Source organism: Danio rerio, chromosome 15 (genome assembly GCF_049306965.1).
Source record: "Danio rerio strain Tuebingen ecotype United States chromosome 15, GRCz12tu, whole genome shotgun sequence".
In the NCBI taxonomy this organism is placed as follows: domain Eukaryota; kingdom Metazoa; phylum Chordata; class Actinopteri; order Cypriniformes; family Danionidae; genus Danio; species Danio rerio.
This window is the reverse complement of record NC_133190.1, coordinates 31256611-31320104: the sequence shown is the minus strand read 5'-3', so window position 1 is coordinate 31320104 and position 63494 is coordinate 31256611. Positions and strand designations below refer to the sequence as shown.

At 34.9% G+C, this 63494-nt stretch overlaps 2 protein-coding genes across 10 annotated transcripts in view; one reads left to right on the top strand and one right to left on the bottom strand.

The window, feature by feature from the left end:
• Positions 1–9963: 9963 nt before the first annotated feature.
• polr1g (RNA polymerase I subunit G) lies at positions 9964–25723 on the top strand. 8 transcript variants are annotated; one of them, NM_001326403.1, is made up of 3 exons: positions 9964–10158; positions 19716–19842; positions 24464–25210. In NM_001326403.1, exons 1-3 carry the CDS (start codon positions 10104–10106, stop codon positions 24483–24485), a joined length of 204 nt encoding a protein of 67 aa, NP_001313332.1. In that variant the 5' UTR covers positions 9964–10103; the 3' UTR covers positions 24486–25210. The 8 variants fall into 8 exon arrangements, with proteins under 8 accessions (NP_001313332.1, NP_001313330.1, NP_001313333.1 ...); NM_001326401.1 differs by having other exon boundaries at positions 24435–25210; NM_001326404.1 differs by lacking the exon at positions 19716–19842 and adding an exon at positions 19534–19653.
• Positions 25724–46228: 20505 nt separating this feature from the next.
• Positions 46229–63494, bottom strand: part of nova2 (NOVA alternative splicing regulator 2) — an 80506-nt gene continuing 63240 nt past the window's right edge. The window contains exon 5 of one of the 2 annotated variants that reach the window (NM_001309524.1): positions 46229–54043. In NM_001309524.1, the coding sequence (NP_001296453.1) occupies positions 53021–54043 (1023 nt within the window). In that variant the 3' untranslated portion in view covers positions 46229–53020. The remainder of the gene's footprint in view (positions 54044–63494) is intronic. The other variant, XM_001923455.9, reaches the window with a different exon arrangement.

The window sequence follows — 63494 nt, the reverse complement described above, 5'->3', positions numbered from 1 at the left end:
TCATTTAAATGAATCAGACTTTTAAAATGTAAAAAACACTTGACATAGAGGATGAAACATCGGCGAGTAAATCAAGGCAAAGGCAGGTTTTACTCAGCTGACTTAAGGAAACGCAGTAGAATATTTATACTATATTTTGTTTTGCAAAAAGTATCCTAAAATAAATATACTCTAACAGATATTTAAAATACATACTTAAGCACAATTGTGGAGAAAATAAATACTTGCTGTCCACCACTGGTTTAAACTATATTGTCAACTGTATATTGTCAATTGTAATGTCACGCATTGATCTTATAAATGCTTTGTCCAATCAGTGGCGTTTAGATTAGTCTTTACTTAAAATAATGGGAAAATGTACCCAATATAAAAATTAAAAGTTAGCTCTTAATTTACTCACCCTCAGGGCATCCAAACTGTAGGTGACTTTTCTTTTTAAGTATACAATAAAGACGTTTTTAGCTGAAATGCCTGGTCTTTGATGATGGCTACTTGCACTTTGATAATCAAAGCAAAATTAAAATGTGGCTCTTGGCTATTCAAACCCTTTTAAGTATTGAACATAAAATACAGCACAGACATATTTAATAAGGTAATTATTACACCTGCCATAGGCAAGGAAAAAACATTGCAAATGTTTCCACTTAATAAATAAGTACAAGTACAAATGTTTCCACTTAATAGAATTGTCATATAGATGACGTTTTTAAACCCTCATTTTCATCTTCTTTATGAAAAAATAATAAGACAATATCTTTGAGATCTGTAGCGGATGTTTCTGTTAACATTATTTACACCACGCTTACTGCGTTGTGGGTGAAGAAGGTTACTTGAACTGTATTGAGTGTTTGTCTTGGAATAGTCAAGTTCTCATTGAGACATTAATTTTGCGTATAAAAAACCCCATCTGTAATCTATTATATTTCTACGACAATAGACATTGAATTAGAGCATAATGAAATGCAGACTTCATGAATCACCACTGAAGAAGCACTGCTGTCATGCACAAAAGAGGCTGTATGAAATAACAAACATCTACAGCCCACTTGTTTTATGTACTTGCGTAATCAGTGCATTGAAATTCACAGTGTGATTTCTTTGCTTCTGTTGAAATCAGAATTGGAAGACAAAGAGATCCTCAAGAGATTCTTATACCCCACTCTCTGACCTCCTCACCGGAAACACTACAACAAAGAGGACTAAACGCACACATTTCCAGCACTGAAACATGTAATTGAGTGCCATTCAAGTTTCAGGAGAAATGCTGAAGTGGTGATGGATTTTTCAGACACCAGCACTGGATGTCGAATCAACATATTGTGGCATTTAAATGCATGAGGTCTGGATGAGGTTGTTGATGGTGAGAAAAGGCGTCGTACACACAAAGAGATGTTTTCCTTTTCATATTCATGCTTGAGAGGAGGAGAACTATAATCAAAGTGTGTTTCACTGCACTTTGAACAATAGTAATGTGATATTTTGGGACTTAACATCATGGTTCACCGATGTGACCTTGGGTTCACCTTCAGCTCTATTGTGTGTGTGTAGCCAAATACACTCACCGTCCACTTTATTAGGTACACTTACTATATCAGGGTTGGACAGGTTTGCCTTCAGAACTGCCCTAATCCTTCGTGGCATAGATTCAGCAAGGTGCTGGAAATATTCCTCAGAGATTTTGCTCCATATTGACATGATAGCATCACACAGTTGCTGCAGATTTGTCGGCTGCATATCCATGATGCGAATCTCCCGTTCCACCACATCACAAAGGTGCTCTATTACATTGAGATCTGGCAACTGTGGAGGCCATTTGAGTACAGTGAACTCATTCTCATATTCAAGAAACCAGTCTGAGATGATTTGCACTTTATGACATGGAGCATTATCCTGCTTGAAGTAGCCATCAGAAGATGGGTACACTGTGGTCATAAAGGGAAGGACATGGTCAGCAACAATACTCAGATAGGCTGTGGCATTGACATGATGCTCAATTGGTACTAATGTGCCCAAAGTGTGCCAAGAAAATATCCCCACACCATTACACCACCACCGCTACCACCACCTGTCCAAGGCAGGATGGATCCATGTTTTTATGTTGTTGACGCCAAATTCTGACTCTACCATCTGAATGTGTAAGCAGAACTCAAGACTTATCAGACCAGGCAACGTTTTTCTAATCTTCTATTGTTGAATTTTGGTGAGCCTGTGCGAATTGTAGCCTCAGTTTCCTGTTTTTAGCTGACAGGAGTGGCACCCGCTGTGATCTTCTGCTGTGGTAGCCCATCCGCCTCAAGTTTGGACGTGTTGTGTGTTCAGACATGCTCTTCTGCATACCTCAGTGGTAACAAGTGGTTATTTGAGTTACTGATGCCTTTCTATCAGCCCGAACCAGTCTGGCCATTCTCCTTTGTCCTCTGGCTGATTGGAAATTTGCGTTAAAGAGCATTTGGACAGGTGTACCTAATAAAGTGGCCGATGAGTGTAAATATATTATAATAAAATGAAAAAAAACAGCTGTAATATTAGGACAATATTAATGTCCACTAATATTTTTCCTTATATTGTATCCTAATGATTATTAATGTTAATGAACGCTTTACAGTGTTCTCACTGTTGCTCAAACTTTTATTAGGCTAATTGTTTACAACAAGGCAATATTTTGTAAATACTCTAACATACGTGGTGATTTTTTTTTTTTTTTGGGGGGGGGGGGGGGGGTTATTTTTTACTTTTTATGACACGTTCTGCCATTTGTAAAATATCTTGCCTTGAAACAAATACACAACATGGAAATTCTTCTTGACAGTAGCCTATGCTAACCATGCCAGAAACATGCTAGCAAAGATTAGCAACAGGATAGTTTATGCTAACTACATGAAGTTGTAGTATTTTAAATATTTGATTATTTATGCTAGCGATATGATAATCGTTAATGTAGCCTACAAAACGTTAGCTACATGCTACATAAAAACATAATGCTAAAACAAGCAAAGAACTTCAGCTAAAATGTATAATTAATGTTTCTGAACAACTTGGCTTTAAGTGTCCTCAAGTAAATGTCAAAGTTTGTCAACAAGCTTTACTTTCTGGTTACTAGCTTAAAAAATGTTCTTTTGTAGTTTTTGCATCATGGTTTCCAACATTCAATAAACAGGATGTCTCTACAGCATTAAACCAAGAAATTGGACCAAAGATTGGAGTAACACTGGTTAGCACTGTTGCCTTACAGCAGGAAGGTTGCAGTTTTGAGCCTCGGCTGAGTCAGTTGGCATTTCTGTGTGGAGTTTGCATGTTCTCCCCGTGTTGCCGTGAGTTTTCGCCGAGTGCTCGGGTTTCCCCTAGAGTCCTAAGACATATGCTAGATATGCAGTATATTGAATAGAACTATTGTCTGTAGTGTATGTGTGTGAATGAGTATGGCTGTTTCCCAGTGCTGGGTTGCTACTGGAAGGGCATCCGCACATGCTGGATAAGTTCCCGGTTCATTCCGCTGGGGCAACCCCTAATAAATAAAGAGACTAAGCCGAAGGAAAATGAATGAATGAATGTGTTTGATTTCTTATATAATAAAAGTATTGCAGCCTTGAGCATAACATGTGTTTTCAAATTTAAACACAAGCTCTCACCGATAGATTTCTGCCCTCACCACCAGGTCAAGCACTTCATACAGTGAGGGTATCAGGGTGGTTTGAGGACAGGAGGTGCAGGAGAACCGCCGCAGGGTCCGTCTGTTGTCCCGCTGATGTCATGGCATCTGCAGGGGGTCCCGGACGAGACAGAGGGTCAGTGAATGACACGCTCCCAGTTGACTGGGCTGCTGTGGGTCCAGAGGGACTGGGGAAGCAGAGCGGCATGTGGTTAAATTTCCCATGTTCCCATCCCCGAAGTGAATAACCCTTTGTAGGAGCAGCACCAAAGATGAGTAAAAAGCATAAGATGTGCTTGTCATGATGGGAAGTAACCACAGACCCAGCACCTCAACATTTGGCTGGACTTTACAGTTTAGATAATGTCAGAAACATCCAGCTCTCTCTGGATTCACTGTCCTAAATGTGTCTAGATTTGTGTCTGGAACGCATCACAGTGTTATCAATCTTTTATTTTATTTTGCTTTTCCAGAAGTGAACATATACAGATAATTGAAACTAAGCAGCAAACAAACTAAAGTAAAGCATACACACACAGTATATAAAAATAAATAAATAAAAATAAAAATAAATAAATAAATAAATAAATAAATAAATAAATAAATAAATAAATAAATAAATGAATGAATGAATGAATGAATAAATAAATAAATAAATAAATAGATAAATAAATCAATCAATCAATAAATGAATGAATGAATGAATGAATGAATAAATAAAAAGTGAGAGGAGACACTATAAACCAATGGAGAAAAACGATTTTGTCAAATCAGATCATAGTACTGTTTTAATATAATTCAAAAATGGATTCCAAATCTTTTTAAATAATTCACCCTTTCCTCGCAAGTTGCAAACTTCTGAGATCCACAGTCCAATTGGTACATCAATGTCAGTTTTCCCATTTTAAAGCAATACATGTTCTAGCTATTGTCAGTAACATATCCTTAAGCTTAATAGCATGATTATGCTGTTAGAATTTGTATAATTGCCCAATAAACATAACCATTTACCAGCATCATATGTACTAGAAATTGTTTTACGTAATGATTTATCAAAGAAAACAAGTTCCTCCATAGTAGTTAAATTGGGTATCTTGGGATAGTTTTTCAAATTTGACCCATAAACATTGTTATCAATCTTAACATGAAGTTTTTTTTTTACATGTGAAAGGAAAATCTCTCAATTTTGAAAGGCTATGTTTTTGAAAGAGGCTGCTATTTTCTTGCAAATAAACTAGTTAAAATGGCTTTTAAAAAAAAGTTTTAAAAAGTAATAATTTTATTTATTCCTGTGCTTCAAAGATGAATTAATCCAGCCATCATTGACCCTTCACACAAAAATATATAAAAATAGAAAATATGATAAGTTTATTAAACACAGACATATTATTCTTTTGTATGTAATGTAATGTAATGTGTATTTATATAGCGCATTTATTGTGTATGGCCATACACCCAAAGCGCTTCACAATCATGAGGGGGGGTCTCTCCACACCACCACCAGTGTGCAGCATCCACTTGGATGATGCGACGGCTGCCACAGGACAACAGCGCCAGTGCGCTCACCACACACCAGCTATTGGTGGAGTGGAGAGACAGTGATAGAGCCAATTCGGTGGAAGGTGATGATTGGGAGGCCATGATCGTAAGGGCCGATAGAGGGACTTTGGCCAGGACACCGGGGGATACACCCCTGCTCTTTCACGAGAAGTGCCATGGGATTTTTAATGACCACAGAGAGTCAGGACCTCGGTTTAACGTCTCATCCGAAAGACGGCGCCCACTGACAGTGTAGTGTCCCCTTCACTTTTACTGGGGCATTAGGACTCACATAGACCACAGGTTGAGCGCCCCCTGCTGGACTCATTAACACCACTTCCAACAGCAACTTAGTGTTCCCTAGTAGTCTCCCATCCAGGTACTAACCAGGCTCAGCCCTGCTTAGCTTCAGTGAGTAACCAGTCTTGGGCTGCAGGGTGATATGACTGTTTTATCTAATAGCTAAGCAGGCAACTTGAAATCAAATTTACATTGATGTCAAAAAACATGTCAAAAATGCAAATCGTAACATTTGGTTTTGACATTTGTTTATGCACATCATATACTGTGTTTATAGTGTGATTTGTTTTTATTTTATTATTTTATTATTCTTTTTTTACTGTTATTTTCTCTTTTACTTTGGTTTGTTAACTGTCACAAAAATCTAATAAATAAATCATTAAATAAAAGCAAATCTGTTTTATGTAAAAACCTCGACATCCACTCATTAATGTCCTTTGACCACCAGGATAATGACACAAAAAGTGTGATAATATAAGAAAAATGTTATTCATTTGGAAACTTTCAATTCTAAACTTATAATGAGTTTTGTATTCCTACAATACATGTACCTTGATGTCAAAAAAGCAAGTCAAAAATTTATTACAGGACAGATCTGTAATAAATTGTTGATGTGATTTTTGACATCATAGTTAGAGGTCAATTTGATGTTGTTTTACCATCAAGTTAGTCGATTGACAATAAATTGATTTGCATTTTTTACATGTTTTTGATGTTTTGACATCAAGATGCCTGCTGGGAAATGCCATGTGTCGATCTTTTTTATTCATCAATGAATCAAGAAAATTTAAAGTCTAAAAATGTTGGGGTGTTTTATCCTATTTTAGGTCAAATATGTTTATTAACTGTTGGGTTAAATGATAATATAATCTAACATAACACACTGTAAAATCTAACAGTTAACTTTATCAAATGAAATGAGTGTAGTTTACTCAAAATTAACTGAAAGTTGATTCTAATCATTTGAAAAGAGTTTTGAACTCAGTGTCGAAGGTAATGGGTTAATTAAATACCTCATTACTTCAACTTAAATAGAGTAAGTTTAAAGTACTTATATAGACTCGCTTTTTTAACTCAAATGGTTTGTAGCAATCGGTTTAATCAAATAGTTTGAGTTGCCTTAATTTATTGAGTTTTACAGTACTCAATTGGTTTGAGTTCTCTTCATTTATTGGGTTTGCTGTGCTAAAATTGCTTTGTTCAAATGGATTAGGTTCACAGTACTCATTAGGATTGGCTTTAACAAACTTAAATAGTTTGTTGCAATCGGTTTCCTCAAATGGTTTGAGTTACCTTAACATTTTGGGTTTTACAGAGCACATAAGTGTGTGTGTGTGTGTGTGTGACTCCTAATTTGTTTATCTGCATTTTTTACTCAGCATTCCTTTATTAACTTTTTTTTATGTGCTCTAAAATTAAACCTGAAAAACATGATCTGGTCTGTCCAGCCAAAACTCACATTACAACACCAACTCATTTTACGGATCCAGTCTTGGCCTCGTATATGGACTCTACGACCTGCTCAGTGACCTGCTGTATGTGCAGTTGTTGTGAGGATCTTGTTGACTGGATCTCGCTGGAGGAGCTTCGAGTCTTCATGAGGAAAATCTCAGATTACAAAATGCATCTGCTGTGCTCGACTGCACCACTAGCTTTCCCACAGGATTGAACCTGAGATGAACTTGGAAAAATAAACGCAGAAGGGTAAGAGAATACCAAGCCCATGCTTTATAACAAAATAGACTGATAGCTTGATTAGAATATAGAGGTTTCTAAGTTGAAGAAAAGCATGCCTTTTATATTTCATACATTATCTAATTTTAAATAGCTTGTATGATTGATTTTTTATGTTGATTCTTCTTAATAATTATTATTAATATTATCATTATTTTAATTGTTATCAATTTCTTAGTGACTATAAATGGCATTTATGGGTCTGTTTTTACAAAATAGGTTTATTTTAAATTCAGTAATGCATTGCTAATTAATGTGTTGCAAAACTATTTGTTTGTTAATTTAGTTAGTTAGTTAGTTAGTTAGTTAGTTAGTTAGTTAGTTAGTTAGTTAGTTAGTTAGTTAGTTAGTTAGTTAGTTAGTTATACACACAAAAAAAACGTTATTCATGGAATTGACTATTATTTACTAAATTTGAGGCAAACAATTTAAATGGGCTAAAATTAAACAAACAAATTAAGTTGAACTTCACTAAATTTAATTTCATTTCAATTTGCTTTTAATTTCAGTGTCGTTAGTTAGTTAGTTAGTTAGTTAGTTAGTTAGTTAGTTAGTTAGTTAGTTAGTTAGTTAGTTAGTTAGTTAGTTAGTTAGTTAGTTAGTTAGTTAGTTAGTTTTTTTATTTATTTATTTTTTTGGTAACTATAGCACATATATGGAACATTCTGCCAGAAACTTATTTTTATGTATAAAATGTGACATGGCCTGACCTAAGCCTGTCGTCCTCAAAAAATCATACAAAAACAAGCCTAAAATCACAATTTAGTGATCAAATGCATCCTTGATCACTTTCAGCTTCTCCTCCATCAAATGATGTCACTTTCTCTGAGTCATAGCCTTAAATGTGTATTGCACGCAGACAGAAATATAGGGACAATTGTCAAACAGTATTTATTTGTAGAATATATTTATAATTTCATGTTTTTAATCAATTGATGTGAATGATAACAACTTAAACTTACTATTTCTAAAGTTTATTTCTCTAAATAACAGTTTTAGCATAACAAAACTATTTAAGCTGTAGGTTCAAGTGGTGAGGACAAGGACAGTATGGGTTTACAAATTTGTAAAGTGTTTTTAATAAAGAAAAAAAAATTTGAGAACCATATGAATGACATACTCCTGACCTGTACAGAACAACTCACAGAAATCATTTTAGAAAGTCAATTTTAGACAATTTTGGGGTGAAATATGTTGTATTCACTGCATTTATGTTTATTTATTTCAGGTACAGATAATATATGTTTCTGGTAGATGTCCCATATTAGCATAGAATATTTCCATAATTTTGCACAGTAAAAAAGATCCAGTTGCCAGACACACACATCAACATAGTTATAAATAAAACATTTACTGTTCATTGGAGTACACTGTAAAAAATGCAGGGTTCCACACAATTCACTCATGTTGACCCAACACAAATAATCTAAACACAAATGTAAGTGAATTTAACATAAAACAATTGAGTTATCGCAAAAAAAAAAAGGAAATGTGTTAGTTCAGCTCATTATAATGTTTTAGAGAGGGTCATTTTTGAGAAAGGGCCTCTGGTGGTGAAAGAAAGAAAGAAAGACACTTATATAGTCCGAGAAAACTTTTTACAGAAATCTAATTTTGCCTGCTATCTTCATCAAATTTAAAAAATAAACTCATGAGACACTTGGCTTTCAACTCTTATTTTTTTCTAGGACATTACATTAATGTTTTCCTGTGTTTGTATATGGAAAAACAAATATTAAATTTATTAACATACAATTTTTTTTCTTATGTCTTCATAATGTAGAACTTTTTATATTTTTTAACATGTAACTTCACCTTCAGAAAAACTCAAAGTGTCTTCTTTCCAATTATACATAATTTGTGTTTGTAGCTTACTGGAGTCGGGAACTGGTATTATTTAAAACTAGGTATGTGTAAATCCCCAAAAATTGAGTGCTGGCTAACAGGTTAGTAATTTAAACAAGAAGCAAAATCATTTTAATGAGTGTTTAGGCTTATTGGCTAAATGTAAACATGGACAACAAAATAGAATTCAAAAATAAAGTCAGAATATTTCAATAACAATATAAACTGCATTTAGTCATATGCAACCTATAATTTAATTCATAATTTCATAAACGTGACAGCTTGTCCAGACCATGTACAGTTGAATTACTAGCCCCCCTGAATTATTAGCCCCCTATTTAGCAGATTTTTTCAAAACATTTCTAAACATAATAGTTTTAATAACTCATTTCTAATAACTGATTTCTTTTCTCTTTGCCATGATGACAGTAAATAATATTTTACTAGATATTTTTAAGACACTTCTATACAGCTTAAAGTGACATTTTAGGGCTTACCTAATAAGGTTAAGGCAGGATAGGGCAATTAGCAAGTTACTGTATAACGATGGTTTGTTCTGTCGACTATGGAAAAAAAATAGCTTAAAGGGGCTAATAATTTTGATCTAAAAATAGGTTTTAAAAAAGAAAAACTGCTTTTATTCTAGCAGAAATAAAACAAATAAGACTTTCTTCACAATAAAAAAATATTATCAGACATACTGCGAAAATTCCCTTAGTCTGTTAAAGACAATTTGGGAAATATTAAAAAAAAAAAAGATAAAATCAAACGGGGGCTAATAATTCTGACTTCAACTGTATATTTTCATTTCTATCCAGGCCCATAAAAAAGCTGTATAAGTGCTCCCTCTGCTGTCGCTTACATGAATGTTCGCCTAAGACTGTGACGAAGTCTTTCCGGGTTGAAGTTGATTTTCCTCTATCCACATGTGATTCACATGTTTACACGGAGAGTTGTGTTCGGCGCATTATATTGGCGACACTGGAATATGGAAATATTTAATTCGTACTCTTATAGTTAAAACTAGAGTTCAAACATGTCGGACAGTGAAGAAGAAACTCGTGAACCGACTTCAGGAGGACGGAAAAGAGGTTTGTGCTAAGTAGCTGAACTGTGGTCCGTGTATGGTCCGTGTACGTTTTGTTCATTTGTTTTCCATTTTCAAACGGAATAAAGGAAATGGAGAAAACGGCCGTTTTTCCGTTTTTCTTTTGCTCACGAAAAAACAAAAAAACGAGATTTTGGCTGGATTTTCGTTTTTTGGTTTAGGGTAGGAAAACGGATAAACGACTTTAAAATTCATTTTACACATGTAGGCGGTGCTGAAACGCCCACTTTCCTCTAATTGGTCAACCAAATCTGCGCGCGTGACGTCACCCTCAAAATAAAAGCCTTACACGCAGGCTTTTAATTATTATTATTTAATTATATATATAAACAAAGTTTACATATTCTATTATTTGAACCACACACAGTTAGCAGGCTTACATTCATTGTGTATGTATAAATTAAATAAAAACGTAAATCAGCAGTTTTCTTAGACATTTGTCATTAAAATAAGGTCATAGTTCACTGCCAAGCTTCTTGCTGCTGTGCACCTGATGCCGAGGAGCACCTGGTTTACATGATTGTTTCAGAGCTATTGTAGGCCTAAATAATAGCCTACTCTGTATAAAATAATAATTTATTATTATTATTATTAATATTATTATTATTATTATTGTTGTTATTAGGCCTATTATTATTAGTATTGTTATTATTATTATTTACTTAGTTATTCAATGGTTGTAAGAACACATTGGACCCTGCATGGGGCTATAATAAATGGTACCATTTGTTTCTATTGGATTTTCTCCTATTTTAATTTAATATATGCCTTTAGCCTATTGTAAATATTTATTTGATAATTAATACTTTTTTATTGCAACGTCAAAGTAGGCCTGTCTTATTATTATTATTATTATTTTGTCATTATTGTTGTTATTATTATTGTAGCAGGGACATAGCCACAGGTGAGGCAGAGTGTGCTGGTGCCACCCAAAGTGGCATCTTGCACCTGAAAATAGATGCCTTCGCGCTCAAGCGCGCGCAAAAAACTTGCACAGGCAAAAGTAATGATGAATGTGTTGAAGGAAAAAAAACATTCTAATTATTTGTTAATAAAATAGTGCAACATTATTCTCAGTCAGTGTAGGCTGAAAAAAATTAAGATCGCCAGCATTTCAAGGGTGGTTTTATTTTTAGTTCATTGCTGTGACGCGCTATATTTCACTAAGGCTGCATGAGACTGAAAGCGCATCTTGCTTATTTTCTCTATTTTACATAAAGAACATATCATACAGTCCAGGTTCTACCGTTCTAGTGAGTGCGGGGCATTGCTTTACAGTGGTAAAGTGGATTATTTCTTGGCAAATTCATAATGATTCACTTTGTTTAGTAATAAATTTCATAGTTATAAAATAACTACATTTCATGAATATGTTAACACTTTCAACTATTTAGGATTATTTATTGCATCAAAAGTAATTTCAAAGTAACATTAAATGTATGTATAAACTGCTTAATTTGTGTGTGTAAACACCTGCAAAAAGCTTATTTAGACCAGAATAGGCCTACTAAATGCAACGGTCAATGTATGCAAACTTATGACCTAAAATGTCTTAAATGACTAAATTTAAGTCTTTTTAAGTTTTTAAATAATTTAAGTTTAACATAAATGATTTAAACTTTAAACTTCAAATTAACAGAGTATGGCAAATAAATTGTTTATTAAATGGAGGTCAGGTGTCTATCTTAATTATAATTATTAAATATTATGACACTATAATTCAGTGGTGTATTGGAGAGTACGCACCTTTTAATTAATAAATTTTAAATTAAGTGGTTTATCCTAAATAAAATGCAATGGGATCGGTGTGCAATGAATAGTTTGAAAACCCCTGGTTCAGACTAACAGACGAGCTAGCTGTCTGTGCGCTGCGCTAATAACTTGGCATTTGCTCTTTTCGGTGCTGCCAGATGCATTTATAGTGCATAAAAAATAAAAAAGGTAATTCGGTAAAGCGCGCGATGCGTGCAGAAATAAGCGCACTATATGCATATGTCGAATTAAGTTCTCTTTTTCTTTAATCAAGACTTTTCCATTCGAGGAATTACATTTATTAATAACTTAGTCCTTATAAACGAGCAGTTTATAAAATACACAATTTACGGATCAAGCCTAATGAAGAATAAGAAGAATATGCAACGCATTATGATCCTTGAATGATCAAAGCGCATTTATATAAACTATATATTTTATATATTCCATAAATATTAAAAAACATTATACATTTAAAGTAATGGAACATTATATGTTATAAAATCTAAACTATTATTTAGGCTACAGGCTAAATAAAGGCGCCTTTTCGGGGCTGTTCAGCGCGTGCGTCAAAGAAAAGACATGACACAATCTCTAGAAAAACTTGTTGTTTATTTACAATATCTAAAGGGATATAAAACATCTAACATGCATCTCCATTCTCAACGAGTTTCTGTGTTCTGCATCCTTCACAGACCGAGGTCTCATTCCGAGGTAATCTGTAAATATTCTCATTTGGTTCTGGCACATTCTTGATTAAAGGTGAAACTGACCGGCGCAACGGATGATTTGTCATCCAGGGTGACTACAGTTATAATACAGGTTATGGAACTATTTCACTTTAATTTCATATTATTATTTTATTAAACAAACAAATCAGTTTTTGTTTTGGCTCTGCATGCAGCGTATTGGATCTTTGAAGCATTGCACTTCAAATGTTATTCCTTTTTTTTTTTTTTGTATTTTTAATATTTTTAATTATACAACACAAAAAATTGGTTCTAAACAGATACATTTTCCTATAGGCTATGATGAAGTGTATATTTTTGTTCACACAGGTCCTATACAAAACTGTGTGGATGGATGATTTGTTTCTCCGTGAAAATCACTCATTTAATAAGCAAAACAGGCCAAAATGTTGTTTAGCTTGCGTCAAACTGGATGGACAATTTACAAACATATTGAATACAAAGGCTGGTTATTTTATGCAATGAGGGACAATAGGCCTATTACAAATTAAAGAAAATTATTTGCACATTAAAACGAAAATATATATTACAACAACAGATCCTACCTCGTAAGAAATGACTTTAGATAATGTAAATAAGCATCAAGTTTTTTTTTGAGATTGTGTGTCTAATTCAGTAGTGCAGTGCGTTCGCGTGGGTTTCCTCCGCGTGCTCCGGTTTTCCCCACAGTCCAAAGACATGCGGTACAGATGAATTGGGTAGGCTAAATTGTCCGTACTGTATAAGTGTGTGTGTATGTGTGGATGTTTCCCAGAGATGGGTTGTGGCTGGAAGGGCATCCGCACTTTCTCAAGAAGAGCAAATGTCAAATTATTAGCGCAACGCACATGTAGCGAGCTCATCTGTTTGTAGGAACTAGTAGACACAATTTTTTATCAACTATAATGTGTTTAATTAGTTAATTTGAAATTTATTTCATTATTCCAGCAATAAGTTGAGTGAAAGAATGCGCTAGAAATATGCATTGCGGCTCTCTTTATTGTACATCAGGCTTATTGCACTTAAACTTTTTTAGGTTCGGCTATCGAATTAGTAAGGTTATGAGTAAATGTTATTTAAAATATTTAAAGCCTGCCATCTAGCCTACAATAACAGCAAATTTAATAATAAAAAAATAATAAGACAGGCCTACATTGGCGTTGCAATAAAATAGTATTAATTATCAAATAAATAATTACAATATATAATTAAAATAGGAAGAAATAAATGAAAACAAATGGTACCCTTTGCTTTTATATCAGGGCCCAAAGTGTTCTTATTCTGGTTCTGCTAACAACTATTAAAAAGAAGAAAAAAAAAACACACCAAACAATAAAAACACTAGTAACTGATAATAATAATAATAATAATAATAATAATAATAATTATTATTATTATTATTATTATTATTATTATTATTATTATAAACCCCTTGCTCTGAAACAATCATGCAAACCAGGTGCTCCTCGGAAATGGCTTTCTTTGCTCTGCATCAGGTGCACAGCAGCAAGAAGCTTGGCAGTGAACTATGACCTTATTTTAATGACCAATGTCTAAGAATACTGCTTTACGTTTTTATTTAATTCATACATACGGAATGAATGTAAGCCTGCTAACTGTGTGTGGTTCAAATGATAGAATATGTAAACTTAGTTAATATATAATTAAATAATAATAATTAAAAGCCTGCGTGTAAGGCTTTTATTTTGAGGGTGACGTCACGAGCGCAGATTTGGTTGACCAATTAGAGGAAAGTGGGCGTTTCAGCACCGCCTACATGTGTAAAATGAATTTTAAAGTCGTTTATCCGTTTTCCTACCCTAAACCAAAAAACGAATATCCAGCCAAAATCTCGTTTTTTCGTTTTCTCGTGAGCAAAAGAAAAACGGAAAAACGGCCGTTTTCTCCATTTCCTTTATTCCATTTGAAAATGGAAAACAAATGAACAAAACATACACGGACCGTGTATCATCCGTTCATTTGATTATTCCTTTTATTACGGAAAACGAAACATCAGAAAAACGATGAATATTTCGTTTTTCTGTTTATTCTGTAGGCAGAAAAAACGGAAACTCATCTGTTATTCTGCTTATTAACTTAAAACGAAATATTAAAACAAACACAAAACCAAAACGAAATAATGAGTCAAAAAATGGTCCGTGTACGGTCCGTGTACGTTTTGTTCATTTGTTTTCCATTTTCAAACGAGATAAAGGAAATGGAGAAAACGGCCGTTTTTCTTTTGCTCACGAGAAAACGAAAAAACGAGATTTTGGCTGGATTTTTGTTTTTTGGTTTAGGGTAGAAAAACGGATAAACGACTTTAAAATTCATTTTACACATGTAGGCGGTGCTGAAACGCCCACTTTCCTCTAATTGGTCAACCAAATCTGCGCTCATGACGTCACCCTCAAAATAAAAGCCTTACACGCAGGCTTTTAATTATTATTATTTAATTATATATTAACTAAGTTTACATATTCTATCATTTGAACCACACACAGTTAGCAGGCTTACATTCATTGCGTATGTATAAATTAAATAAAAACGTAAAGCAGTATTCTTAGACATTTGTCATTAAAATAAGGTCATAGTTCACTGCCAAGCTTCTTGCTGCTGTGCACCTGATGCTGAGCAAAGAAAGCCATTTCCGAGCAGCACCTGGTTTACATGATTGTTTCAGAGCTATTGTAGGCCTAAATAATAGCCTACTCTGTATAAAATAATAATTTATTATTATTATTATTATTATTATTATTATTATTATTATTATTATTATTATTAGGCCTATTATTATTAGTATTGTTATTATTATTATTTACTTAGTTATTCAATGGTTGTAAGAACACATTGGACCCTGCATGGGGCTATAATAAATGGTACCATTTGTTTCTATTGGATTTTCTCCTATTTTAATTTAATATATGCCTTTAGCCTATTGTAAATATTTATTTGATAATTAATACTTTTTTATTTCTACGTCAAAGTAGGCCTGTCTTATTATTATTATTTTTTGTTATTATTTTGTCGTTGTTGTTATTATTATTGTAGCAGGGACATAGCCACAGGTGTGGCAGAGTGTGCTGGTGCCACCCAAAGTGGCATCTTGCACCTGAAAATAGATGCCTTCGCGCTCAAGCACGCGCAAAAAAACTTGCACAGGCAAAAGTAATGATGAATGTGTTGAAGGAAAAAAAAAACATTATAATTATTTGTTAATAAAATAGTGCAACATTATTCTCAGTCAGTGTAGGCTGAAAAAATTAAGATCGCCAGCATTTCAAGGGTGGTTTTATTTTTAGTTCATTGTGACGCGATATATTTCACTAAGGCTGCATGAGACTGCGCATCTTGCTTATTTTCTCTATTTTACATACAGAACATATCATACAGTCCAGGTTCTACCGTTCTAGTGAGTGCGGGGCATTGCTTTACAGTGGTAAAGTGGATTATTTCTTGGCAAATTCATAATGATTCACTTTGTTTAGTAATAAATTTCATAGTTATAAAATAACTACATTTCAAGAATATGTTAACACTTTCAACTATTTAGGATTATTTATTTCATCAAAAGTAATTTCAAAGTAACATTAAATGTACGTATAAACTGCTTAATTTGTGTGTGTAAACACCTAAGATGCAAAAAGCTTATTTAGACCAGAATAGGCCTACTAAATGCAACGGTCAATGTATGTAAACTTATGACCTAAAATGTCTTAAATGACTAAATTTAAGTCTTTTTAACTTTTTAAATAATTTAAGTTTAACATAAATGATTTAAACTTTAAACTTCAAATTAACAGAGTATGGCAAATAAATTGTTTATTAAATGGAGGTCAGGTGTCTATCTTAATTATAATTATTAAATATTATGACACTATAATTCAGTGGTGTATTGGAGAGTACGCACCTTTTAATTAATTAATTTTAAATAAGTGGTTTATCCTAAATAAAATGCAATGGGATCGGTGTGCAATGAATAGTTTGAAAACCCCTGGTTCAGACTAGACGAGCTAGCTGTCTGTGCGCTGCGCTAATAACTTGACATTTGCTCTTTTCGGTGCTGCCAGATGCATTTATAGTGCATAAAAAAAAAAGATAATTCGGTAAAGCGCGCGATGCGCGCAGAAATAAGCGCACTATGAGCATATGTCGAATTAAGTTCTCTTTTTCTTTAATCAAGATTTTTCCATTCAGGAATTACAGTTATTAATAGCTTAGTCCTTATAAACGATCAGTTTATAAAATACACAATTTACGGATCAAGCCTAATGAAGAATAAGAAGAATATGCAACGCATTATGATCCTTGAATGATCAGAGCGCATTTATATAAACTATATATTTTATATAATCCATAAATATTAAAAAACACTATACATTTAAAGTAATGGAACATTATATGTTATAAAATCTAAACTATTATTTAGGCTACAGGCTAAATAAAGGCGCCTTTTCGGGGCTGTTCAGCGCGTGCGTCAAAGAAAAGACATGACACAATCTCTATAAAAACTTGTTGTTTATTTACAATATCTAAAGAGATATAAAACATCTAACATGCATCTCCATTCTTAACGAGTTTCTGTGTTCTGCATCCTTCACAGACCGAGGTCTCATTCCGAGGTAATCTGTAAATATTCTCATTTGGTTCTGGCACATTCTTGATTAAAGGTGAAACTGACCGGCACAACGGATGATTTGTCATCTAGAGTGACTACAGTTATAATACAGGTTATGGAACTATTTCACTTTAATTTCATATTATTATTTTATTAAACAAACAAACCAGTTTTTGTTTTGGCTCTGCATGCAGCGTATTGGATCTTTGAAGCATTGCACTTTAAATGTTATTCCTTTTTTTTTTTTATTGCATTTTTAATATTTTTAATTATACAACACAAAATTGGTTCTAAACAGATACATTTTCTATAGGCTATGATGAAGTGTATATTTTTGTTCACACAGGTCCTATACAAAACTGTGTGAATGGATGATTTGTTTCTCTGTGAAAATCACTCATTTAATAAGCAAAACAGGCCAAAATGTTGTTTAGCTTGCTTCAAACTGGATGGACAATTTACAAACATATTGAATACAAAGGCTGGTTATTTTATGCAATGAGGGACAATAGGCCTATTACAAATTAACGAAAATAATTTGCATATTAAAACGAAAAAATATAATACAACAACAGATCCTACCTCGTAAGAAATGACTTTAGATAATGTAAATAAGCATCAAGTTTTTTTTTGAGATTGTGTGTCTAATTCAGTAGTGTAGTGCGTTCGCGTGGGTTTCCTCCGGGTGCTCCGGTTTTCCCCACAGTCCAAAGACATGCGGTACAGGTGAATCGGGTAGGCTAAATTGTCCGTACTGTATAAGTGTGTGTATGTATGTGTGGATGTTTCCCAGAGATGGGTTGTGGCTGGAAGGGCATCCGCTGCGTAAAAACTTGCTAAATAAGTTGGCGGTTCATTCCGCTGTGGCGACCCCAGATTAATAAAGGGACTAAGCCGACAAGAAAATGAATGAATAATGTGCAATACTAATTTAAAATATGTATCACTAACCTTATATGTGAAATAGCAGGGCCCGCTGTAGCACTTTCTCAAGAAGAGCAAATGTCAAATTATTAGCGCAACGCACATGTAGCGAGCTCATCTGTTTGTCGGAACTACTAGACACAATTTTTTTATCAACTATAATGTGTTTAATTAGTTAATTTGAAATTTATTTCATTATTCCAGCAATAATTGTTGAGTGAAAGAATGCGCTAGAAATATGCATTGCGGCTCCCTTTATTGTACAGGCTTATTGCACTTAAACATTTTTAGGTTCGGCTCTCGAATTAATAAGGTTATGAGTAAATGTTATTTAAAATATTTAAAGCCTGCCATCTAGCCTACAATAACAGCAAATTTAATAATAAAAAAAATAATAGGACAGGCCTACTTTGGCGTTGCAATAAAATAGTATTAATTATCAAATAAATAATTACAATATATAATTAAAATAGGAAGAAATAAATGAAAACAAATGGTACCCTTTGTTTTTATAGCAGGGCCCAAAGTGTTCTTATTCTGGTTCTGCTAACAACTATTAAACAGAAAAAAAACACACCAAACAATAAAAACACTAGCAACTGATAATAATAATAATAATAATAATAATAATAATTATAATTATTATTATTATTATTATTATTATTATTATTATTATTATTATTATTATTATAAAGCCCTTGCTCTGAAACAATCATGTAAACCAGGTGCTGCTCGGAAATGGCTTTCTTTGCTCAGCATCAGGTGCACAGCAGCAAGAAGCTTGGCAGTGAACTATGACCTTATTTTAATGACAAATGTCTAAGAATACTGCTTTACGTTTTTATTTAATTTATACATACGCAATGAATGTAAGCCTGCTAACTGTGTGTGGTTCAAATGATAGAATATGTAAACTTAGTTAATATATAATTAAATAATAATAATTAAAAGCCTGCGTGTAAGGCTTTTATTTTGAGGGTGACGTCATGAGCGCAGATTTGGTTGACCAATTAGAGGAAAGTGGGCGTTTCAGCACCGCCTACATGTGTAAAATGAATTTTAAAGTCGTTTATCCGTTTTTCTACCCTAAACCAAAAAACAAAAATCCAGCCAAAATCTCGTTTTTTCGTTTTCTCGTGAGCAAAAGAAAAACGGCCGTTTTCTCCATTTCCTTTATCTCGTTTGAAAATGGAAAACAAATGAACAAAACGTACACGGACCGTACACGGACCATTTTTTGACTCATTATTTCGTTTTGGTTTTGTGTTTGTTTTAATATTTCGTTTTAAGTTAATAAGCAGAATAACAGATGAGTTTCCGTTTTTTCTGCCTACAGAATAAACAGAAAAACGAAATATTCATCGTTTTTCTGATGTTTCGTTTTCCGTAATAAAAGGAATAATCAAATGAACGGATGATACACGGACCAACTGTGTTTAGTCTCTTCACCACTACAGTGAGTTCGCATTTGTGAAATACCTAGATTTTGTGTAACTTTGTGTATATGTTTTTTTACAGATTCAAAGTACCAGTGTCCGGCCGAGTTTATATCCTTTCCGTATGATTCCTCTGTAAATGCATTATTGGGTGAAGAGAAACAGCAGTTATGGTTCATCAAAGCTCCAGCTCGTTTTGATCCTAAATGGTACAAAATACCTAGCAAATAACTTTGTTAACTGAATATAAGCAACATGCTTGACAGTCGGTTAAACTAAATAGTTCGTGTGTAAGAATAATTTAATATTCTTTAATAGTTTTAATTTAGGTAACACTTTACAACAACAGTACATGAATAGTGATGTGTGTTAATATGCAAACTAAACTTTATCATGAGCTAATGATGAGTTAATGCAAGCGCTAATCATGAACTAACTTTAACTACAACATGAGTCAAATGAGTTCATTTGTGAATATTGACTAACTTAATTACTTGTTAGTACAAGTTTTTATTGTACTTAATGTATTAATTACCACATTAGTGCATGCTTAATTTAGCCATCATGAACTCATGATATGTTAATGTATAAATATATCATGACTTTACTTGGAGGGGCACATCACCATTAACCCATTCTTAAAGGTGCAGTAGGTGATCTGCCAAAATGCTAACCGCTTAGGATATTATCTTTGGACGGCGGGGAGGGACAGTGATTCAAAGCCACACCTCCTGAAATTGCGAGCGCGCACACCGCGTCACAACAGCAGACAAACAACCCACTAGTTCATGTCATTCGCCAGTTAGTTAGTGTTTGGCCAGCGCTGTGCCGGAATTACATTTATTATTAAGCCACACTTACATGCTATTTCAGAGCAAATATTCAGAGTAGCATGGTAAACAGTATAGGAAGGCTGTCTTTGTTAAAAAAGGAACCAATGTGAATATAAAAGCAACTTCCACTCCATAAAGCAGGTTAGGCGGAACAGCTTTATTTAATGGTGTTTTGTTGTTAAACTAAATATAAATCTACATTATCGATGCTGTAAAATGACTTGAAAATAATTTTCAAAACGACTTGACAATAATCACATCAATCTTTCACCGGGAGATTTCAGTGGCTGAACAATACGTTTGTGCACATAAGCCATTCATAACACAACACAATATAACATAAGCTTAGCCTGACTAAAATAGTTTTAAAACAGAACATTACCTGTCTAACAGTAATACTTCAGCCAAGGTGTTGTCGTCCTTCTTCCAGGGTGCTAAAGTAACTCCAATATTAATTCAGGATTTTCAAAAGTTTCAATTTAGCATTTGATTTCACCTTGTCTATGATTGTGTCGTGAACGCGTAGTGCTTATGCAGGCGGGCAGGCTTGAATGGGGTATCTGCGTGAACAGATGCGCAAAAGTTTGAATCTACATTTGCTGACAGACAGTCTGAGCTGCTTATCGGAGTTGCAGGAGTTGTCATCCCGACAATACTTAATTTGATGAACATTTTTTAGTTTTATGCCTTACTCAGAATAAAAAAATACATATAAACACATTTAGATAATTTACTTTAATCAGTACTGTATTGGACTGTAAAGAGACTTTCAACCAGCATAACAAAACATGTTTCTGAAGACAATCACCTACTGCACTTTTAACTACTCATGAACTCCTTATGCACATTCAACTATTGTGTTTACACTAAATAACAATGGAAATGTGTTCTGTTAACATCAACAGTTTAAACACAGGAGTTCATGAGTAGTTAAGGATGAGGTAACGGTGATGTGTCCCTCCAAGTAAAGTCATGACATAGTTATACATTAACAGCTCATGTTGGTGATATTTAGCTTAAACTTCAATGTTAATTAATGCATTATTTAACAACATGTACTAACTAGTAATTAAGATATTCAATATTCACATATGAATTCATGTAACTCATGTTGTAATTAAAGTTAGTTGATGATTAGTGCACACCTAAACTAATCATTAATTCATAATGTAGTAATGTTTAGTTTACATGTTAATACATCATTACTCATGTACTGTTATTGTAAAGTGTTAATTTATGATTACCTTAATTTATGATGTTAAAGGTGTAGTTCACTCAAAACTGAAAATGTACCCCTAAAATAGTTATAAACTACTTAAGCTTTTCTTATTTACCTTGAACACTAAAGAGGATAGTTTGAAGAAAGTTTAAAAATTGTAACCATTGACTTTCATTGCAAGAAATACAATTACTGTGGATGTCAATAGTTGCAAGTTTTACTAATGACAAGAAAGCAAAGGATGACAGAACTTTTAGATTTGGGTGAACTATGCCTTTAAATTGTTTATGTAATGAAGTTTTTATTGTTGCATAATGGTTTCATTATTATTCATTAATTTAATAAATAAATATTATCATAATTTAATAGTTTTTACATCTGTTAGTATTCTTATATTTGTTAGCTTGTAAGTATTATTATAATATAATATTAATTGCATATTATATATATTCACAGTCTGGTAGAAATTTGTTTGGTTTGGTTGAAGAATATATATATATATATATATATATATATATATATATATATATATATATATATATATATATATATATATATATATATATATATACATATATATATATTATTGATAAATTATTATAATGAATTATTATACGTAATGTACTGTTATTAGTACAGTAAGTTTAAGGACATTATACAAAAAAATATATATATATATATATGTATCAATTTCTACACTAATATTATATAATCCATTACATTTTATTTAGCAGGTGCTTTAAAAAACAATAATAATGGTAATAATAATTGTACAATTGAAAGAAAATTAAGAAATAATGTAATTTGCATAATTTTAAACAGTTTTAATAGTGTTTAGTTATTGGTATTGAAAAATACTCATAATACATACATTGATTTAATAAGAAGATTATGGTTATTTAGAAGCAATCCTGATGAGATCAGTCAGCTTTATAACACCAATAAAATATTTATATGATATTATTGTTATATTGCATTAGATTAAATAATATTAATTATTACTAAAAAATAAATTGTTAATAAAATAAATATTTGAATATTATTTATTATAATATTTTGTGTTATTCTGAAAAATGTTTTTTAGGCTAGATAAAACTAGAAAATTTGTGTTTGTGCGTGTGTGTGTGTGTGTGTGTATATATATATATATATATATATATATATTAAGGGTGGAGCCGAACCCGAATACGGTATTCGGAAAGGCACGAATAGCGTGTTTTTACGAATACTTCATTCGAACAAATACTTGAAAAATTATTTGTATTCGGGAGCAAGAAAAACACTATATCAAAAAGCAGCGTTTCCTCATAGCGTTTCCTCATGAGACCACAGTGCATGCCCGCGTGAGTAAGAGAGAGAGAGAGAGAGAGAGAGAGAGAGAGAGAGAGAGAGAGAGAGAGAGAGAGAGAGAGAGAGAGAGAGAGAGAGAGAGAGAGAGAGACACACACACACACACACGCTCAGTGCAAAACGCGCCAAAGCCCGAAACTGAAAGCGAGACGTGACTTTTAAGGGGTTGTTTCATATGGATTTATTAACCATTCTTACTGTTCAGTGAACGCAAACTGCTGTAGTTTATTAAAGACGCAAACCTCTCACTGCACGTCAGTTGCGCGCCTTCAGCAGACCTCCTCATTCCTGCAGCACGAGAGCTTTATGATTGTTTATGCGCGCCAAAAGTGGCGGATCTGTCCGGTAAAATATCTGACTGCGTGTCACCGCATCCCTAAGGACTGTTTGGCGAAATATTTGACTGCATGTCACTGCATAACAAACGACTGAAAGGATATAACTAGAGAAATCTCCACTGTGCTACTGGGTGATAGCGTATGGCAAGCTGTTTTAGCATTTAAACCTTGTTCAGACTATCCATAAATATATTTAGAGATATCTCTAATTATATTTTGACTTGTCATAATTATAATTCGACTAGTCAGATTGGAAATATCTGCAAATATATTATGACTGACTAGTCATATTCCTCCATTGACTTCCATTGAAAAATATTTGCAGATATTTAAATAAACAAACAAACAAACTTTGTGTCTGTTTTGTGGCTGGCAGATGACAATAGCAGGGCTGTATCTTTTAGTATTATATAGAATACTTTTGTTCTGCCAGATCTCCCAGGCAGGGTTTATTTAGATTTATTTAGTTAATATTAGTTTTTGGAATTATGTCTATTGGAAAGAAGTTCTTTCAGAAGAAGAACAGTTTTTTGAAGTATTATTTGTTTTTATTCTGTCTATTCAGTGTCCTTCAACAAGAACAGTGGTGGTGGGGTTCATAATATTCACAATGGTATTTTATTAGTTGTTGGTTTAACTATGGATGAGATAATGGCTTCTATGTTATTTTCTTTTCAATGACATTTCTTATCACATGTTCAAAAACAACAGCCAATATTGCATGTCTATAATTTATATAATGGGTATAATTAAACAATACTTTCACTATAACGTAAATTAGAAGTGCAATAGAAAAAATATATATTTTTGCGCCATTTTGAATTTTACTCGAATACAAATACAAATACAAATACTTTTCCCCCCTCAACAAATACAAATACAAATACCGGCTGCTCCGCACATCCCTAATATATATATATATATATATATATATATATATATATATATATATATATATATATATATATATATATATATATATATATATATATATATATATATATATATATATGTTATAAGATGTTATTTTTCTTCTAATTACTGTGTTATATCCTCCACAGCTTTAATAACCTCCAACTTCCTTTATCAGGACTGGGAATGGTCCAGTCTAAGGGTAACAGCCCACAAATCTACAGTGTTGTCAGTGGTGGGACGACGCCATCAGACCTCAATCTTCTCATTTCCAAAGGTGAAAATCAGAAGCTTTCTCTCTGCTCCACCGGCTTCAGCGGTGTCCTGAAGATCTCCGAGAGCTATGGAGACTGTGGTGAAACCCAGGGCCCGATTCCTGTACCAGCCGCTCCAGCTCCACGCATCCCAGACGGCCTCAAACAGCGTTTCCATCCTTTCGGTAGTTCAACTGGAGCTCGCATGCAAAAAGAAGCCACTTTTGCTTCTCCAACTCCACTCCAGAAAACAAGACAGGATGTGGGTGATGGAGATGAGCCAAAAAAGAAGAAGAAGAAAAAGAAAGACAAGAGTCAGGGGGACAGTGGAGATGTTTTTATTAAGCAAGAAGAAACACAAATTGAATGTAATCAGTTAGAGATATCTGAACTTATGGAGGAAGAGCCGATGGAGGAAAGGAGAAGAAAAAAGAAAAAGGTGAAGAAAGAAAAGGAAAGAGAGAATCCAGATATGGTTGATGCAAGTTTATTTTTAAAAACTGAGCAGCTGGATCCTTCTTACGATGACACTGAAGTTACCCCGGGGAAAACGAAGAAGAAGAAAAAGAAAAGTAGTCGAAATGAGTAGATTACTAAAAGAACTTGAAATGTTTTAATCGTTTTTTTTTTGTCATGTTCACATATATAAATGAATTTACCTGTCAAAAAAGTGCTGAGAATCAGTGATTTCTTATTGATTGTGTTTTCAAATTTTCTATGTAATCAGGCTTATTATAGTTAACCGTAAAAACAACAATTTTACTTTAACTGGAAAACCTAAGAACATATATGGAAATGTATTTTATCTACTTGCCAAGAAAAATATTTTACTTAGTTTAATAAAATAAATAAAAAATGCAAAAATGCATTCACTGTAAAAATGCAAAGTTTCACACAATCGAGTTAAGTTGGGACAACAAGAAGGAATTAAGGTAACTTATTAGATTTTCAAATTTAAGTGGATTGAACATAAAACAATGAATGATTGTGCGGTTTCAGCTCATTTTTAATAATTGCTTTGAACAAACAACAAATATTTTTTATGTGTAGACAAACATGAACACACACACAGTTGAAGTCAGAATTATTAAACCCACTCAATTATTAGCCCCCCCCCCCCCCCCCCCTGTTTAATGTAGAGAAGATTTTTTCTAACACATTTTTAAATATAATAGTTTTTAAAACTGATATCTTTTATCTTTGCCAGGATGACAGTAAATAATATTTTACTTTATATTTTTCAAGACACTTCTATACATCTTAAGGTTCTATACTTCTATATAGAAGCTAGTATAGAAGAATTTGTATACTAGCTTAACTAGATTATGGTTATGGTATAATGATGGTTCTGTGGACTATTGGGAAAAAATATAGCTTAAAGGGAATAATAATTTTGACCTTAAAATGGTTCTTTAAAAAATTAAAAACTGCTTTTATTCTAGCTGAAATAAAACAAACAAGACTTTGGAAAAATATCAGACATACTGTGAACTTTTCCTTGTTCTGTTAAACATAATTTGGGAAATATTTAAAAAAGAAAAAAACTCAAAGGAGGGCTAATAATTCTGACTTCAACTGTTTGTATTTATATATGCGTGTTTGTGTATTTACTGTGTTATCCAGTTAACAGTAAGAGTATGGTCACTGCATTTGACTTAAGTGACTGTTAATTGTCTTGAGATTTTTTGTCACTTGAAATTTTACAAAATATAATTTTTTCTACCTTATATTTAGAAATTTCACTGTCATGCCTGTTGTTGTTAGTCTATTTTGAAGCTCCATTGTATTTATTTCTCGCTCATCAATTAACAGTCACTTAAGTCAAATGCAGTGACCATACTCTTACTGTTAACTATGGATAACACAGTAGGATAATATACATTTTAAGACCCTAAAAATAGAAGAAAGAAAAGCTAAACTTAAAACTACTATCAAGCTATCAAATAATGGGAGGTGGAGCACTTCGGAGCATCAAAAGTTGAGGTAAATTATCTGTTGTTATATTGTCTAAAAGGCAACAATACCGTCAAGATAAACCAATTTAATATTATTTAATTTATTTTTTTACTTTTTTCATAAATGTTGATAGTAAATGTGAAAACACTTATTTCCCGGTTTTGTGCAATGCTACTGGTTGACCGGTGGGTGGCGGTAGATCTCCCTCTGCTGGCCGCTGCTTCTGCACTGAGGTATGGTCATGTTTTCTAATGAGCAGCGGCGCGTTTGCCGCCTGCAGATTCGCTTTCTTCGCTCCTCCCACTGCGCACATGCAGGTGAAGCACACCATGATAGAATCCACTGGACCACATGAGGAATTTCATAAAGGCACTGCGTTTTTATATGTTGATCAGGTATTTAAAGTGTTGCTTATATCTGTCTCATTCTCTAATGTAACATTGCGTTTCTGCTTCACGTCCACGTGTGTCGTCTTCAAATGCGCACCTGTTTACAGCGCCCACACACTTAGCATTTATTTTCTGAGTTTGAGTCACAGGAAAACCACCTGTGATTTTATCAGTTATCGCGTCCCTGCTTTTTTGTTGGCCTTTTACTATCTTATTCACCGTATTTTGAACATGGTGAAGTCCAAACTTTTCTATTTACTTTGCTCAAAATGAGTGCCACAGTTAACACGCTATTATGGTCAAGTTGTATAACCGTCTTTGTCATGTTGCGTTGGGGTTTAGTATTAAGCTATCATGAGCAAATTCGTCCCCATGACAATTTATTAACCATATTTGATAAATAAATGTAAAAAAACATATTGTAGTTATAACCATTGCAATCTCAAACTGATATATGTGCTAATCACTTCACCAGAAACATTACCACACTAATTTTGCACTAAACAATGTTAATTTTGGTAAGGGGCTGCAAAAATAGCATATTCTTATGCAATATATGGTTGCAATATGTCAGATGAAGCAAATAGTTTTTCTCAGTAGAAAACTTTGGACATTAATATATTTCAATGTTTCAGTCACGCAAGCTCCTATCTCTGAATGAGGAAACTTTTTTCCACACTAGATCAACACCATATTTTTAGTGTTAAAGGTGTGTTCACCCTTATCAAGGTTACATTAATTATGAGATTCCAGCGTCAATGCCTTCACCATATAGTGAATGGACCTTTTATTTAGAAGATGGGACTATTCTGCCATACTACAAGTAGAACTTTTGCTGCGTTCATGTCATGACTACTTATAATCATTTTGCGACAGCGCATTATGTTCTATGAACAATTCCCAAACTTGGATTTGTGTGTTTCTATAAAACTGTCAATGCTTAATAAATTCTGTGTTCACACCATATCAGAATGGACATAAATGGGGCAGCTTTGGCCTAATGGTTAGAGAGGTTTAATATGCTTACTTCATGCGGCCACCATTCAGCTCTGTAAACATTGCAATAACATGCTGTGGACTACAAACCTCCTGTTGCTGCAATTTTAAAATGCAGATATGGTGTAAACATCACATTCATATCATTCAGTTCAGTTTAATTTCAACAATTAAAATCATATTAGGCAACAAACTAAATCACAATGAACTCTTTTAAGGCTTGGTTTCACAGACAGGGCTTAGACTAGCCAGGATTAGGCCATAGTTCAATTAGGACATTTAGGTAATTTTTATAAACATACTTTGTAAAAAAAAAAAAACATTACTGGTGTGTATCTTGAAACAAAACAAAGGCACTGATATATTTAAAAATCAATCGGTGCAATTTTATTTTAGTTGAAACAGCTCAGACTTACATTTTAGTCTAGGACTAGTCTTAAGCCTTGTCTGTGGAACTGGGAGTATGACTAATAGTCCTAAGTGTCCTCATAAGCTTGAGTTCATAGGACTAGGTAAACAAAGTGAAGACGCTTTTCTGCTTCAGCCTATGTAACCTGGGGTCTGTTCTTCGTACCTCGCTTAAATGATCTAAGATGATTTGGCAGATCCTGGATCTTCTAATCTTGATAACTGATCTCTGGCTAATTTGGTTCTTCAAACAAGTTCAGGAATCAGATTAAAATGTCTGGATAAACTGATCTGAGATCGCTGCGTGTGTTGTGAAGGACTGATCTATCGATCCTCGACATCATGATCAGCAATGTAACGATTGGCTGACGGCACAGTAACGTAATGACATCATCTGATTAATATTAAATTATCCATGTAAGCAAAATTGCATAAAATTAGCAGTAAACGGTTTATGTAATATGACACGCAATAACTTTACTCATTTGTTGTGAGCTGCAGACTTTACACTTTCATGTGTCAAGAGTATTCATCATGTACTTCAATGCATATCAATGTATTTAGTTCTACATTTAGATAAGATTTTCTTTATTATAGTAGCCTAGGCCTACTCAAGTTTTTTAATCTGCGTGAGGAATAACTATAAATTATTTTGCATCAAAAAAGCATTTTGATATAGGTAAACGTGTCAATCACCGGCATGTTAGTGATCAAAACACGTGCATGATTGCATAAATTATTATCTTTTTTGTTTTTTTAAAAGTCGATTATTGTGCATGTACACGTTTGCATCAAAAAATTTCTTATCAATACATTTTCTCTTTGAACCAGCAATCTTTCACTTTTATTTTGAAGTGCAGATTGCATAAGTTTTATTTATATATTTTTTACTTTTATATATAGTTTAATACATGAGCAAGTCTCAGATGAGTTTTGAAGAACGAAACGATCCTGGATCGTGTCAAATCGTCAACATCCAAATCCAGCTAATTGAGTAATCCATGTATGAAAAACGAACCCCTGGTGAGCAATAAAACAATGCAGTCCTCTGTAGCACACCCTCATGTTGTCTGTAATACTGTTGTGAACTGATAACCTTCACGGCTAATCACAGTCATTTCTGTTGAGCACCGGTGAATACTATGGCAAATCAGTGCTGTTTAAGAACGAGCCAAACAGTGCTTAAATGTTACAATGGACATTTGTTTTATTTTCAGTTCTAATTAGTTGCGAAATTAAGTATTGGGACAAGTCTAATGTGGAAAAAAATCAGTTTATTACCTTGAGTTTGATAAATGGCATCTAAATCGTGTGTTTGGGAAAAAAAAACATTAGATAACTAGTGCCATTTCCCTTATCTTAGCTGAAAATAAGGTCTGATATCCCTTTTTATTTTCACTATCGATTCTGAACGAACCTTAGGGTCACTCGGAAGGCGGTGAAATTATAAAATTGTGTCACTTTCTCTTTGCTTATAAAGTATACAGCCAGATACATAACATTCCTGTGTGACTTCAGGCGATACTTCCGGGGTTCTTCCCAGTTCCACCGCAGCCTCGATTTCGCTTTTAAAATGGCGGAACAACCAGAACTCTCTTACACCCTCACCCTGTCAGAGGTGAAGCTCATGAGCAAGGCACTGCTTTGGTTTTGTGTTCACAGCTGTGAGTTGCTTTGGATAAAAGCGTCTGTTAAATACTAAAATGAAAACAATTCTGACTAATAAAAAGCATTCGCTTCCTTATACAGCTCATAAATATATCTTGTAAACTGCATATTTTCTGTGAGCATGACCACTGTACCAGCTGAACTCTGCAGATCCATTTGTAGTATTTCCGTAATGCATAATTCCAAGTAGAACGTCACATAATGTGATCTTGATATTACGACATGCTGTATATGTAACTCCAGTTTAGCAGCTCAATTATTCTGCAGTGGCTTTAGTGTCTTGTGTTATAATTACAAAATTCTACGAGGATGTAAGTGCTTTTTACAAGTTGTCATAATTACAAGATTTGATGGCATTAATGCACCTCTGTAGCAGTCCATAGAAACAAGTGAGTAACGTGATATTAATGTTTGGCCGTAATTATAAACACACTGGCTTGTAGCGCTATTTACAACCATTTGTTGTTCTTGTGACGGCTAATGACTCAGAAGTCACATTCAGAAAGCTTAGCTCCCTGTTGCAAAATAAGGTGGGTAAATTCATCAATAATATTTTATGCCATAGGCGTTATGAGATGCTTGAACATTGCTGGGTGTCTGCTGAGGCAGATAAATAATTGAATGCAGTCTGAAGTTTGGAAGCAACGTGCCCAGACTGCAAAGCAAGGCTTGGGCCCTGTGCACCCCAAACTGATACAAACGATAAGGTTCAGAAGGGGGGTTGGAGATGCGGGTGAGGGTGTAATGATTTTTCTTTCTTTCTTTTTTTTTTTAAACCAATCTCGTTTGTGCTCCCCTCCCCCTTTTCACTGCAGCAATTCTTGTCTTTCTCCACAGTGGTGATCTCTCTCACTCATTCGCAGCCTCTTCAACGTTGCTCCATGCGGCCTGCAGCATTTGGGGCGGGGGGTTGGGGGAGTTACCATGGCAACGCAGACTTGCCAAGGACTATGGAGCCGCACGGCGTCCGGAATGAGGTTCGGCACACGTCGATAGGTGCCTTCCCCTAGATAGATATGATAGGAAAAGCACTAATGTCCACCAAGAAACGCATTTTCTTGTTGTCAAGATGCAGTAGTCAATATTTCTACTTGATAATCCTCTTTGAAAGGTTTGTTTAGGATAAATGACTGCACCAGAAACTTGTTTGCATACTAATGCGTTGACATGACTCAACCGAAGCAGTCGATTTGAAAATGTGCCACTGATCCTCCTCTGCAGAATCAGGCATTTCGGGGACCTTATAATCTTCTCTCTCATTTGCATTTGGGTAAAGACGGGTTCTGAAATACAGCATTATTTATTTATTCTTCGATTTGGCATGTCTGAAAGAATGCTATTGCATTTAGATCATGTTTTGTATTTAAAATTGTATTAACATAAGTATGATCCTTCTGTTGCTATGCGCACACCCGAATCAAGTCAGACATATGTTATAAAAGCAGCAGGTTTTTCAGCTGGTTGCCATGACAACCACAATGCCATTTTTTCCCTCATTGTTTCCTTACCCACCTCTATGGCTGCCTTCATATCATGAGAGCACTCAATAACTCTTTTATATTACTGATCAAGATGTGAAACCTGAAATATTAAATATTCTTTTATTTAAAGCAACAAAAAAGCATGGAAAATTTGCACTGAAATGATAAAGCCAGTGGAGATCAACCAAAACTCATCAAATTCCTATATATATATATATATATATATATATATATATATATATATATATATATATATATATATATATATATATATATATATATATACATATATATATATATATATATATATATATATATATATATACATATATATATACATATATATACATATATATATACATATATATACATATATATATATATACATATATATATATATACATATATATATATATATATATATATACATATATATATATATATATATATATACATATATATATATATATATATATATATATATATATATATATATATATGATATATATAATTTAAATAAAACTTATCTGTTCATCAAGGCGGCATTTATTAAATGTTAAATTCTACTTGTTTCTACTTATTTTATGTATTTTCAAATGAAAGTATTACTCCAGTCATTATTGCTTTTATTACTATTACCATTAATAATAATAATGATAATAATAATAATAATAACAATAATAATTAATATTAGAGTGATTTCTGAAGGATCATGTGACTGAAAACTAGAAGAATGAAGCTTAAAATTAATCTTTAAAATCACTGGAATAAATTATTAAATTAAATGATAAACTACTTTTAAACAGTTATTTTATAGTGAATTAACATTTTACAATTTGTACTGTATTTTGGGTTTGCAGCCTTGAGGTGCAGGATAAGCTTATTTTAAAACATTTAAAAATCCTACTGACCCCAAACTTTTGACCGGTAATGTATCTGTATATATAAAAACACACAGTTAAAGGCAAAATTATTTTAATAATTTGTTTAAATGTGCCCTATAAAGAAAATCTGGGTATACCTACAGTAGGTATAGTTAAACACCATTGGTGAAAAGCAGGCTAATCAGAACCCAGTACAGACAGGGTACACCCTCAAGATTTGCATGTACTTCAGGTCTTTTTCTACGTCATTAGGACCTGACGAGCTCAGGCCCGGATTGGCTAATCGGGAGGACCGGGAGAATTCCCGGTGGGCCGGTCCGTTTTTTGGCCGCGAGGGCCGGTGTCCCTAGCTGCAGAATCTGTTGCTCTCAGCAGTCACACTTTTTAAATTTATTTATTTACTTGACCACAGCCTTTTTATTCATTATTTTACAGCAATTCTTCTCTTTTCATCTAGTTTAATGATTATAAAACTCAGTTTTGTCTCCATACTAAACACAGTAATTGTGGTCCAGCGGTTAGTGCATACGATTAAGACGCCGCGGACCCGGGTTCGATCCTCGTTAAAGTAACTTATTGTTTTAATTTTTATTGTTAAGACATATAATACTGTTAGGGTTGTTGAACATTTGAAGTTCTAAAGCAGCTGTTTTCTCATAAAAAGACGTGATAGTGTCATTAGAAACTGATTTGGAAATGACCTTATTTTAATATAGTCAGTCGTGAACTGAGGTGGGCCGGTCTGAGGCTTGAAACTCCAGGGCTGAAAAGGAGTCCCACTCCGGCCCTGGACGAGCTAATGTATTATATAATAATAATAATACATCACTCTTCAATTTGCCGTCTTAAATAATAAATGATTCATTTGCCTATAGCTGTGAGCACAATCCATGTTATTGATGGAGGAAAAATATCTAATTTCTTTTGTTAGAAAGATTTTTTTTGTTTGTCTGCAGTCACATGATTTACCTTTAGAGTCGTGCGTTTGTTTTTTCTGTCCAGAAACCTGCATCGTTTCCTAATGTGATGTTTAAGAAAGTTTGGATTAAACATGAATAATAAAGTTAATAGTTTTTACATTTTTAGTTGGCTAAATCTAGTTTTGATTTGGAAAATGCTTTAGATATGGAAGTGTGGGTGTTTTTTTTTTAGTTGATTACAAAAGGAACTTGTGGCTTAATGTCATTTTGTTCAATTAAATTTGACAATGAATTAACTGAATGCAGGAGCATTTATTTTAATTGTATTTTTAAATAAAAGTCTACAATTAGGCTATAGACCTATATTTGTTCCATGTGGTTTCTTTTTGGCATTATACATTTATCTCTACATTGGTTGTTTCCTTTTTTTATTTGTATTATAAAAATGTATTACTTCTATACTTTATTTTAATTGTATTTATAGGGCTAAAATAAATAATTTTAGGTAACAATCCATTTATGAAATAATGTGCTTCATAAAAATATATAGGCTACATGCTTAACCATATGAATTTGTCAAAAATGTAAAGTGTGTTTATTGCTTTGCATTTTAAATACAACTAAATATTTACATTTACTTGAAAACTTCATCATATTTATTTTTTCCCACTAATGTTGATTGTCAACTGATTAATTAAATTTTATAATTGACATTGCCATGATCCCTAGACATTGTTGATATATGATAAAATCGTTGTATTGCCCAGCCCTAGACTTCTGAGTATTGAGCTTAGTGCACATCTAAGAATCGTTTCTTAGCACTCAGCTCTTACTGTGATTTTTTTTTTTTTTTTTTTCAAAAGTGAAGTAATAGCAATACAATTTATTAAGCATCAACTGTTTATCCAGAGGTTGATATTAATTTCTTCAAAATCCAACACAAAACAGCTATGTCGGCCTCTTTTCGATTTACAGTAAATTATAATTTTATCCACAATAGGTTATTCTGGTGATTTATATTGCTCAGTGATTGCTCATTCACTCATTATACATAAAAGAAACCTCTCCACCACTTAAGTTAAAATGATTTAACAAGGCACCATTTGTTAAAATATATTTTAATCTACTTTGTTTGTTAAAATGTGTTGCTCTCATTTATTTTAGAGAACATCATGCTGTGTATGTGTTTTTATGTATGTGTTTGAATGTTTTTTTTCTATGTGATATTCAATGTAGATATCAGAGAACAATTTATCTTAGTGAATAATGCAGCATATTGTACCTTTAACAGAAATAAGTATTTTCAACATTTTTTTAAACGATTGTTTTGATAACTAATTTGTAATAAATTATTTTGTCTTTGCAATGAAGACAATGCATACCAGTTATTTTGCAAGATTTTAATAAGTTTTAATAAATGAATAGGCTTAACTTGTTTAACCAGGCAAGTTAGGTTAGTTTGGCCAATCATTGGACTACAGAGGTTTGCTTCGTAGACAATTGAACTAAAATGTGCATTAAAAACGGGCATCTATTTTACCTCTTTTACAAGAAGTAAGATAAGACTTTGGTGTCTCCAGTATGTGTGAAATTGTTTCTTTCTCTGTTAACCACTTGGGAATTATTTAAAAAAAAAAAAAAAAACCTTCAGCAGTGTATATTTTTATCATAAACATAAGGTATGTATATATTCTTATAACACGAGAGGCTGGTAAGTTGTCTTATTATTTGTAAAAATTACTGAAAGATAAAAAAAAATGAGTACTGCATTGTGATCTTTTGATGTGAGCAGCTCATGATCCATCCATCCATCCAACTCCATCTCTGAGTGCTTTAAATTTGGTTGCTTCTAAAATGTGCTTTGGAAAATACAGTATATGCCAAACATCTTCACATTTGAGTGGTCTACAGTGTGGTAACGTTGAAAAGAAAAGTTTCATCAGAGAAATTTCCTTGCAGTTTTCCAAATGTTAAATCACAGAGGATTTATTTAGGTGGAAGTAGAAGAAAAACAATCATGAATGTTAGTAAACTATTTATTATAATATAATATTAGTCTAATATTGTTTTTTTATATATATATAAAATAAGTGAATATCTAAATAATACTTTAACACAGTTACAGTGATGTTTAGATTTCTTGAATTTGATTATTTAAAAAGAAAAATATTAATAATAATATTGCTTGCATATGCAGTTGTTTACCCAATTTATTATGTCTGCATTATGGATGAAATAATGCATAAAAAATTTTGTACATCTTTTAGTTATTTACTATTGCAGGTGTGTCAGATGTTAGGTTTAGTTTTTACTGTTCTTCAAAGAGTCTTCTTGCTGCTGTGTTGCATGGTTTGCAAGCAATTTTTGTTTTTCCTTTTATCGTTATTGATCTTGCAGTGCTATTCTCTCAGTGTAGTTTATTATGGTCAGTAAATTTATTGTAAATATGGCATTTTTTTTCTTTCTGCCGAAACAAAAACCCAACTAGCCATATTTTGTCTAAGGCCAGGGTTCATGGTGGTGACTGCATGACCCATTAGGCCAGGCCGAAACTGTCTCTGCCAGACATGCTGCGCTTCCATCTGTCCAAGGGTCACTTACTCCCCACCGGTGCCAAACGAACGCTTTCCTCTGCGCATGCAGCTCTGACATCTTCCCTGTTTCTGCCTGTTTTTCATGGCTTGTCGAGATAAAAGGGGGAGTGCAGATGGAAACTGGGTCACTAGAGCTTTTTATAACCTCACAGAATTGTTGTTAGATTTAACCTTCAGGTGCTAGCCGCTGTTGCTAAAACGGTAGAAAAACGGGGAAGATGTTTGGTAAAGTAGGCTAATTGGGAGCCGAGTTGAATTTGCGATTCAAATTAAATTTAAAGGATTTCCCTCTCTATGTACTGAAATGATAATGTATCTACAGTAGTCAATTCTTAGCCATTATATTTACTTTTACTCACACTTGTGAGTTTGGATGTATATTTAATTCTAAGCTGAACTTTCCAACGTTTCTACCCACTTATTTTTATGTGCATTTTAAATATGATTGTAGATTGATTGTAAATTGTAGAAACTGTGCAATAAAAAAAAAGTTTAATAACAAAGTAGAAATGAATAAATTTTAATTTATTAACCATTGCAGCCTCCTCCATCTTCTGTAATTTCTTATAAGTGTACTTCGATTTAAACATATAAGGCAGGAGAGAAATTCTCTTACAATTTTCTTTAAAATTAGATGTTTTAAAGAAATATATAGTTCTAATAATATGTATAGAGCTGTCGGAACCAGTGATGATACTTTTTAAAAATTTAAGAAGGCTGAAGTCAGCTAAAGCTGGTTATCAGGTAAAATAGGCAAAATTATATTGTACAACCCCAAATCTGAAAAAGTTGGGTCATTATGGAAAATACAAACAAAAAAAGTGACTTCTAAATCATTCTGGACTTGTATTTTATGGCAGACAATACAAAAGTACATTATTTAATGTGTTCCTTATGATTTTATTTTTTTTAAACACGTGTTCCAATTGTTCTTGCAACACATTTCAAAAAAAGTTGACAAGCATTAACCAAATGGTACTGTTGCTATTCTTTTTAAAAAACATTTAAACAATATTTAGGGACTGAAGACACCAAGTGATAAAGTGTTTCAGGTGTAATTTTGTCCCATTCATCCTGCAAACAAGTCTTAAGGTGTGCAACAATATGGGGTCTTTGTTGTCGCATTTTGCACTTCAAAATGCGCCAAGAATTCTCTATTGGAGACAGGTCAGGAATGCAGGCAGGTCAGTCAAATACCTGTATCCTCTGCCTCCACAACCAGGACTTTGTAATGCGTGCAGAATGTGGTTTTGCATTGTCTTGTTAAAATATGTAGGGGCGTCCCTGGAAAAGAAGGCCGCATATTGTGCTCCAAAATCTCTGTACTTTTCAGCATTAATGATGGGCATTGACACAAGCCAATACCATGGCAGACCTTTAATTTTTCTATTTAGAGATACTGTTACCAAAACATGGCCCATTTTAGCTGACTTCACCCTATCAACTTATTTTCTTTCACAAATACCCATCACTTCTGAAGGCATTTGTTAACTACAATCATATACGTTACTTTTATGATGGATGTTTGGACTTTTTGAACCTTAAAATAACTCGCCACCATTCATTGCCATTGCAAAGCTGAAAGGAGCCAGTAACTACGTCATCATGATAGGGATGGACAGACTCCAAAAGTAATTGTCTTAAATTTGATGTTGTATGAAATTTCAATAAATGAAGTGAGAAAGCATACCTCAAAGTTTGTGTGCAAAGCTGATACTGCAACTACTGTACCAATTTTCAGCACTTAAATGTGACTTTTTTTTGATCAGCAAGTACTAATATTAATCTTCACTGGATTTTCACAACAGTACTCAGCCATCATAAAAGCTACCCTGATTCAAAGGTGCTTAGCTGCCTGTCTTTCAACTCACCATAAAATCTTCCATCTATGGTCTTTGAAAGTGCTGTGGTGAGGTGGTCAGAAAGGTCACAAGACGTGTATTTCGTCCCCTTGTGGCTGAGTAAAAGAGATTAATGGTTCCCCTCGGCATTCGGCCTGTCTTCTGTGGGTGTCCACTTCTAGGGGATTGGAGTTAGAGAGACAGCCTGCAGAGCAGTGTGTCACTTTAGAGTCAGAAATATGATTTCGTTTGTTTCATTTTAAGTATGTGTTAAGTTGAAGAGCTTTATTTATTTAAATGAGCGTTTAGGAAAATAAAAAAGATATTGAAAGAGGTTTAGTGCTGGAGCTGAAGTCTTGAGTGTCCACAGTAAGAGTTTATCATTGGATGTTATATTGTGCTCAGGCAAAGCTTTAACCAGTTTCTATGGCGATTAAAAAATAGCTTGCTGTGTTTCTTATGCAGTCTGTTATGGAGTCGCATTTATGGCTTTATTGTTCATTTCATTCATTCATTTTCCTTCGGCTTAGTCCCTTATTTATCAGAGGTCTCCACAGCAGAATGAACCACCAACTATACCGACATATGTTTCACACAGCAGATGCCCTTCCAGCCGAAACCAGTACTGGAAAACATCCACACACTCTCATTCACACACACACACACACACACACACTCATACACTACAGCAAATTTAGTTAATCCAATTTACCTTTAGTGCATGTCTCTGGACTGTGAGGGAAACCCATGCGAACACGGGGAGAACATGAAAACTCCACATAGAAATGCCCACTTGCTCAGCCGGGACTTGAACCAGCGACCTTCTTGCTGTAAAACGACAGTGGTAACCACTGAGCCACCATGCTTATTGTTAATTTACACTGGTTAAAAAAATTCAGCTATTTTAAGCTAAAAATGTTGTGGCACTAATTCACGTTGAATCAATTGGGCGGTTTGTTCCAGTTTGTTAAATTATATAAAACTGGCTAAACAGCTTGAGTTGAATCTGGATTGAATTACATTTAAAGTTAAAATTGGTACAATTATTCGTACAATTTATTTTTTAATTCCCAATTTCTGCTGGTTGACGCATTTGCCGAATTTTCTTTGCCTATCTTCAGCCAATTGTAATCGTTTGTTTTGGTTAAATTTGGAATTTCCCCAACCCTTGCAGAGCTCAGGGGATCAAAGTGAGCACTTCTACTTGGCCCCACCTTTATCCGTTGTTCTGTCGATTTGTCCTACATTGTCAGATTGTCCTATACCTCCCATTCAAAAAGTAGGTAGCACATTTTGATTACACAATATGCTAGTCAGAATTTGCTACCGGTGTAATTTTTAATGTGGAGTAGGGTGATATGAAGCTGTAATATCTAACCCCAAACCCCAACCTCAAAACTATTAAAATACAGTGTCTGTATCATAATCTGATGAGTAGGATAAAATGTCTGGACACTGGTACAATTATTTTGTGGGTTTATGCCATGACTTATTGGTTATATTCATTTTGAAAGTGTTTAATTTATTTGTGGCCTACAGTGCTTTTCCTTGAAGATCAGGAAATGTAGCCTACAAAAATATAATAAAATACAAATATTTAATATAATAAAACAAATGTATATATATTTTTTAGCCTACAAAGTATTGCACTTTCTTTTTGCAATCTTGTACGTTCAATAAGCATTAAATGTGGAGTAAAATTTATCCAAATAGGTGAAAGCAAGTGAAATTTGTGCCTATAATGCAAACGGAATTGCAAAAATTAGATTTGGTCACATTCTCTCATCTTCCAATCCACTGGTGGGACAAACAGAATGAAGGTTACCTTATGCCTGCAGTCAATGTGTTTGTTTATTTATTTATTTATTGATTGATTGACTACCATTTAAAAGTAACTGGTTAAAAAGGACATGAAAAAGTGTGTATTTTTTTATTTGTTCTTTGTTCATCTTTATTTCTATAGCACTTTTACAATGTAGATTTTTCAAAGCAGCTTAACATAGATGAAGTTCTAGTAAACTGAAACTGTTTCAAGACAATTTTTTTACTTTTTAACTTTATAAATACAAATCAATTGTGATTTCCATATTTATCATTGATTTAACATTTAAAAAACTTCACAAATTATTTTTTATCAGATTTATAATATTTAATAGCTGATAAAATATTATAATCTTATTTATTAAATTTATCTTGGAATAATATTTTCTTTTTGTCTTGTTTGCTGGTTGTCTCAGGATATTACGCTGCACTGGAAAAAAAAGTGACTTCAACTCATTAAGCCTAGTTGTTTTGTTTAGTATGCACTTTAATATTTCATCTTGCAGTTTTTATGTAGGATGCTCCAGCAAGCCCTCTATCATAAAGACCCTCCTCCACAGGCATGTAGATTTATCATTGCGTGCCATGTGTCTCGCACCGTCAACCTACACAAAAAGCGTAGAGAGATTTATACACAGAACTAAGACGCTTCTTATTTTATCTTGCGTCTCGGGAGCATACATTGTTGTCTCAGTTGTGCTTCAGTCATATCTATGGCAAGCAGTGACCCAATTAAACCCCTCAGAGGTGCGAAGTTGCAGTTGCGCAGACAGGCTTTACCTCATGCATTTTTATCCCTCATTAGCCCAGCAGGGTTCATCAGTGCTAACGTACATCACCTCTTTTTGATATAGACCTTCATGTACAGCAGCCAAGCTAATTACAGATAGAAGCAAGAATTCATGGCTAATTACAACAAAAAAAGGAAAAATACACAGTGCAAAGATAGGAAAAGCGTGACCTATATGCAGGTTGCTTCACTGGAAGTTTGCAGTACTGTCATAAGAATAGCTTGGGCCTTAGCGACATACTGTAAAAAACATATTTATTAAAGCATATGCTCATGAACAAAAAGAAAAACAACAACTGCAGAAATGCAGAACATATCATATGTACCATAAAATTGATAAAAACAAATCACTGTACACGCTACAGTGCTTTAAAATCACAGCTTTGCATTGCAACTTTCTTAATTTATTTCTTTATCTTATGTACATATACTCATAAAACACCGATGTTAAAAGTTATTCTTTATATTACGAACAAACTCTAGTATAATTTATCAGCTTCATTTGTTAGAAATATTACAACAGCAAGAAAACAAAAAACATACAAAACTATTACAATCATTTTCAGTGTTTTCGTGGTGACCGATGAAACCAGTTTTAATCGAGTGTAATGGATATTTTGGTCTGTCAGAAACAAAAAGCAGGCATAAATGTTATACTCTTTAAATACGGGAAAAAGTGAAGCAAAGTTGAATTAGGATGCAGTTTCAAATCCGGCCTGAATATGTTGAAAAGCCTGCAGTTTTTTTTTCACAGTAGGAAGAGAAATCAAAATTTTTAACACAACGCAGCACAGTCTGCTTTTTAAAAATTGCACTTCTTAAAACACAAGCAATCAACTGAGAAAAGTGTCGTAAATGTACATTTGTTGGTGTGATTAATCAATTGTTTTTGTCACTTTTCTAGTATTTTGTCAAAATACAGTCCCAACATTCAAACAAATATATCAAAGCCATAAAAAAGGTAGCTTATAAAGTTTTGAACATTATTGCTGATAATCTTACGGACCACAGTCGGTTTATCACCGAACTGATTTGGTTTTTGTTATAGAAACAGTATTTAAGGTCAAATTTGTACACTAAAGGCTTGCATTAGACAAAAAGGATACAGATCGTATATTCACATGTGTTGATACACTCACATGTATACAGTAATTGGGGGGAAATGAGGACAAAGTGTTTTTTTCTAGTGTGCGTCAGATTGCTGACTGTTGGTTTTTACTCTTCCTGTGGGCCAGATTTCAGCTCTGCTTTGACGTGACAGCTATTCTCTGTATCAGCACAAGTCTTCATGTATCCGAGACGCACTAGCTTTAAATCGATTCGACTGCGCCGCACTGACTGATTCTGTATTCTAGCTGTTTTTACCAAGTCAGCCCAATAACAGTAGAAATTTCAAGCTGAATTCATGCTGTTCACTTCAGCACCACCGTACAGACAAAGTCCTGTCGTGGAAATAAGAGAGAGAGAGAGAGCCCTGTTCATTTAAAACTGCGGCTCATGCATTCCTGAGGCCTGTTTGCAGCCAGAAAGCTGTTGCTTAAACTGCAAATCACATCGATACACTCTTGCACATTTGTAGCTAGACATGTTATTCAGGTTTTTTTTTTTTTAACCACACAGTTACACTTTATTATGATGGGTACTTCGGAAGTGGTTTTGAAGTCAAACAGATTAAAAAAAAAAAAAAAACATTGTACAGTGGCCCAAAAAGTTTATAACAGCACAGGTTTTTAGATACAGTACATAGATATGTAGAAACATATGAATGGATAGATAGATAGATAGATAGATAGATAGATAGATAGATAGATAGATAGATAGATAGATAGATAGATAGATAGATAGATAGATAGATAGATAGATAGATGGAAAAAAAACGCTAAATGTTCAAATACTTTTCAGAGCCACTGTAACTGTTCTAAACTAAAAATAAGTCATTGATATTGTTGAATAAATGCATGCACATACAGAATCAGTCATAAATGCGAAGACAGTCTGTCTTAACAAAAACAGTTGAGAGAGGCCGAAGCAATCTCAGGACCGAGTACTGCGCGTTCCCCCTTGAAAAGTGCTGGACTAAGGACTGGAGATCTTTGCACATGTTCCACAGGTCTGCTTTCCAACTCTAGGGATTTATGAGGGCTGAGAGCATATTCTTGTCTGCTTCTTGCTCTCTCTCTTTCTCTCTCTTTCTCTCACTCCTTTTGCGCACCCTTTGAGAAGAGGAGAGGAAGGGGGGCAGAAATGGTTAGGCGTGCTTTCTGGAACAGCTGGGCTGAAACGAGGAAAAGCCTGTTGGGTTTGAGGTGTGGGGAAGGAACCGAGCTGGAGCGGGGAAAATCAATCATGGCCTAAGGGCTGGTAAAGGTGCACAATTAGCGAGATTGGATGCATTTGAAATGATGGAGCTTCGGCTACACCAGCTCACCATTCCCAGTGGAGATGGAGAGAGGGAGTGATGATTCCACTTGAAAGACCTAATTATTCATCATGACAGTTTCCATGCTTAAAAAGGTGCTTGGAGCTTTGGGCCAAGATATGGATGCAGATATAGATATCACAGGATCGTGGCTGCATTGTTAAAGCGCTACTTAATGCATTGACTGTTGATTTGATTTAATCTAGAAGCTGCACTTTTAAATACCTCAACATCTGATTAGAATTACACACTGTTTACTAAAACAATAACAATCAAGTCGAGCTGAATTGGTCTGAACTCTGGAGATACTTCTTTAGTTTATGGTTTGTTTGGTGAGACAGGTTTTAGATCATGCGGTGAATGTTAATTTCCCTGGAGTCTCCACCACAGATCAATGTGCTGAAAGCCAGCATGAAAGCCGGTCAAGCCCACTGACCGATGTCTATATTGGGATTTTTCTGTGGTGCTTTTTAGCTGGTGTTGGCTTTGGAGGCATGTTGGGAAGGTGAAGGTGATTTTTGCAAGTTGGATGAATTAGTGCACAGAAAAAGTGGGTGGATGAAAATGGCCAAGAGACTTTATCATGTTTTTAAGATCATCTTGAATTGACTTCATCCTGAAAACACATGCATTAAGAGCGAAATGACTGCTGGGTTTGCTTTTACCAAGCATGTAATGGGAAATTACATTGGGTTACATCACGCAAGCTGCATTTGCATATCAGTCATACTCCAGACTATCATATGAATATTAGTTTTCAGGCTTATCTTTTTAGACTGATTTGAAATATATTAATGCTATTTCCATTAGCTTTATATAAAAGATAAAACTTTTGTATATATGAAAATTTATATATCTCATATTCGGGCTGTGCAATTAATCTAAAATTCAGTTTCGATTTCGGCTTCAAACAATTATGAAAACACATTAATCGATATAAAACGATTTTTGCATCATATACCGCCCCCTTTCCACTTGTACATATTTGTTGCTCTGCAAAGCTCAGTTTCATGTAAAAATTACTAAAAGCATGTACTGTGATGTAACTTTTGCAGCACGGGATGTGCATCATTCATAAATGTACATTCAAATCTTTTTTAAGCACGAAAATAGTTGCATGATGCTGCTGTATGTGTGCACTCAGCATCAGAGATGAGCAGAGCACACATATCTAAAGTCATCTTAATGCGAGCACTTTAATGGTCAAAAACATGCAAATTTGTGTCAAAACGCGGCCTTTAGTGTTTATTCATATTAACCCTCATTTATGTAATAAATAAACGAGTTGAGAATCAACAGACTGTAAAAAGTGAAACCATAAATCAGATCCGTACTGCTCTTAAAGTGACAGAGCGCAATATTTCTGCTGCTGAATGTTTTTATCATTATTAATCAAACAAAAGGACAAAATCTCTCACTGCATTTGACTGATCAGTGGACATTTGTAGCTATAATTAATGTTTTTCTTACAGTGAAGATGCTTAAAGCAGTTTTTCATATTTTTATTCTTTTGTATTTATTTCCCTTTTCTTATTTACAGTACAGGGAGGAAACTAACTGCATATATACAGTTGAAGCCAGAATTATTAGCTCTCCTAAATTATTAAGGACCCTTTTCCCTCAATTTCTATTCAACGGAAAGATTTTTTTTCAACCCATTTTTAAACATGATAGTTTTAATAACTCGTTTGTAATAACTGATTTCTTTTATCTTTGCCATGATGACAGTAAATAATATTTTACTGCATATTTTTCAAGACACTAGTATTCAGCTTAAAGTGCAATTCAAAGGCTTAATTAGGGTAATTAGGCAAGTCATTGTATAACAGTAGTTTCTTCTGCAGCCAATCAAAAAATACATTGCTAAAAAGGTCTAATAATATTAACCTTAAAATAGGTTTCAAAATATTATAACATGCTTTTATTCTAGCCAAAATAAAGTTAAACAAGGCTTTCTCCAGAAAAAAAAATATAGGAAATACTGCGAAAAATTCCTTACTCTGTTAAATATTTGTGGAAATATTTATTTAAAAAATTCACAGGAGGGCTAATAATTTTGACCTCAACTGTAATCGTTTTGAATAACCTTGATCACAGTTATGACCAAACTAATTGTGATTATGATCGAACAGCCCTATCTCATATATTAAGCTGTAAATGTCATTAAAAACTGTAAATAGAAAAGCAAAATCAAATTTTCACCCTGGTGTAACTTACCTCATCACCTCGAGCTTTACAGTTGGTGTTGTAAGCAGCCCTTCAAACTCTACCCATGTGTCCCTGATATTTCGAGCACATACTTTATTTTTTACTGTCACCATATACAAATATGAACAAATTCTATACAGTAACGCAATCACATGTTTGTTGTTGTTGTTGTTGGTGCTGTTTTTTTCTTCTTCCTTTCGGACTCAGTCCGGTACCATTTTCTAAGATATGTGAGATGAACACTTACATCAATGTAGTTTATTATTAGCAACTAAATGTAGCTCTGACTTTACACTGTACCATTATGACATTTAAAAAAACGTAAGTCATTGCAAAAAAGAGGAACATGCAATGTTTCCAAAATGCCACATAAAACTCCATGTCACATAAAAATGATCATTTAAAATGTAGTCACTTCATAATGACGTAATTATTAAAGAATTGTCTTTGTACTCTTACACATTCTTTCAACAGCGTTGGTCTCGTTAAGGTTTGTAAACATTAACAGCATTTTGCTTGCTCCTTTAATTGGGTGCATATCATTCTGTTGTTTTTTTTTTCTCTTGAAGAAGACTTGATAAGCAATCACACATGGTAAATTGTCTTTGGGCTCCTTAAAAAGCTTGAGGGAGAGCTGGGTTGCGGTTCTGTGAGATCACAGAGTAAGGTAGATTACGTAAACACCCTGAGAGTCACTTGTCTGTATTTTTTTTTTTCTTATTTTTTATTTCTTATTTTTTTCTCTTTTTTTATTATTATTATTAGTTTAATAGTTTAGGACTGGCTCCGGCAGCCGGTAAGGGATGGTGGCGGATCATGAGCGGAGGGTGAGTTGACTGGCAACCTCCTCCTCTGCAGGCATGAGAACAGAGTTAATGTGGGTCTGGTCGAGTAGTATGTTATCGATGGAGAACATCACATGGCGTGGGAGGTGCGTGGCGAGGGAATGGCTCGTAAGGGGGAGGGAGGAGGGAAAAGGTGGTGAAAAGTGGTTGGCAAACGGAGGAGGAGGAGTTATGGACGATCAAAATCAACTAGGCTTACATGATGGGATTGAGCTATAACATCAGCAGGTTCCATTGGTAAATGGAAACCCAACAGGTTTTAGCTTTAGGTGGACAGAAGACATAACACCCGCCTGGCCAAGCCTCTCGCAAGCAGTCACATTCATTCATTCATTCACTCGCTCACGCATCACTCACACATGGCCCCTCCCCCAAGACCGAGCACATGGTTTCAGGCACGAACTTGCAATGTGTTATTTGATGAAACTGAGTGTAGTGGGAGGTGAAGAATAAGACAACAGAAGACAGGTGATGGTAAAATGAACATTTATAATGACTGCTGTTGCTGTCGGAAATAATAACCCTTAAATATAAAAGAAAGGAGGAAAATAAAAGGAACGACTTAATAGATATTAGCACTAAATTGCTGACTTCACTGGTAATCCACAAGTCAAAAAACACAACTCACTATTTTTTGTACAAACACAATGCTACAGTTACATTAAATATTTAATATTTTTTTTTTAAAGTCAGTTAATGGATGATGTTAAAAGAAACCACTAAAATACTAAAAACAAAACAGTAATTCATCTTTCCAGTCATTCCCTTTTGTCTAGTTTCTTGATGCCATTTATTAATAACGTATAGTAGTTTGAAAATAAATAAGCTCATGAAGGGTTATCAGAAAACAAAGCTGGCAGCATAGAAACATTAGATGTGGAGCTCAAGCATGGTTGAGACGCATGAAAATGATCCTTTCGGCATCACAAAGAAACTTTAGCTTTTTTTTCTTTTCTTTTTTTTTTTTGTCTCGTGAACAGATGCTGTAATGGTAAAGACACCTAATCGACACGTATCACAATTCACACTCGACACGTTTGATATGTACAATGAGATTAGCAATTACCATCAGTTCAAGTATGAAACCTACACTATCTTAATCTAACTTAGCGGTTAGTAGTGATTATGCAATGTTTGGAGGGGCCAGATCCAAATTTTGATGGTCTCAGTACTGCATACGTGACTCTATAACGCAGTACGTCTTTTATGGAGCTGCTTAAATTGACCTCGACTTCCTAATGGCGGCTCCACAAAAGCGATTTTATGCTGCCAGCCCCTTTAACGTTGAACACGTCTCTGGTTACAGTTCAACCAAATCTGACAGATATTTACAATGAAAGAAAATAATGAAATTGTGGAGGAAACAGTTTGGATCTTATTGATATTTTTGCGTGTCTTTTTTTTTTTGTTTGTTTATTATTTGTTCGTCCCCAATGATGACTTAAAAAAAGAGAAATAAATCCAATCATCTCAACTAGAATTGCACAGTCTCAAAAAGGTTTGGAGATGGAATGGAGATTTTAAGTCCAAACAGTTGATGAACATAGAAGGGGAGGAAGAAGGTCAATAAAGTTCATGAGGGGTGAGAAGTTCAAAGTTCAGAAGACAGAAGATGGCTGCGCGGCTGACGTTTACACACTCCTCAGCATGTTTTTTTATGTTAAAGGAACAAACCTGCCATTTAAAATGGATTTTTTTTCTTTGCTTGCATTTAATGTTTTCCATCGAGAAAATCAAATGGAGAGACTCTGGGGTGAGGAGAGTGACAGTGCCCCCAGCATTATGGCACACAATCAGTGATGTCCTGGAGGTTGAAGAGATGACAGAGAATTAGGAAAAGCAGTTTATGAGAGGTAGCCAGCCGTGTTTTTACCGTGTTAATCCAGGTCTTGCTTTTACTGCTCACTTTTTGGGTAATGTTGAGGCGTCATGACTGACATCATGTTATGGAGAAACATGCTGGCTTGTTCATGGGTGCGTCCAATGGATGTCCAACATACAAGAGAACTCAAAAAGTTTGGAATGGTACTGTTTTTGTTTGGCACTCAGGAGAAAGTCTGGGAGGGTGTGAGGGGGAGGTCGGCAGAAGAGTGGGGAGTGGTTGGAAAAAAGGGGAGCAGTGAAAGTGCAAAAGGGAGAAAAAGGGAGAGTAAACAGGATACATATGAATGACATTTTTGTTATACTTGGTCTAGGTTAGAGAGTGTCGTACAAATAAAAACAGGAAAATAAAAAAGAACAGAACAGTGATATGACAAATGTATTCTAACATTGCTGGTGCTTCAATGGGTTTGAGCTCAAGAGTGACCCCGGGTTGTCGGGGGCCGGGGGTGGACTTGGACTGGGGCAGGGGGAGCGTGTGGGGTTTTGGAAGAGCGACAAGCTCTAGCCGTGCGCCCACATAAAAGCAATGACCTTCTTGACATCAGCTAAATCATAAGTTTGCATTCATCTCAACTTGACTGCGCATGTGACAAACCCAGCGGCCTGGGTGCAAAATGACTAGACGCATGTTGCTCTATGCGTAAAAAAGAATCACGATAAGCACAGTGCAGTTTTCATTAGCCTTTTTAAAAGAGAAAGGACAAATAACAATATTCATGATTTCAGACATGCCCCTTTTGGCACTTATTATCATTAATAATAACAAAAAACACTGTCAAAAAAATAACATTTCCAATTCATTGGTCAGTTTGGAATTTCTGCCCAATCCATTCTTATGCAAACAGTAGTGCCGCATCATTTCATTATAAAGTTACGAGGACGTCCCTCTCTTTTATTCATGGAGATCTGAGGTAAAAGATTCAAGCAGTTTAGCGGTGTCATTGCATTTGCTTTCGTTGGAAAACAGGGCTGTTGGTAGCTAGGGTGGCTTGAAGCAGAAGAGAAATATAAAGTGCATATTCACACGAGAATGGGACAAGCTTAATGTGCAGTGATGGCAGAACAAGCTAGAGAACAGAAGCCTAATGATATTAGTACTGACACACAAGCCCTAAAATCATGATCAAAAGAGTGATATGCAAACTTATGTAGTGGTGAATACATTCACGGCCATGTTTTCATGGTAATGACGGCAAATTAACCCTCCATTCCCAACTTCTCTTCCAAATTATCACAAAACATTGATAAGTCTGTAGAAAATGAGTGCTAGAATCATGACGCTGAATATGACCATGACTATGAATGGTTTTGGTTTCTGTGGCCTAGGTTTCATGGACAACAAAACTCCAGCTTGGTCTTAGCAAAATTAAAAGTAAAAAGGTAAAAATGTGAAAAAGCTCATTTAATAGCTTGGACTGTTGTTGCCATGCAAAGTTTCGTCCTCAAAATGAATGCACATTGCCTAATTGTTTTTTTTTTTTGTCTTCACTTTTTTTTTTTTTTTTAAATCCACGCTTCACTTGGTATCATGCAATATCGACGTGCAAAAAAGATAACATCTATCTTCACAAAATACATCTTCAGAACTATAAAAGGCTGACTTAAGAATGCTGATAACTTATAAAACGTTAACCATGCTAAGCTAACTCGGCAGTCTTCTAGCCCCAGGGATGTGTGTTAATGGCACCCTGCTTTTATTTGGCCAATGAGATGAATCCCTCCCTTTATTTGAACAAAGAGTGGTTAGTTTGAGGGGCAGAAAACTCTCAACCTTATAGTGCTAATGTCTATTTTATTTTTTGCTTCTCTAGTCACTTTACCCCCACTATCTTAACTGGCTTATTTGGCACTTTTCACATTTTTTCTTTTTTTGTAAATTACAAAATTATGTCTGCTCTTAACTAACGGTGTTTAAATCACATTTAAATCTGTAAAGATCTATTTTGGCACAGGTTTATTCATTTAATCCATTGATATAGCAATTATTCAATTATCAATGTAGCATTTAGTTACACCTCTTACAACTACCACATCCTGCTAAATGACTGACCAGATATGTTTTTTTTTATCTTAAATTTTAGTACATCACTTATTCAATAGCAGCATCTTCACAACTTAAAAAATAGTATATGCAAATCTACTCAACATCTAGGTAAATCCAAAGCTCCTACACGGACAGAATAAAAAGACAAGACATGACGACATGCTACTACGTATATTGCTTTCAGTACTCATCACATTTGATCTATTTTCCCAGTTACTAATAGAAAAAAAATAGAGAACCCCCCCCTCCCATATGTACTTTTAGTACTGAATACAAAAACAAAACAACAAAAGCTGCTCCTTGACACTATGTTGGCACCGTTTAATAGTTTTCACATTGAATTGTCACAGTAACATCTTGCTTTTGTGTGTGTCTTGCTAAAATCGAAAGGTGATCTAACATAAATCTTATATGGGGATCTACCGAGACAGTTTCCCACTTGTTCAAGCTCTGAAGTGTCTGATGAAATACTGCATCATGGGTAAAACCAAACGCACAGATGCACTCTAAAATGCGGAGGCGCTCGATTGCCATCGCTGATCCTCAAATCTGAACTATCGTATCCCTTCATTTGAAAAGAAACGCTCATTGCACCTCAAAAATGTGAAACCAACTTTTAAGAGTCATCGCCGCTTGATAGACCTCTTTACCTAGGTCACAACCGTTATCAACTTTTAAAAGCATATATACACACATGCACATCATACAAACACATCAATGGCTTGTAGCAAGTCCCTTTTTGAAGGTGTGATGTGCTACTGCAAGCTTCTAGTTCTACTCTGGGCGCACCTCTCGTCATTGTTTCGTGAAAGGGCAAGCAGACATGCACTGTTACACCAGACATCGCCACCCATGGAGAGATGTGAGAGAAAAAGGGGGTCTCTGGGTTGATGTGTCAGAATGAGGTGCACAAAGGTAAAAAGGGGGTTAAGAAAAGGTGAGGGGTTGTGATGGTTTTTAGATGAGAATAAAGAAGCCTCCTTACCAATCGGTTCAGATTTACTCTCCCTGGTGCTCCGATAGAAAAGTAGGGGAAAGAATCGTTACTTTAGTCAAGGGGAGACAGAGCACATCTCTGTCTTTCTCTGTTGGTCTGATTCTTTGGGTAATTCTCTCTTTCCTTTGTGGTTTTGATTAAGTCCTGATGCATTTGATATTTTTAACTAACTCAAAGAATTAACGTTGTGTGAACATAGAATCGTTTTGGAGGACATGCTAAGTTTAAACGTACAGACTATACCATCCTCTGCCCCTTCACAATAAATATGCACAGTCAGCTGGCGGTTAGTTGGAAAGTTAAAGTTGGATACTGGCAAAACAAACTGCTCAGAGTCTGATCTCAACCTGACAGGACCATCCAGGCTTCCTTTCCACCCTACAGTAAGCGACACATTGACTCCATGGAGGTTGTATGAGACGTTGCACATGAGTACATTCCATCATGGTGATGCATCGATGCAATAACAATATAGAAACCCTGACTTTTTTGGCCTTTCATCACGGCCTCCACACTTCACAGTGCATTAAGACGAAATTCAGTGTACTCAGATTTAAAACAAAAAGCAAACAGGACCTTATTAGCAGCACATACGTCGCACTTGGGTAGTTCTGATCTGCACAGGAGGATTTTCACATGGCAGCCTAGTTAGAATAATGCAACCAGAAATCGATTGGTAACTCAAGTGTACAGTTTTTTAAAAAAAAATGTGGCAATTACGAAAATGGTCACCACATAAAAATGTTTTCTCTAGCAGACAACCTGCAATTTACAGGACAGACCATGTTAGTAATCAACCTGTGCTGGTCAGAATTTGTTCATAGTAGTTCAGTAGTATGTGTTCATGAAACGCCTCAGAGCTCTGAGGGACAGTTTCTGATTTGATAGGGAATATCTCGGCAAATTTTCCAGCAGATTTGCGCAGATATTCAACTGCAGTGGCTCAAAGTGCACAATGTCTCCCACTGCAGAAGGGCAGCATAGAGTAAAGCTGGGGGGAGATGTTTTGGGACGTTATAGAAAAGGATTGGCTTTCATACAAAGTCGCATTCTGATACACTCCCTTGGACTTGTGCAAAGACCTACATTCTCGTTCAGTAGATATGTGAATAAATTGTCTAGTCCCACTGTGATTTCAAGTTTGTGTATGCTTCGTTGCATTTTCAGCATTTAAATCTGGTAATAGTTTGCTGAGAGTGTGTGTGTTGTTGTTTTTTTATATCACTGTACAGTACATCTGCCCCTATTCTCTCTGTTGGTGCCGACGGTGCAGTTTTCACTGGACGTTAAATAAGACATATATTACATGGACACACGATTCGATCTACTTAAATAAAAAACTAAATCCAAAATATTGTCTTTACATTCATGTCAACCTGAATTCACAGATTAAGAAAAAACAAAACAAATACTTCAGTCCTTATGGGTGAAATCATATTAATAAATAAAGTTGATGGTGATATTTTGTAATAATAATAATAGTAGTAGTAATAATAATAATGATAATAGTATTTGTATAAACACCAGACCTCAAATCCCTTAGAGAAATGCCAACAATCTCTAGGAGCTCTGGTACGAAAGATTCAGGTGCCTTTTGCATCCTGGCCTATGTCCGCAACATGATCTACAAGCTTCCCTTATGCTAACAACATTTGTAGTGGCATGCACCTGGTCAAACTGGAACCCCAGGTAGATGTCTAGTGGCGCTGAGAGACCCTGCAGCAGCCTCACATCCCTTGCCCTAGCTGGCTGGGACCATTAGGGCTGGGACGAGGGGTGGCTGGGGTGGGGTATGGGGTTTCACAGGCTAGGGGGGATATATATGTATATATATATATATTCAGTCTCAGACCCTTCTAAAGAGAGGGCACGGGCGAAAGGGTGGGTGTTAGACTAAGGAATAAAATATAAAGAACAAGAATCTGTCAGCTAGGAGGGGATGGGGGTGGGGAAAGGGCCGATTCCTGGGTTTGCTCCACCCCAGTGTCCCCCATCCGACCACCTTGCCCACCTGCTGGGAACTGCAGCGCGGCAGCATGCCAGGTTGAAATGCCATTCACTGCTGTCCAGAAAAATGCACAAAAAGCCCAAAAGAAAAACCAAAAGCAAAAATCAACCAATAAAAAAATCCAAAAACTTAAGAAATAAACCCATATTTACATTTTACACATTTTTCTTTTCCAAATTTTCCACTTTGAGAGGATTTTTTTTCATATTTTTTTTAATACTGAGATTTTCCCACAAAGAATGTGGTTTATTTCGGTCGCCCTCAATCTTTCTCTGTATCTTCCCCATCCCCCACTCTTTCTCTCTCCTTTTTTTCATACTCCCTGTTTTTAGCCCACCTTCTGCGGATTGGTGGCCCTCACACCCTGCTCATATGTGATTCGCTGGCTGATAAGATATTGGGCTGCTTGTGTGGCGGCTGGCGATCCGGTGATCGTGACTTTACGGTTTCTGGTGCCAGGAACAAACTCTCCCTTTTTGGAGATCTGAATGCGGGCTCCCGTCAGTTCTTGGTACTCCACAAGCGTTTTGCCTCCTTTCCCCAAAATGGCGCCTACCAAGTTCTCCGGCACTGCAATCTCCACCACATCTTTGGCCCCTTCGGCCAGCTTCTCTGTGGCCAGTAGGGAGCTGGCCACCAGAGGGGAAGCGGCGCTCAGGTAACCGTTGGTGGCTCCAGTGGCGGCAGCGAGTGAGCCTAGCGTGAAACCTCCCAGACTGGTCGCTGGGTGGCCAGCACTAGTGGATGCGTCGTTGGCGTAGGAGGCTAGCAGGTTAGCGGCCGCAGCTGCAGCAGGATTAGCGCTTGCGGCTACAGCAGCAAGGACTCCTGAGGCAGCCGCAGGGTTGAGCCCAAGACCCAGGGAGTTGGTATTGTATCCGTAGCTGGCTAACGTGTTCAGTGCCGACGTGATAGCCAGCAGGTCATTCCCTGAGAAGCTGGACATGGTGGTGGGGAAAGCACCCACTCCAGCCAGACTGGCCTGCCCCAGGAGACTGGAGGCTGTGGCTGCTGCTGCTGCGGCCGCAGCTGGCATCACCTCTGCTGAGTTGGCGTACGGGGATCCGGTGGGGTTAGAGTTGGCCACTGGGCCAGAAATGTTGGAGTAGCTGATGTTCAGACAGCTGCTGCTTTGTGGATCCTCCTGAATCTTCTGCACAATGATCTCTACAGCTTTGCGGTTTTGCTCAGGCTCCCCGCTGATGGTAACAACACGTTCCTGCAGGTTGATGCCATCGGGTTTTTGTGAAAGCTGGACCCAGGCGCCGGACTGTTCCATGACAGCCTTCACCGTGGCTCCACCCTTGCCAATGATCAGTCCTGCCGTGCTGTTCGGCACTATCAGCTTTGCCTGAGGAGAACATAAGAGAAGCTGGTGTCAGTTAATGATTCCTTCTACTAAAACTAGCACGTTTGCTTGTCCACCATGCACCATTTCTTTTAAGATTTTAGGATTTGAAGTAGAAAGTGTGGTTTTAATCCACTGAGAGACAATTAGTCACAGTACAACTAAATTTCTGTAAACACTAACGGCTATTTTAATGGCCACTGCATTTGTATGTCAGATTGTCAAGCCTTTTTTTAGTGCTTCGTTATTGTTCTAAGTTAGCATCTGTTTCTATTTTGTTTTCTAGTATATTGTCAACTAGTTTAATCTAGTTTTATTTTTTTACTTAACAGCAATGGATTGTTCTTAGTATGTTCTAGACAATTTCTGTGAAAAATAAATTCTTCTTTAATAGAGGCGGGAAAAGTGTAAATAGTGGTTACCATGGTTTCTTCCCTAACTTAGAAAGGCTTGCTTCTCTGATCAAGCAGTGATTCATGCTGGTACTTTTTTTTTACCAAAGCTTCACACAGAACATACCGATCTTGTTAAAATTATTTTAAAAAAGCACCATGACTAAATGTGTTTATCAAAATGATCTGGAATTTCTTGACTACATGTATTTCAATTATATCAGATACCAAATTCATGAGAAGTAACATCATGATTTCAGTTCAGAATTTATGTAAATGTGTTGGAGAACACGTTTCTTTTTAGATGCTGTAACAATGCCATTCACCTATTTAAACTAGTAAAAGATAAATGTTTTAAATAGTTTGAAAGAAATAACATTATGAAAGTTTAACATTTTACATGGGGAGGGTTTTAGTATCGTGTTATTTTTAAGGTTTAAGGTTATATTTAGTTAGTTTGCTCTATAACCAGAAATTCATAAAGAAAATAAGAGCATTCAAAACGTGGAGTTTCTCATTTCTACCTATATAGATAAATGAGTTTTATGATATCAGATCATCTCTAGAAACTGAAATGCCTCACCCCGCTATTTCATGGCTGAAGCAGTCAGTTATTCACATGAACCTGAGCATTTATATCAAGGGTTAAGCACACTTGCATATATAAGAAAATAGTAAATGGTAGCAACATAATGTTGATCTGAACCCCTCCACATTTATAAGCCTTAACAATGCAAGGAGGAATCAAAATACCAGCATGCTAAAATGTCCTGTGCAAATGTACAGCCTCATACCAAGGTCTGAGAGGCCAAACGCATTGCAAACATAGTCAGTTCCTGGGACGACATTCAAAATGAAATATTACTCATAATAACAATTGTCCATATTGTGAATGGCATATACTAAGCTATATAAGGAAAAAATATTCAGACAGTGTAAATAAACTTTTAAATGGGCTAAATAAAGTCTGGTTTCAAGTTAATGTCCCAGACTGCCACTGCAGCACATACTCTTGTAATTTGTAGTACAAAACTTAATGAGTGTATTTGAATTATAGTAATAGTAGTTTAAGGTAGAAGAATCAATTAAAGAGATTCTGCCTTGTTATTATAAACTAGTGGCTTTCATGACTCTTTCACAACTCTGGCTGGCCAAGCTCTGAATTTTATTTATTTTTTTAATAAAAAGGCCTACTGTATTAGTCTCACAAGGTATGGTTAATGTTTCAGTTGAAATGCAAATCAAAGCTGTGCATTCCTACAATGTAAAAATTATAAGAACAACTAGTCATGACGACATACTGTATGTTTTTAGTTCATTGTAACTTATTAAACCAAGTTAATCATGTTCTAACTGAATTTGATAAGGTGTGCAAGCAGTTTTAAGTCAGTTTAAAGGGTTCTATTTTAACAATCTAGGGGCAAAGACTAAAGCACATGGTGCAAAATCATTAAGGGTGTAACGAAAAAAATATCTCTCTGCGCTGCTGCCCATGGTCTAACAGGGTTGTGCTTATTCTCTTAATAAGTTCTGGGAGTGTTTTGAGAATAAACCAGTCAGAGTCTTTCTCCCATTCCCTTTAAGAGTCAGTTGCTAAATGCTATGGCACGTTTACTATTTACATAGCTGATTTTTTTAGGTGTAAAAACTGAATGCTTTAAGAGAAAATAGTTAAACAAACCATCTGACAGGTGGACAAAACAAATATAAATATTAAAACAAATAAAAATAAGCATGTAATAAATACTACTAGTAGTACTAATAATAATAACATTATACAAAAGCAAGTTGTCGCGAATAAACTTAAATTTTTTTTTTTACATTTTAGTCCTCCTTTTTAATTTTTAAAGATATTTGTTTATTATTGTACATCCTGTGTGTATTAGCAATGTATAAGCGAGGTGCACAACTAATGTGCTCTCCGCTGGACTTTAGATCTGCTTTCAGCTGCTCAATTGCTCAGTCTATTTTAGTTCCTCAAAATCACAACACGCCAACAATGCGCCTTAACATACCTCTTTTCTAGACCGGAACACCCATGAGTCCTCAAAGTGGCAAAATGGATTTGCTATTTAAACAATGTGGCGTAAAACTGGAAAATTAGGGTTGTGCTGGTATGAAAATAATAACACATTGCAGCAAACACGTCTAACTCCTTATTGCGCCGGGTGTATGATAGGGCCCCTATAATGCTAATTTGATTCTGAATTATTATTAAAAATTTAGGGCAACCAGGATTTTTTTTTCACTGTGTAGGAACTTCAGGAGAACTTTAGACTAATAATAATGATATAAAGCTGATTAGTAGTATGTATTTTAATAGTAGTTACTAGATGAAAAGCAAAAAAATGTATTGAAGAAATTATGTATTAACAATTGTTAATAAAAATGACAAGATTTATTAAAAAAGCCCAAAAAAGTACATATTATAAGACAAAAATAAAGATTGTTTGTGTGTTTTGTTCTTGCACTTCCTGAGCTGTGAATCACTAGGTAAAAAGAGGCTCCTCCTGAAAAGCATCGACTCCCAGGGGTCAGTGTTTCCATGGAAACTCAACTCCAGCATTCAAGGGGGACTGAAAAGGGAGTCGGAATGATGCATAGCAACCAACCAACCAACCCCCCTCACACACTCGCAACCATTCACTTAAAACCACCAGCTACTTCTTGTATGCGCACACATACAACACAAGCCTATAGGAGCAATACTCATTGGTACGCAAGAAAACATCACACGTTTCTGCATTTCGTCCATGCAACCTGACATATTCGCTCGCTAATTGATCCGACAAATTAGCGCTTGATCCCTTTGATCATTGGCAGATACATCTATGCGCCGTAGCATTATTAACAAAATATGCGGTGTGGTGTTCGCTTTGACAGTTAATTACTCTGTGTAATGAAAAGCTCCAGCCCTCCGAGAGCGCTTTGACAATGCTGGATATTTTCTGAATATTTGCACTGTCAAAATGACAGATAGAGAGATGAAAACGGTAAATAGGGGAGACGGGAAGAGCGGGTGGATGCGAGTGAAGAAGGATGTGTGCGTCTGTGGGGGCGTGTGTTTGTGTGTGTGTGTGTGTGTGTGTGTGTTTGTGTGTGTGTGTGTGTGTGTGTGTGTGTATGAACAAAGCAAAGGAGAGACTGGAGGAAAGCAGAGGGGTTGGGGAGGGGGTGGTGATTGGCTCAGCCTTTACGTTCGTTTCTTTTGTGAGACGTTTCGTTCTTTTCACTCTTTGCCTCAAGGTCTGCTGAAGCTCGCTGCCCACAGACATGTCTTTACAGAAGCTGTTTAGCCTTGCCACTGTAGCTCCAACTCTCATTCAGCGCAAATGAATTAGCATAGAAATGAAAAACTGCCGACAGGATATTTCATGGACTCCTACATTCACCTTTTATCTTGCTAGAATAAACAGAAGCTTGTATAAGGAACATCTTGAGCTAAACAATGGTATCGACTATTGGCGTTTAATGCATTGCGGGTGCAGATTGTTTTGATGACTGGGATTGATCAGTACAGATACTCTGCTGCACGTCTGCTTTGTTAAATTTATTGCTTGAACATTCAAATTGAAAGCTTAACTCAATAGATATGTTTCCATCCACCTATTTTAATGCACATTTTGGATGTGCACATAAAATTTGCTTGATTAAAATGGCAAGATGTGCATACATTTTAAAAACGTGCACAAAAAACATGCGCATAACTGAGTAGGATAAACTTTTTATTCGATTAGAAAAGATGTGCATAAACTACGATATAAACACTTTTACCGAACAAATTCCAGTATGCGCATTAAAGTCATGTGATTTTGTTAGAAGAGATCACGTGGTGATGAAAATGTGTGTGAATGGACAAACCAGCAGGCTGAGCTTACTGTAAAAGCTCTGAAATGTTGTTTTGGTCATTCTAAAATGCTGTAACCATTTCAGTATTAGTGTTATTATGTTATTAATTACCTCCAGAACACAGAGGTGCAAGGAATTTAGCAGCTTCTCTTACCGCAGCAAATTACATTTTAAATTTTGATGTATGTGGCACCAGTTAATGAGGAAGTGACGCTTTTATTCTTTTTGACCCATTGAATGATAACGCTGCTTTATTCGCACATCTTTTATATGATATTCCAGTTTTTGCATACATTTAATTTACATTTTTGGTTTTGGATATATATAAATATATATTTATATTTCTAGGTTTGGGCTTCGAAAGTTTTTTTCCAAATCAAAATGTTAATTGAAATTTCCTTCATATAAAAGCACTAAAAATCTTATTGACTTCATACTGATATTATTATTATTGTTATTATTATTATTATTATTATTATTTTACATATACAAGTCTATATAAAGTATAGGACTAGGCGATAAAATGGTTATCGGCATTTATTTACCAAACACCATGGTCAATAACGATAAAAAAATGGTATGAAGTTTCTGTTTAAAGCACTATAGTTTTATTAAAATGTGTCTGCTGAGTACATGCCTTGGAAGGGATGCCAATAAGCTTAGGGTGTAAGTTTGTCATTTCCAAAGGCGTGCGACTTGCATGACGCGCACATGGGAGCGACACACGTTTATCACACTTTTCTAAATGCATGAATAATGAAGGTTAGTTCCTTTACTTAAAAGCTCAGATTTGATTATCATAATTTGTGTTGTTAACAGAATTTGAGCTTAACTGAATCATTATTATTGACACCTTACAGATGTTGATCAACCTTTACACAAACTTTGTAATATTTTATTTATCAAGTTTTAAGGGTCTCTTTAACATTTATGTTTATTTTATCATAAAGAGATGAGATATTTTGTTTAAGTATTTTTGTTTTTGCCTTAGTAATGTTAGCTTAAAATAGTGGTTAAATAAAAAGAAGTCCTAATATTCCTAAATGTATTGTTGATAAAATATTCAATAATTATCGATACCGAATGATATGAAACATGATATCGTGATCACTGTTTTGCAATATCATCCAGCCCTGACATAGCATGATTTAAATCTTATGAAGTGACAGGCAAATAAGATCTAATTATAACAAACTTATCCTGATAAGAACATCTAGATGCATCAATCTACCCAAAATTTTTACCAACAACAAGCTGATATTAAACCAAAAATCCAGCTCTCTTCAAAACAACTATTAGCACAATTAAGTGGCTTTTGTTGCTACTTTTAGCAGCTCCAGCTCCTTCCTCTTCCTTCTCCGCCTCTTTCTTTATGATGCCTTCATTTCGGATGATGGCATTTGGCAGGAGAAGTGCTGATAGAAATGAGTGAGTCTGTGGGGTAGGAAATTGAGCAGCGTCGACACATATGCAGGTTAATTTCACTGAATGCATTCAAGTGCTGAGCCAGAAGAGGTGGATGCTGCTCTGTCTATCTATAAAGAAGTGGGACGGAAGACAGGGAAATAAAGAGAGAGAGAGAGAGAGGGGGACGCCTGCTGTTGCCGCTGCGCCACCAGTCATCTGGGAATAGAGGCTTTTGATGAATTGTCGGGTGGTTGCTGCAGGGGGTTGTGGGTAATGGGCAATGAAAGATTGGTCAGCCATGAAGGACATGTGTGCGCTTCTTATGTAGACGGTGTTACTTTGTTCTATTACTGCTTAGAAAAATATATGAAAATAATGAGAGCAGCATCTGAGACTAGCAAAGATTAATCAAAAGATGCAGTCTCGTTCTGTGTGGGTTTTTGCTGAACGGGCAGATCAAACCCCAGGAGTCTGCTGTATCCGGCTGCATATAAAAAAAAAGGTTCTGCCACTGAAAAAAAAAAAAAAACTTCCTCTAAACTCTTTTCACTAGGGCTGGTTTGATATTTTGAAGGTACAGGAAGCCCAAACTGATGATTTTAATATGGAATAAAAAGTAATCATCCTAGAAACAGTTGGATGCTTTTGTTGGGGAGTGCAAATTAAAGAATAGGAAAGTTTTTTTTCCCCACTCCTTTTCTGTATGTAAACCTGTTTGTCTTTTTGGGCTGAAAGTTACTTTAATTATATTATGATGGTTCACATGTAGGTTTACACCTTAGATGAACTAACATAAACCTCTCTCAATAACTTTGACGTGTATATACAGTTGAAGTCAGAATTATTAGCCCCATGTTTTTTTCCCTAATTTCTGTTTAACGGGAAAAGATTTATTTTATCTTTATCATGACAGTACATAATATTTTATACAGCTTAAAGTGACATTTAAAGATTTATTTAGGTTAGGCAGGTTAGGGTAATTAGGCAAGTTATTTTATAACGATTGTTTGTTCTATATCAAAAAAAAAAAAAACTGCTTAAAGGGGCTAATAATTTTGCTAATAGACTTAAAATAAGACTTTCTCCAGAAGAAAAAATATTATCAGACATACTGTGAACATTTCATTTGGGAAGTATTTAAAAAAGAAAAAATTAAAAGGGGGGGCTAATAATTCTGACTTAAACTGTATGTCCAGTTAAATTTACACATGCACTCTACATACTATATTTTAATGCATAAAAAAAACAGATGTTTTAGCATGACTACTTTATTTTTTATCATAATCTTTGTAAAAATCTTGATATCTTAATTATTTTCAGCATAACTGTTACACCCCATTTTGACAATTAATCTTTTTTATCCATTTCTCATTGAATATAGGAAATGTATTTTGGTGCAATTAAACAAAACAAATTTATTAAACAGATATATTTATTAAAATAATATTTTAGTGACTAAACATTTAGAAATTGAAAGGTAATACAATTAAATTTAAGCAAAATATTGCTAAATGAAATTACAACCTATAAAATTTCAACTAATTTGTTTTTGCTTCTCTTAAATTTTCCTAGTTTTTCATTTGTATTCAATATTTTTCTATAACATATAAATTTGGCTGTACTAGTTTTTGGACCATTATCGTAAGGTGCTTTTTTTTTTTACAAATGGAAATGAAAAATGCAGTGATTACTATTAAATAACATATTTAACAACAGGAAATTAATTGTAATGTTTTATATTTGTAATATGAGTTGTATTTTGTGCAGAAATACAATTTTTAATTAAAACAATAATTTCATATTTCAAATCTATTACCAACTGTAAAAATACAACATTTACACTGGGAAAAAAAATAGCGATTGGTTTGAAATTCAGTTTCATGTACAAGTCCAAATAAGCGGCAGTTAACACAACGAATGTGTTTTTTATTCTGAAAAAATGTGTACTCCAATAATCCATTTTCATTAGGAATTAAAAAAAATTTATACATTCTATATGCTAATTCTTTCTCTTTTTTTTGCTGTCGGTTTCATAATGTTTTTATTTCACGTAAAGGGATAGTTCACCCAAAACTGGAAGTTCTGACATCATTTACTGAACTCACCTTTCACTTGTCACAAACCTTTGTGACAAGTGAAACCAGTTTGAATTTCTTTCTTTTGTTGGACACAAAATAAATTTTTTTAAAAATGCTGAAAAGCAATAACCATTGACTTCCGTAGTATTTCTTAGTGCCACTAAAGGTTTCTCACTAAAGCTAAGCAGAGCTGAGGCTGGTCAGTACCTGGATGGGAGACCACATGGAAAAACTAGGTTGCTGTTGGAAGTGGTGTTAGTGAGGCCAGCAGGGGGCGCTCAATCTGCAGTCCATGTGAGTTCAAATGCCCCAGTGTAGTGAAGGGGGCACTATATGGTCAGTGAGCACTGTCTTTCAGATGAGATGTTATACTGAGGTCCTGACCCTCTGTGGTCATTAAAAATCTCTCACACTTCTCATAAAGAGTAAGGGGTAGCCCTGGTGTACTGGCCAAATTCCCTCCATTGACCCTTATCCATCATGGCCTCCCTATCATCCTAACATATTTTCAAACATCTTACTTTTTGTGTTTAACAAAAAAGGATACTTAAAGATTTGCAGTAAATTAATAAGACATTTTCAGTTTTGGGTGAACTATAATAACCCTTTAATTTCAGTCTGTGTAATTTGCCACACTATACCTAATCACAATATCTTTTTATTTTGATGCCACTTTAGTTCCCCGTTATGATTCCCCTGTTGAATTTTCAGCACATTGTCTCATCCACATGCATTCCTCCATGCATTAAGTTGTGATTCTGATATTTGCCATTCCAAGCAGTTAAACAGGTGTGCCTAATAAAGTGGCCAGTGACTCTATTCTTACAAACCTGCTTTCTACCGATTAGCCAGCGTAAAGTTCCCAATCCTGAAGGTGGCAGGGGTCTCAAACAATGACCCCTGGCTGGTGCATCTCACCCAATTCGGCCACACAGCAACTGTTTCCCCCCTCCCAGTCTCTGTCCCAGGAACACTGCCTGACTCTAGAGCCGTAGCTGTTTGCACTTTGAAGTCTTAAGCGCTTGCCTTTGGGTTAATCGCCTGTCTCCTGATCCTGGGCTTAGCCGCCCATCTCTGTACAGCATCTGCCTGTGTGCTCTGGCTGCTGGCATCGACAAAGAAAAAAAAAAGACTCCATACGAGTTAAAAATAACACCCTGTCCTCCTCCTCCTCCTCACCTTGGTCTTATGACTGTCGTGAGAGGTTGTTGTTTGATAGCGAGGGTCTTATATGAGTGGTCGCAATTTTTGCTCCCTGTAATTCGTCTGTCAGACAGACTCTGGTTCGAGATGTGGCTGATTTTCATTACCCTTTTATAGGGTTTATAGTTGTTTTATAGAGCACAATGTGTGAGGAATTACGCCATTCAAAAGTTCTTAATGAGCATGTAGTGCAGAGGAAGTCGTTTAAACTGTATTAGATTTCTTTTTTCCCCTGCTTCTAGACAAGATGCTAAAAAGGATACATGTTGTGATGTGGGATTAATATGGATTATTACTAATTAATTATGGAGACTCGTATATAAATCGTCACCTTGGAATTATACGGTTCTATCTGCATTCTGAATGACTTTGAGATGTTGAGCTTTAAAGTTTTTGCATTCCATAGCAAACTGTGTGTAACATTTGTTTTTTTTTAAATAAAAAAATCTAAATGAAATGGGCGCTTGTGACTGTAAGAAGTGGTTTCCTTGATATATAAACTTTTTTAATCCTCAGCTCTCTGGA

Excerpts from the sequence above, each read along its gene's own strand:
- polr1g (NM_001326401.1), top strand. The coding sequence starts at position 10,104 with ATGTCGGACAGTGAAGAAGAAACTCGTGAACCGACTTCAGGAGGACGG. Across the intron at positions 10,159-19,715 it reads TTCAGGAGGACGGAAAAGAG|ATTCAAAGTACCAGTGTCCG; the intron begins GTTTGTGCTAAG and ends GTTTTTTTACAG. Across the intron at positions 19,843-24,434 it reads GCTCGTTTTGATCCTAAATG|CTTTAATAACCTCCAACTTC; the intron begins GTACAAAATACC and ends TATCCTCCACAG.